The sequence below is a fragment of the Ylistrum balloti genome, unplaced genomic scaffold (genome assembly GCF_031769215.1).
Source record: "Ylistrum balloti isolate Yb309-2 unplaced genomic scaffold, AGI_CSIRO_Ybal_v1 Utg369624, whole genome shotgun sequence".
NCBI classification, from domain to species: domain Eukaryota; kingdom Metazoa; phylum Mollusca; class Bivalvia; order Pectinida; family Pectinidae; genus Ylistrum; species Ylistrum balloti.
The window spans coordinates 838627-892386 of NW_026781893.1; the positions used below are offsets into that span (position 1 = coordinate 838627).

A 53760-nucleotide genomic window follows, 5' to 3' on the forward strand; every position below is an offset into this window, starting at 1 on the left:
AACATACACATTAATTTCTTGGAAAGTTTTAACTGGTATGGAAATATCTCAATTTGAATAGCACATTTCCATTGACATTACCAGGTGTATCTAAAATTAATTTACACCATAAAGAACTTGACATTGCTTTATTTTACAAGAAAACGTAATTTCATAATTTCCTTTCATTCCAATGACATATTACTATCTGTTAGAGCTTAAATTTGTACAGAAAACAGTAAATAATTCTAGTTAAACTGTGAAAACATAAACATATACATGTAATTTGTGAAATTAAGGGCATAAGAGAGTACTTAAAACATTGGTGAAATTACTTAATATATAGGCAAGTGATATATTCTCTAGAACAGATACTTTCTGCAATTCTTGGAACCACATTGACAAACTATTCTGTACTGGTCGGTAATGGACTTGGGTAGCAACTTGGCACTTGGTTCTGAATCCCCATCAGTTCCGAGCACTTTATTCAAATGTTGAATAGTGGAAGGATTTTTCTCTGGTAAAACAGCTTCTAATACTGCATCACCTGCCACTTGTAGTGAAGTTGAAGGCAAATCAGACTTCACCAATGACTTAGAAGGGGAATGGGGTGACATTTTCATTTTTAGCGGAGAATTTCCTTCAGAACAAAACTTCCGTGGAGATTTTCGCAGGGTAACAATCTTCTTTGGGGAGTCCTCCTCCATGGTATCATCATCAGTATCACCTTGACCACTGATAGGTGTCTCTGGAGGAGTATCCATAGTAACAGCATCTGATACATCTACAGTATCAGTTTTATTTCTATCCACTTCATTGATCAGAGAGTTGTTCTGTGAGGGGTCTGCCAAAATAATTGGCCCTATCAACCCAGCAGCAATGCTCTTTTCCACATCGTCCAGTGTTGGTGCCTGGTTGGTAGTGTCTCCTGTATAAAAATATGAATTCAGAATGAAGATTTTCTACTGTCATGTCTCAGAATATTTGATCGAGAAAGTCAAGTATATTGAAAATAAAATCACACCCAATGCTCAAAAGAACCAAACTCTGACTATTTTGTGACATGTTTCCTCTAATTTGCACACCCCTCCCCCATTTGAATTATCTCCCTTTTCAAATATCTGTCAAGTCTAGCTCACATTAAGAAAAGGTTATTAAAGTAAATATACCCTGGGGAGTCCTCCTCCATATATATAACATTTATTTATGCACATTACAAACAGTAGCTAGCAGATATTTACATAATATACATAAATTCAAATAACAAAACCTTTGTTGAGATTTTCTGCATGCAAAGTATTTAATACCATTACCAGATATGCATGGAATTTCATCTGATGGAAGTTCCATCTACTCAAAGTAGTATATAAGAATGCTACAGAAACATTTCTTGAATCAAGCTTAAATGCCAGCTATTATTCCACTAACAGATAACATATATATCTTTTAACATTGCACGAGAGATTCCATAGGGATGTTGGCATCCACCATTGTTTGATCTTTATTTGTTCTTTAAAAGCTGGACTTTTCTCTTCTCTCCTCTGTATTTGCTCTTAATTACACAAATGAGAATTCCTCTGAACAATTGCAATAACAAACTTTCATTGTTGAAATCCAAGATGGCTGCCCGTTTTCTTTTTCTGATCAGTCCAAAAAACATACATGCATAACCAAGGGAAACCTACATATTAAATCAGAGAAATTCATCCTGTAAAATTAGTGATAACAAATTCTTATTGTAAAAATCCAAGATGGCTCCTTGTCAGTGATTTTGTTTTGCTGATCAGTTCCAAATTCAAATGAGCACAACGAGGGACCAAGAGGAGCCTATATATGAGATTTGAAAAAAGATCCATCCAGCACTTCTCACGAACTAGTGATAACAAATTTTTGTTGTTGAAATCCAAGATGGCCATCTGTAAGCCATTGATTTTGGTTTCCGATCAGTCCCAAAATCAAACAGGAACAACTAGGGATCAACAGGAAGATACACATGAAATTTGAGAAAGATCTAGACAGTACTTCTCAAGTAATAGCAATAACAAACTTTCATAATAAAAATACAAGATTGTTGTCTGTCCACAATTCCCTCCCCACTGAAGGAGATCCTACAAATGAAATTTGAGAAAGATACATCCAGGACCTTTTTAATATAGCAATCACAAAATTATTAATGGATAGACGATTGGCAAAGGGCGATTTGAATAGCTCGGCATGTAATGTCGGTGGGCTAAAAATATGTGCAATGGCAGTTTTCAAGCTTTACCATGAATTTTGATTCTGATATTTATTTTTGCTTTTAAGTAGGAGGAATGTTATCAAGTCTCTGTGTGTTAGGTTCAATAGTAGTGTGTGATCTGTTAAATATCTTGTAAATTAACAAATCTCGTACATACCTGTCATCATGTAGTCAAATGTTAGTTCTTCACCCTTGGAAATGTCTCGTCGGGAGAAGAGTGCAATACGAGGTAGTCTAGGATCCAAAGCGTTAATCCACACACCGAAAACCTCCAAGTTGGGATCGCACTTAATTAAGAAAAAGAAACATTAATGAAAGCTGAATCCAATTCAAAAACTGACAAACCAGACTTTCAGTATTTATCTAAACCTGGAACTTTGAAAGCATGAAAATAAATGCAATCGAACTAAAGGTAACAAATTAATTAAATTTTTTAAAATTCTTGAACAAAGAAATAGGTGCATGCATACCACTGCATGGCATGAAAAAAAAACAAAAAAAACTGCACAATTTTTTCTCAAGAACGAACACTACGTTACTTTAAGTCAGAACTGAAGTTGTAGAACAAAGATGACATGGGTAATTTCAACTGTTTCCTTAATTCCTTACATTCATTTCCCCGATGTTCCATTAAAAACCATGCATTAGAATTGGTAACAGAGGCAAAGTCAAATTTCCATTTACAAGTTTCATCTCTCTCTGAAGTACTGGAAAGTTTATATACCTCCAGTGTATGTGTCCCAATACCTAAACAACATGGCGAAGTCAAGGAGGGCATTACTTAGGGAAATCATTTTAAGAAAATAGACATATATATTTTTGACAGGTCAGCAAAGGTCCTGTTTTGTGCTCCACAGTATATATGCCTACATACATCAAGCAATTGTGACAATTAATATGAAATGTTTAGAACATTTGGCCTTCTGTAACGTCCTTACATGGTATATATGACCAGGTTTGAACAGCATGTTTTATAAACGGGGGGTGTTTACTACTGGAAATGGATGATCCTCTGTCTAGTTTGGCACAGATGACTTCCAGAAAATGAGTGGAGTCATTATTATCTTCTACATTCAAAGGATTAGGGGCAGCTTCATTGCAAGCTCTGACATACATATGACATTATTTCTGATAGTATACTCCCAGACCAATTTTTAGTAACTTAGACCTTAGAAACAGTTAAAACTCCTACGCATTATTATGACAGTGTATCCTCATAATGTCTTTTTTTTATCATATAAATGTGTGGTTCTAATGTGGAAGCAATGACCTACGCCTAAGGAACTTTTAAACTGCACATCTTCCACATCACAATGAATAACCATGTGAAATTTTCGAAAATTCAGACCTCTGAATTTGGTGATAATCTCTTTCAACTAAAGTGTTGACAGAAACAAATGGATGTCATGATTAGTTTCATCTATGGATGAATGCATTTCTTTATAGAGACTCAATTGAAATATATCAATAAATGTACATCAAAAATACTGTACATACACAGTGGTTGATGAAATGGGAAACATTTCCATAGTAACCAGCATCAACCGTGAAAGGACAATCTCCATCATTATAATCCAAATCAAACAGGTATGTCCTCCCTACTGCGTCATAGTACCGCCCACGGCGCTCAGCCTCTTCATTAGTAATCACCTGAAACGACATTTGGTACAAAATAACAGTATATTGAGGTGTACTTCAACTCATCTCCTGTTATCACTCAATACAGATTGATGTACTCAATTAGCCCAGAATTAAATCAAACCCCTTAAATTACCTTATCATCAAAAGGATATGTACTGCAGTTTTTAAAATCTATATTCATACAAATAACCATATCATTGATAGCCATGCCATGGTTAGAAAAATCCACTCGTCCACTCGTCTAAACGAGCCAAAGCTACTTGCTGGCGAGTGATTTGTTTCAGCTACTTGTCCGGCAGAAATTTGTAGTTCTGACTATTGAATATTCCATAATAAATGACGTTTATCAACTTAAACACTCTTAAAACTAATTCAAACCCACTGATAGTCGATCAAATACATCGATGTAGTATCCTTGTTTACACCATGCGTCAAGACTCTGGCTGATCCGGACTACGCGAAAATCTATTACGTCACCACAAATGTTGTAAACAAGGTTGTTTTGTGTACGTAGTTACTGTCAAAAAGTCGTTAACTAGTGATGGGAATCGGAACAGAAATTTACAATCGATTATCAGAAGGAGTTCTATGAACGATTAATCGATCAATCGGAAAAGTGTCTATCCTCACTACTTTTGGTACAGCTCATTATCATCTATCATCTTTACAACATGCTCTTACGCCGTATTTTCGTACTTATGTTTAAAAGTTAAAATCTAAAGTTTTCTTGATTTATGAATATACTTTCCTTTTCTAAAAACAAATGAAATTCAAATTTTAATTTACTAGTGTAGATTCGTGTCAGTTTTTTTTATTATAAATACTGAATGAAAACTACGAAATGTATGCCACATACTGGTTGCTTCTAGTACCGATACACTAGGCCCGATACACTACGTTGGTTTGGTATGTCCCCGTCCTGGACCCGGGAGGTTGTTAACCTTTTTTTTCTATTAATCGAGCTTACAAAAACTTAGTCGACTGCTTGATTTTTGATTGTAGTCGAGCGATTTTCAACATTTTCGACTATCGGAACACCACTAGCCTTAACATTGAATTAAATAAGTGTTGAGTTCAAACATTTGATATAGAAATTGATAATAAAATTTGTGTTCCTTAAATTATGTTTTGTTGCCTTTTTTCTTCGGGTGAGTGAATATTGGATTCGGGCAAGTGAATTTCAAGTTTCACTTGCCCGACAGACCAGCAGCTGAAAATATTTTTTTCTAGTCCTGCATGCATGTACAAGATAGTTGGCAACTGAACTGTAGTGATATATATTTAAACAACAAGAGCATACAACTCTGCACTAATATAGAAACCATTATTGGTTAACATGCAAAATTAGAAAGGCTGAACAATGAACTTACATTCTGATCCTCAAAATTCTATTTTCAATTTGTTTCAATACAGAAGTGGAAAAAAATCATGTTTATCATTGTATGAATATGGTGATCACTTACCTCCCCTACATATTCTACAACAAAAGACCCTTTCTTGATTTTCTGCATGGTTTTAACTCCCCAACCCCTGCCATTACTAGTGCGGAATACACATAGTTTGCATTTACGACCTTGTTGTACTACTCGGTTGGGGCATTCTGGACCACATTTGCACCGTTTATTACATTCATAAATTGGCGTTCCTCTAGAAATACGTAGCCTTTTATATTTATAGTATGCAAACTCTGAACCGAAGGCACTTGGACAGCATTTCTTTTTGCATTCTAGACAATCTTCACATTCACAGCCAATTATTGGGTCATCAGGAATGTCAATCCCTTTCCCAGGTTTGTAGTCATTTATATATTCAAAGTTCTCGGGTGGCCCTTCCAAGTCTACTTCATTTTCCACAACAATCGGAGCAGGGTCATTGTTAATATCATTTAACTTTGCCTCCCATTCTTTCAGTGCTTTGCGCACCTCATCTTTCTTCTGTTTGTAAAACTTCGTCCTTGGATTCAGTTGCTTGAAGCCAGGAGTATGAAGCTTTGGTAATTTCTGGCCATTACTAGTGATCAAACCCTTGAACAAAGGAAGCTTCCCACCTTTTTTGGGACTGGACAATGAGATTAATTGAAGTGGAGATAGTGTTTTTCTTATTGGCTCAAGCTTCCTGAAGATTTCATCCACACGACTGCGTTTGGAATCATAACCAACATTGTCCAAGTCAATAAGCTTGCGCTTGGCCATGATGCGCCGGCCTTCGGAGTGGAATTCTTCCAGGAGGTCTGCACACTCCAGATTGTCTTTGGGCTCCCATGAGTTATGAGCATTGCTCCAGTTCTTCCATTTTATTAGGTAATAATCTGTACCCTGTGAACATATGGCATGTGATGATGTACAGTAACTTACAATACATATCATCAAATAATTGCCAGCAAGATTTCTTGTACAAAGCTATGTCCACCAGACAACAGAAATAACATCACACAGGTGCTTTTGGCTTTTACTTTTAAGTGCACACATTAATGAGTTGTCTGTTTATGACTGTGGAGGATATGACCTTAATCCACAGTCAAATTATTCTTCCTTTTGAAATAGATGTATAAAAAAAACTATGGTAGCGAGTACATGTTATAGATCTAGAAGACAATATTGGTGACTGTTTGACGATCCACAAAAACAATTTGTTTGATACCTCATATCTAAACTGCATAGAGAACATAATGCACTATTTTTGTGTATATATTTAATAATGACACCTTGTAATATCTTAAGGATGCCATAAAACTATTTTCTGCAAAAATGAAACATATTTTTTTTTGCTCCGCCTGGTAAAAACAAAAACACACAGCCTGAATTTCTCATGAATATCTACATCTGCTACATACTTCTGATATTAATTTAGAAACACAATTTAGCTATTTGAAAATGCATATCTACTTTGTTAGCATTTCATACATTCTAATGTCCTATTTTAAAATGCATTACCTCATCAACAGTATGATCTAAAATATGCTCCACTTCCCAGTCTTCATCCTCCTCCCATGTTATTTCACCTCGTTCAACCACTGAAAAAAAAGTAGAAAGCGAAAATTATCCTTTTCCAAGGTTAAACAATATTTTTCATCTTCATTTTTCTTCAATTTAAATCTAATCTTTCATTTCAGGCGACAAATTACTTCCTTATATTTCAGACTAATGAAATAGGTCTATAATAAAGTGATTCCCATGCATAATATCATCAACTTTGTTGTTGATGTCAATACATTCAGGGTGTTACCATTGTTCACCTCAAATGACAATTGAACATGAAACAAGCCAAACCAATCACATCCCACATGACTGATCACATGACAAGGTCATGCGCATTGCCATGGATAGCAAGGATCTGGTTTGGTTTATTTTACTTTACATTCTATTAATAGCCAGAGTTATTTGAAGATGTGCTAGGTTTTGGTGGGAGAGGAAAGCTAGAGCTTCTGGAGAAAACCACCCACCCTAGACCAGTGCCTGGCAATTTCCCTTGAACCCATGACCTAGAGCTGGAGAGCTAGCAATTCATATGGTCAGACCCCTAACCACTCTGCCATCATGACCCAAATTGCAAGGTACATCTGTGGTAATTTATTACAACATTAGAGCAAACAAATACTACTTACTTCCTTTCTAATTCATTTTTTCGAATACCTTAGAGAATGTGTCAAAATGATTATAGAAAGTTGTTTTCACAATAAAACAATGTTTATGATGGACAAACCATAAAAGTAATATTGTTACAGAGGCGCGCTGTCTAAAAAACAGTTTGTAGGTCTCAGAGGGTGATATTGCAATCTGCCTGACCTTATAGACAGGAACATGTACATCACAAAGAATCCTCTTGTTTGCTGCTCTGTATATCCACAAATGAATGACACAAACATGATGATTTTCTTTAAGCATGTTTTTTTTTATGCTGTCATTTTCAATAAGCGCAAAAAAACATCCATTTGTAACAAGCTTCACAGGAAGACATTCTTTTCATCAAATACAGCTATTATACTTATAAAATAGCCAGAATCAAATTTTAAAAATACCACAAGGAATGCAACATCATCTCAGCAGATGAGGAAAGGTGCTGTCACTGCTTGTTTTTCGTTAAATAAGCATTGCATATTGGTAAAACTCATGTGGTGTCACGTAATTCACTGGTCTTCACAGAAGAAGGTAAATACACGATGTGCCTGATATGTCTGCTTGATAGGAAAAACTGGTTGAAATAAGACATCAAACATTTGTGCGAATCTATCACAGTTAATATATAAATTTCGTAATGACCTATAGATAAATGTAGGATAGGGTTTATTTTATTTTCTAAATATATAAGAGTACAACTAAGCATATTTCCTTATTGCCATTAATATACAGAGTTAACACTTGTAGATCTATCAGACACAGACTGAATAGTGTTATACACTCTTAATTTAAAGAGTTTTGTTTGAAACTGCCACACGCGACCAGCCTTAGTGTACAGACACTCATTATATATGTTAACATTAAATGGATGTCTTTTATTATACATTATATATGTTAACATTAAATGGATGTCTTTTATTTTGTCTTAGCTATGAATCATCTAAAATCTAATCCTGTCAAAATGAAAATTTTAATATCACAACTTTTGTTATATTCTCATTTCAGGGCTCTCACACCCCATTTTGGAACTGGGGCCCGTAGAATTGGGAGAAATAGCAGCATTTTCCTTAGAATTGGGAAAACCTGGGGTCTAAATTGGGAAAAAAGATACTATTATGCATTGGGAATGGGGCCGAAATATCGGCCCCAAATCTGGCAGATTGAGAGCCCTGCATTTTTCTACCATTTTGTGAACAAAAGATATATACCGAGGTCAATTTTAAAATATTGTGTTTGTTACACAGGTGACCTAGCCTGTATAGATTCAGACTTGTCATGTACAATGTATATACCTGTGTGTATCTTAGCTTTGAATAAAATTTTGAGCCAGAGCTAGCCCTGAAGGTGTGAAACTATATACAATACAATTAATTAATGTAGGGTCCAGTGTTTTTTGGAAAACTGTCAAATTGAAAATGACTTTTATATTCACCTATCAATTTTAATATTCCTGTGATCACTAGTTTGTCACAACATGAGTTTTCCTTTTAATCTTCAATGTGTTAGAATAACTAACCATTTTTACCAAACTGCACAAAATGTGTAATCTTTCCACACAGTTATGCACACAGTACATGTACAATGTCTGCACTATATATGTGCAGGAAATTTTCATGAATTGTGCATATCACAACTGAATGTTTTCCTTAATCAATAAAAAAATCAACACTGAAAATGTGGTCTTATTAATTTGTCAAGGATCTTTCGCGTTCCATACTGACCAGTGAGCACCAAATTGTGCCCTATTTTTGCTGCTTGTTCTGCAAACTGGTCTGTCATCCTGTCAAAGTGTTAACAGAGTTGTCCGCATGCTGTACGGACCTGTAAATTGTGTGACATCACATAATGGCAAGAAAAATGTTTGGGGCATGAAAACTAATAAAAGAACTACATTGGCCAGTACAACAAACACACTGTCATAATATTTTTTCATGTTGCAATCGAAGAACAATTCCTCCTGTTCAATTCATTTTTAGAGAGATTCAATGATTATATAACAAAACACAGACAAGTCAGTAGTGGCACCCTACCTGCCCTGCTACCAATGTCGCAGTCCTGGTGGTTTTTTATACTTGATTCCTGCTATTTTAGTAGTATGATAAAAGAAATGTCTGTTTCCTTTGCATACCCATGGAAAACACAATATTTCAAAATATTTTTTATACTGTCTTTTTGCCATTTTATAATCAATGACAAATTTGCATATGACAACAAACTAACCTCTTATATGCCAATTGGAGTATGGATTTCTTACTAAAAACAAACAAAATCACTTTAAACTAAGCATTTTTGTGTACCAGTTAATTAAGTGATGAAACACAATCCAATTGCAAATTATAATTAGTTTGCATAAGGAAAGTCAATAAAATTGGTGCAGTACTTGCAGTCTATATGACCTATGTTATGTTAGAATAATCACAATGGTGGCGACTGTTACATTAAGTTTCAAAGAAGTCAGCACTTTCAGTAAACATCATGTAGATAAAGAAGAAACACCTTGTCATAATTTAATGCAACTTTTAAAAAATATGTCGCAAAAGTTACTGTTCAAGCGATTTCGGCTATTTTTTGTAACAAATCTATATCCCGATTGGCGTTATAATTGGCCAGATTGCGGTTTTCCCCAATCTGATCGTTGTTGTTTTAATTACATATAAACCATATGTTTAATTGCAATAGATTTTATTACTTCAGTAATAGTGTTGAAAAGTTATTTTCTATCAAGGAATTCCTGTTACGTTACGTTTTATTTGGATTCACATACCGTTTCACGTTTGTATTTTTAAACTAGCTAATAAAACAAATACATGTTAATTGCTAGATCTAGTTCTAATGATTAATGTCAATTTGACGATTTAAGACGGTATTGTGTCGACTGTTGCAGGTACCAGTTGTCAAGTTTCTTGTCGAGTAAGCCTCTAATATTTTTAGAGTAACATGGTCTACTGACCATTGACTATTAACGCAAAAAACCACTTTCTCAGCTGCTTATTTATAATCATGCGCTGCGATGATCATCAAGGTCTATACACGAAAAATCTGAGTACATAACAGTGACCGAAGACTTACATTTAGACACCAACTTTTGAGCCACATAAGGGCCGAGTTTTCTCAATGTCTGGTACAGCAGATACTGATTGGTCTCCGGCGAAAAACGCAGTTTCTCTTGTTGGCACGCTTTCTGTAAATCAATTATTCCTGATAGACAGGCAACCTGTGCATCCTTAATTTCAAGTTCCATATTAATGTTCTCATGTCAGTCAATAAACTGCATTGAAAAGACGACTCATCAATCAGTGTTGTTGTTGTTGGATGCAAATTCCTCCTCTTAGAAAGGGCGCGCATTTGAATGTTCCGCGGCCATATTTCCGCTTACGACAACAAGTGCTCGTTTCTGATTGGTTCATAAAGCAAACTTCCGGTTGGTGCATTCGATGAGCTCACAAGTTAAGTCGGCTTTCATTATCAAGAACGACAACTCCGGGTACAAAATAGGCTGTACGTAGTTGGAACACTGTATATCTGTTTGTAGATGTTATTTGAAATAAAACGCATTGTTTGGGAAACATGAAAATGTCCAAACTTGAATAGCCATGACTTCGCGTTACTTCATTCACATCCACATTTCTGTAAGACTTGTTCCTCTTTCGTTTAGTCGGACATGTCTCAAATATATAGTTTTGATATATTCGAAAACACTTGAAATCTCCGTAAATTACTATCGTTGAAATTTATTTAACCTCAATACTTTGTTTTGAGGTCAACTCTGGTATTTGTATCGTTAAGAAACTAAAATTTTAAGAAAACTATCTACTTGACAAAACATGCCACCATACAGTTGAATAATAACCCCTTATCCCCTTCCCACTCCTCTTTTGAACTGTCTGCATATGGTAAAGGTATATGTGAAAAGAATGATACACATAAGTTGATGATTGTAAGTGTATGAAGTGTTTGTTTCGATTTCCATTACAGAAATAATATTAACGATAACTGAGGGTGTTGTCATGGCCGACTGTCGGTCATTTAAATCTCACCTCGATGGTTCTGATCGGCCAAAGTCAGACTGTTTCACAAGTATTAGTATAGAGCGCCACAACGCTTTTACTACAAGGAAATTATCAAATACAAACAAAACATTATAACCAGTTTTGATAACTGTAAATGAAAGCGCTTGGCCCTTGGATTGACCAAGGTGATGGGTGTCGTCGATGAAGCAAAAGACGGCAGCCTTTGTGTTTGACAGATCGCCGTGTAAATCTTTCCCGCATTACAACCCCGTTTTATTGACTTTGATTTTGACAATTTTGTGGACATGTCGATATTTTGCAGTTATTTTATGATGATGAAAATTGATATCAGAAATCATGTCAAAAACATAGCTCAGTATATCGCTAATAATTCATTTGCGTTAAGTACTCAATGATCTGACATTTGTCATCCAGTACTGCTTGATGAGAAAATTGATCAAACACTTTGATAAAAGATGCGTTTCCAAATTAAGAAATTTACCCCTTTTGGGTCCCAGATATATGAAAAATATGGCTTGGAATATTGATAATACTTCATCAGTGCTGTTTTAAAAAAACTTCAAAAAAATTAAGGTTGGTAGTGTTGACGTTGATGTCAATGCTAGGTTGACTACATGAGCCCCCTTATTCTTCAAAAAGGTTAGCTAAGAAGTTAATAGAAAACAAAAGAAAACAACAAATTTGGAACATAATCAATGTATTTCAAAATCCCAAATCATATTGTGTCAATGGACTTATACTTTTAACACTGTTATATCACAGGTACTGGTATATGTCATACATAATGTGTGCCTACTGCATCATACAAGATCAAAAAAGCTTCAAAACAAGAAAAAATGAGGGAAAAAAACCAGACAGATAGTTACACGATAGGAAACAAAGGAAATAAAATAGACAAATATGCTTATTCATAGTACCTGATAATAATGGTTGGAATGTAATGGTCAGTTGTTCATAATAATTAAATCATGACCACATACAACTGTCACGCTAGGTGTAAATGATCTAGACATATAACACACAATTTAGATATACATTGCAAATCATTAAGATACAGTGTTGCAATCTAATCCAACACGAAACAAACATTTCTATTGGGCATTTTTAAATGTTATCACAAGACATGAATACATCAATGTTATTTTCTAATGTTGAATTGGATTGGTTAATGCGCGATGCAAGAAATTATGAAAGAAAAGAGTCAATTATATATGTCAAACTATTGCAATCCTGTGCTCAAATTAAAAGAATTATATTTAAACTTTTTTCAAGTCGATGATCTGTAACACGAAAAATGGAGTGTTATGGCTCAATAACATTAAATAATCAAAATTAGTCCTTAGTCATATCAATGATACCAGGTAACTAAATAAGATTAATTGTATGTGATAAATTGTTAATTACATGTGCAAATAATGATTAATTCAAGGGTGCCATTGGCAATATACTGTTAATGATAGATATATCTACAATGCAAAAATGAAGACATTCATGATGACATTATCAAAAATAGAAAGTAAACAGACATGTGTAAACAAAAACATACACAATTAGGTCAATTACAAAACAAAACAAAAAAATCATACACTCCTTCAAACAGAGGGTACATGCAGACAAGGTGAAGATTATCGCATTCACTTTTACTATACACCTAACACATGAAAAGTAGAAAAGACACACAAGTGAATGGCACTTTTAATGCATTTTCCCCAATCCAAATCTAGGATTGGAGATTATTTGTTTGGCTTCAGCATTCTAGCTAACAAAATGTTACGAAGTGTCAGTCCAAGACATCTTCAATATGAACACATACATACCTATAAACAGTTCTTGTTACTCAACATGTGAATTCATTCTGTATGTGTCCCCTCCATAAATTTAGAACAGAACATCAATACTGGTACATGTACACAACACACAGATTGTGTGAAATAAAGATGCCTCATGTTCAGATTCAATGCAAAAACCTCATAATGTTGACAATGATTTTGGAACGCTACAACATAAAACTCATTCATGTCTTTTTTATACTTGACCTCATTGATTTGGAAATGAAGGAAATCTTTAACATTCTCATAAAATACTAAAGGCATGATAATACAGATGATTCTATCAGGGAAATAAAGCAAACAGAATATGAACATACACTGTACCAATAAACAGCAAAATATACAGAAATGAAATCCTTTAACAAATTCTTTAAGAGGAGTTAAAAAATATTTCTATTCAATGTTTGTATCATAGTATGACATTACAAGTATTGCACAAGAATACTAAAATAGTAAATGAAAAAAAAAACCAAGACAAAGACAAGTGTTTTATCTGGTTAACCTTCGGGACTAGACTATTTCAATTTGAGACCTTTATTTTCCTCCTCAGCACTCTTACAAACACTTTCAATTTGTACAGAAAATATACAGCAAAATCTGCCTAAACCAAGCATCTTTGGGACCAAATAATTTGACTGCTTTTTAGTGAGTTCCGGATTGTAGAGAGTCCAATGATGTTGTTGGAATTGGGACTTCCTTATTTGACCGGAATAGGCAGATATCTGGATTGCACTATCCGGCTTAGACAGAGTCCAACATATATACTTCTGAGTTTTTACAGCAAGCTCTGATCCCATAGTGTCGCTTCTAGTAAAAGGTAACTATGACTTCATTTGAAGTAACCACTACATATCATTTCAATGATAGATATATTATGTTTACATTTTGGTGCAGGAAATTCATTAATAGGCTACAATATGTTTACAAAAATACAACAATTGATTGTTTCTCTCGAAACAATTATAGATATGTATATTTTATGACTGGCTCTTTTGCACATATACATATGTTGAAGATGAGAATGCATGTCACCTTACTAGCTTCTTTCCCATCACACATGTACACCTACAGGAATGACCTAAATGTGATTCCTCATCAGTTGATAGCTAAAGTATCATGGGCCTGACCACATACATGAACAAATCATTTTCAGATATCACATGCCATCATCTGACCTTCTGCTATTCATTCATATAACATTTTGATATGATTTCTTCAGCCAATGGATTATTAATGGGTGCCTAATGGAGTCATGTTTTCTACCATTACTGTCTTTTGATCAGATACCAGGAAATTTCATCACTGAACTGTTACAGTTTCACATGTATGTAAATAATTTTTTCATGTTTTGGTTAGTTATGATTGTTATTCAGGCCAATTATTAGAAGATTTTGGTTTGATATAAATGCTGATACAGTCCATCATATTGATATGTCAATATGATGGACAGCATGGATATTGAATAATTTCTTTTGTGTAGCCCTCTAATTACAGATATCCATATATAAGCGTGACACAGTGATAACACATTCGCCTTTCATCTAGCCATCCAGGGTTTGATTCCAGGAACAAAGTATTTGAGCATATTTTTTTTACATGGCTTTAATCTTGATGATAGCTCTGTGCTGTTAAAATACTGAACAGTACAATAATGACAAACAAAATACCAGCAGTGTCCACTGCTACTGCTTGGTTTGTTTACAAAACATTTACTGACCATCATGAAACAATGTAATTTAGATGGCAAATTACAAAGCTTGCAGGATTGTTAAATCTGAATTTGGCAAATGTGATTTTAGATTTTAAAATATGTACATTTTTATAAACTTATCCTAATGAAAAATGAATATCTCCTGTGAATCGATAAGAGTGGGGGCAAGAAAAAGAGAAAAAGAAAATTAAAATATAAAGAAAGCGAGCAACCCCACCTTTTGTTCCCTCTAAGCCATGGTACGGTCAGGGGTGACCTTAGTGGGATGATGCTATGGTGTGAATATGAATTAAATCTATCAAAGGGTTCATGAGATATGTCATACAAAATATTATTACCACATACACAAGATGCACAAAGTAAATACTATACTATACATCCCCCCTTCATCCCTTACATATGTTAAAGTTGGGTGGGGGGTATAATAAAGATTGACTATGTAAAACAGATGATGCTCTGGTACTTTAGCATGATGCTGACAACAGAGCAGTATTTCTTTGATTAAAAAAAACCCAAAAACAAACAACAAAAGAACCATTGACTTTCCTCTTACCTTACAACTGAAGGGACTGAATATTCACCGCAATGTTAACAAAATTTTGACTAAATGAAATTCAAGTCATACAACCTACAATAACAAAGATAAAGAAGGAAAAAAATTGGGACTTGGAGATTATTTTGACTCAAACAGAATTTAGACTCAAGAATTTCAAGACAAGTTTTAACTGTAAGGTGAGAAAACATATTAGATACCATATGATAGATGTACATATAATAAGATTCATTCAAAATGAAAACATACGTCAGTCTTATATCTGAATGAAAAACATTTTATCAAAATAAAATATACATAAAAAATACAGGAAAGTGAAACTGTTAAATTAAAAAACCACAAAGAAAGATCAACTTTAGAGATATTATCATAAAACCTATGAAATTAAACTATAGACCAGTTAACCTTTGACATAAGGTTTGGACAAGAATGAAAGGAAAAGCAAAGGGAATTAACTCCTTGAAAATTTTGGATCAACATGGCACTCGAGAAGCTACAACCTGTAGTTATAATGATTAAGCCCCAAAATAAACCAATATGAAAAACTATAACTGATCCCAGTTGCAATAAAATTGTGAAGTGGGACATTAAAGCTGTACTAAGTAATGCATGTGCTAATTGCATGCACACTTTGTGAAACATTTTGGTCTTCTTAGTATTTTTTATTTTTGTTACTTTCAAATGTAGGTCAAAGTTTACAGTCAAGGTCACTTGGTCAATACTTTTGGTACCACCAGAACGGTATTGCCACAAGGAACACACATGCCAAATATAAAGACCTACCTCTTACAATGCAATTTTTATGGGCAAGGTTAAAGTTGACAACAGACAACATAAAAACAATATGTCCCCCAAACTTGTGATTTGGGGACATTAAAAAAATGTCAAATAAATTATTAAGCCTATTAAGTTACAACGAGATCAGTTAAAAATATATAGATTGCCATTCAAAATGATGATGGACAGGCAAACAACATCATAACATAGTACTGCCTATCAAAATTTAACTGATGTCATATTGTTAGAATGGTTTGAATTACTCATAGTTCTTCCTTAACATAACTTATATAGAATTCTAATAGTAACAAACTCTAATCGACCAATATGAAAAGAACATCACCTACCCGGGGTATTTGTATCATGTTTAACTATCATATACAGTTACACTAGAAGACGCAATGTTCTCTCAGATTAAGTTACCCTTTTAACAGTGCATAGATATTTGTTGTGAAAAATACATAAAAACAATCTCATCGTAACATATTAATGATACTGTAGATCTTTTTCCTTGGTCATGATCGCTTGGCAATGGATTTCCTCACATAATCAATCACCCGATATGGATCTGTATTAGCATTTTGAGACTGTAAAGAAAGCAAAATGTGATCTTATGTTAAAAATGCATAACTGCAACACATACAATTTATGAGGACAAGTACATTTATCTGTACACAGTATGAATAGAAACACAAGAATTATGCATTACTGTGTGTAGTGCTTGTACTGCTTTGTGCAACATGTTCTGCATATATTTTGCCGCTTGGGCAGCTTACTGCTTGGTGGTTATACAGAATAATGGATAAAGCTTACAGTAAAGAGTTCCAGGGAGCTTGTCTCTGAGCGTACACTTGCTACAGCCCCGCGGGTCACTATCCTGGTGTAAGCAGGTAGACGGCCTGGATTGACCTTGTCCTACAATTTCAACACTTATCATCAGTACAGATAAAGTCCCATGAATGTCAACATAACAAAGACAAGAAAACATATCTTCTGAAGTTTACTTCAGACAAATTCTATTTTAAATTTTATAATGACAATGGATTTGATAATAAATTCTCTTAATATTGACATAATTTTAAATTCCAATAACTGATAATTTTTGATAATCTGTCTGATTACAATACAATGCATGTTGATATATGTACCTGGTACAAATATAACAAAGTTTTAGACATACAGAGTTATAGAAGGAAGTGCATTTTAGTCCCAGTGCAAAGAAAACAAGGACATAGTCTTCAAGATCCTCTGCCAATATTCAATATAAAAATATATACATTTAAAGCGAGCAACATGGAAAACTGGAAAAGACATCAGTCAATCAGGTCACAGCAGCCTCATTAAACATGTGCAGAATTTGCTGATAATCTAACTTGAACAAGGGGTTAAGGTAACAAATCTACCAAGCAAGTCTCATCATAATTCATTCGTTCCTTCGAGAGATAACATTCTGAGAGCATTCACTTAGAGTGCCAAAAGATATCAGCCAATCAGGTCACAGCAGTCTCATAAAATATACCAAACAAATGTTATGCCTCTAGGCCTTTTAGTTCATGGGAAGAAGTCATTTAAAGGTTTAAACAAATTTTAAGGTAACAAGTGCATCATCCAAGTTTCTTCAATAACAGTGCTTCAAAAGATATCAGTCAGAAAGCAGCATCCAAGATTTGTTAAAGAAATCAGCCAATATGGTCTCATTAGGTATATCTGGAAGTCGCTGTTAATCTAACTTGGCCATGGGATTAAAGTAACAAGTGTATCAACCAAGTTTCATTAAAATCTGACTAGTCCTTGTGGATATCTTGCTGACAGCAGCATCTGGATGGATGGAAGGACAGACAGAACCCTTCCCCATCAAAGGCATTAGGCAGGGAATAATAAGTTATTCTTATTACTAGAGTTATATAAATGTGGAGGACTATACAAACCAGACTTGGCAATGCATATCCTGAACTATAGCACAGCTTCTCCATATCATCAAGAAATGCTGAAATACAAAATACAAAATCGTTGCACTTAAAATCATTGATGTCTATGGATCTTTGAACTCACTATCAAAATAAAGTGTGTTGCTGGTATTATGTACGTTACTTGCTTCAATCCTGGAATCTCCTCTTTAACAAGCCCAAGCTTGCTAAAGGACATTGTTACTGTGATTTGATTCTGAGGTTAGTACGAGGTCATGGAATAATATGTATCCTAAATCTTTTCAAATTGGAACTACACAAAATATTTTCATAAAGGTCACCTGTAAAATACAAACAATACATGTCTATAAAGGTCACCTGTAATATACACACAATACATGTCTATAAAGGTCACCTGTAAAATACAAACAATACATGTCTATAAAGGTCACCTGTAAAATACAAACAATACATGTCTATAAAGGTCACCTGTAATATACAAACACATGTCTATAAAGGTCACCTGTAATATACAAACAATACATGGTCACATATTTAAACTGTACATGTGTATGAACGTCACATGTTTTGTGTTTCAATATAGAGTATAGAACTATAAATGAACTTTATAAAAAGGTCACCTTCCTTAAAAAGCCACAACTCTTTGCTACCTTGAGAGGTTTCACAAGATATAATTCTGGAGTATTTATATAACAACAATACAAACCTCTATAAACAAAGTAAATAAGCTTGAAATAGTCGTCACCTGGCTCCTCACTGATAATCACTACCTCGTTGTCCCTTTTAGGAAGCTGCAAAACAACAGAAATCTGAACAAAATCTGACCACCCTTACTTATATATTTAGGACCATAAACAAGTTTTCATTATAGGAGATTTTTATGAGAGCAATCTTCATTTTTTATATTTTTGCAAACTTTGAGATGAGTTTCATAAGATTTCATACTAAATAGAAACAGATTTAAGACAATTTTTATCACATGACTCAGAAAATTTACAATTTGACAGGTTTTAAATCTAAAATGTGGAGGACAACATCAAATAGAGGCAACCATTTTGTTTAACAGCTTCTAGTCATGGAATAATCCTATTCTAAATATTACTTTGCAATCCATTTGTGATAGGGCCAGCCAAGGAAAAATGCTCTAGGTTAGAGTATTGTGGGGTGGAACAATATTTGCCCATCCCATGTTCAAAAAAAATATTCAGGATTTGGTGTATTTAAAAGAATACAAATATGAAAATGGTAATACTAAGTGAAAACACAGCTATATGTTTGAACGATAAATGAAAGCATAAGAAACTTTAAAGAGATGAGAAGAAAACTGAAAGAAATCTCTTGACAAGATAAAAATAATGAAAAGTACTGAATCAAATGTTATCCACAAGAACTCAATCTCATGTTGTGGTTTTAAATTTTACCAAGATTTAAAGATATTGGTTGAAAACTCTTATTTTGAACCATTTTCTTCCGGTTGGTAATGTCAGTAGAATAGAATTTCATTTAACACAACTAGCAGAAGATTAGTGTGTAATATTTCCATGACTACATGGTCACCTTCACCAGACAAATGACCACTGCGAGTCTGTGGCCCCCTTCGTCCCTGTTTAGTACTGGTCTGCTGCTAGGTATCCAGATGGTAGATTCAGAAGATAGATCCAGATGACAGGGACCAGGGGGGACCAAAGACACTTGCACATCTAGGATCAAGTGTTAATGAAAGTGTAGCAGAATTAACTTACAGTACACTGTTAAATGTTTAAAATTTCAAAAAATTGTTAATCAAACTAATGTGTAAGAAAATACCATTTCATGTCATGGTAATTCAGCCTATTAAGACTGAAGAAATCTGTTGACAACTGAGAGTGATCAGTGGGCAAGATTAACATAAAGTAATCAATATTCACTCTTTTTGTTGGTTCCTGTTTGATGGTCATGCATTCTCTTTACTGATGTAAACCTATATACTAAACAGTGTACATTAGATTGATCAATGTAATGACATGAATTCATGTATTTATGTTTGTTGAACTTTATTACACCCTGATAAACTATTATCAGTCTATCAAACTTACAGTAAGTGGATAGAAATGTTAATCGCACATAAAGAGATTAATATAAGCTCTGTTTTTTTCCCATCCCATGTATATCCCACCTATATATGTAATATTGTTAAATATTGAATATAAATATAATTTAAGCTAAATCCTACATAAAATGTTTACTACACATCTCACAATCAAAAATGATTTTTTTGGTACAATTTCAGTTTGTAGAGCAAAATTTAAGAAAACTCACTAAATCTTATCATAATCATTTTTTTGTACAATTTCAGTTTGTAGAGCAAAAATTAACAAAATTCACTAGATTTGTTAATAATCAAACAAGGTTTACATTTAAAGAAATCATCCACTTTAAATGAATAGAAAGAGTGCTACCTGTATATCGTGTAATACACAGATCACTTTTTCAGACATATCTTATTACTTTTCACCTGTTCATTGCTAGTGACCTTTACAGAATCAGGCCCCAATTTCATACACCTTCCTTTCATTGACTAATATCAATCCTTTGACTAAACTTTCCATTTTAACATCCTATATTCTGTCAGCAAAAAACGTACGAGGTAAGAAAAAAACTTACAAGACTTGCAAAAGCAACAGCCTTTCCAAAGGTAACTCCTAATCCCAGTGCAGAGTGGACAGATATAAGATCAGTGAAGTAGTTCCTGCCTGGAAAGTCCTCGCTATAGCGCTGAGCACCAATACGCCAGTTCTCCATTGCTCCTGTGCAAATTGATATCAAATGTTCATCATCAATTAGCATTTCTAATTTCATGTTAAATGAAAATGTATTTTATCTTGGTGGTTCGTATATCTCATAAGAGAAGATATTAATTGACATAAATTGCAAAAATTTATTTTATTTGACCCTGAAATGGGTCAAAGTTGAACACATATAATAATCTTTACCACGTAAAAGTACAGGACAAAAAACAATTACTCTTTCTGAATAAAGTTACTTGAAATGAATTCAGCAACAGATCTTTATTTTCAATATCAGTAAATATGTTCATCTTTCATCCATACAAAACAAAGCTTGTTTTATTTAAGTAGATAATGTAACTGTGAATAAAACAAGAGTGTCGTTGACACAATACATGCCGCCACAAAATATAAAGATGAAGATTGGTCCTTTTAATTATCACTTTTAACATGCAAAGCTCCACTAAGAGCAAGCTGCAGACACAAAGTTGAAAATGGCATAAATCTTACAAAAATCAATGAACCAAAAAATTGCCCCTTCATGCACATCTACCCATTGTAGTAGTGACATTGAGCAATTTTCATGAAAATCTGAAGGGGTTTTGTGGGATCTGATGGTTGGCAAGTTAAAGGAGTGGTAGGGATATTGTCGGAGCTGATGGTAGGTAGGGACTAAGAGGGATAGGGGGTTTGTTGGAGCAGATGGTCAGCAGAGTAAAAGAGAGATTGGGGATTTTTGGGAGATGAGGGTAGGCTTGGTAAATGAGGGAAAGGGGTTTTGTGGGAGCTGATGGTTGGCAAGGTAAAGGAGTGGTAGGGCATTTGTGGGAGCTGATGGTTCGCATGGTAATGGGGTGGTAGGGGATTTTTGGGAGCTGAGGGTAGACTGGGTAAAAGAGGGGGAAAAGGGTTTTTGTGGGAGCTGATGGTTGGCATGGTAATGGAGTGGTAGGGGATTGTGGGAGCTGAAGGTAGGCAGGGTACAAAAGGGAAAGGGGTTTTGTGGGAGTTGATGTTTGCAAGGTGAAAGAAGTGGTAGGGGATCTGTGAAAGCTGATGGTCAGCAGGGTACAAGAGGGATCGGGGCTTTAAGGGAACTAATGGTTAGCATACCTTGGTATCGGTCTCGGTCCAGAAACGCATGAATGTGAGGATGTATCTGACTAGCTCCTCCATGTGGCAGTAGATCCATTATCAACATAGGGTACACAAAGGCTTTGTTCTGTTCGTGAGCCTTGTCTATCCTAAAATATGTATTAAAATTTAATTGAAATAAGTGACAAGTACAAACCAGAACAATAACATACTTCGCATTACCTGTCAACGTTCATTAAATTCACCATCACTAACTGCACCTCAACATGGTAACACAAAGCGTGACATTATCCCCCACGCCCGCTGATTAAAAGAAAGACACACAGTCTTATATATATATCAATATTACAAAAAGTTCAATTTCTATTTGTTATTCTTAATTGTTCCATACAATGTACTGTAAATCACAAACCACTTTATACAGGTTTTCGCGAGATCAAGGTACTCTTCTTTAGTCCAGTTCAAGGGATGATGTTTTTTAGGCAGAATCAGTGTATGCCACGCCCCAAGCTTGAACGTGTTGGCTGCAGAGAAAGACAGCTTTGACTCTATACGTCCGAACACATCCTCTGCAGTATTTCTGTAAATCCATGAATGCAGATCATTAAAATTCAGGTACAAACACATCCTCTGCAGTATTTCTGTAAATCCATGAATGCAGATCATCAAAATTCAATTACAAACACATCCTCCATCAAATTTTGACACATGTACTTATCAAATATATCAAGCTACTTTTAATAAAGAAATGACAACTAGTAAATGTTCTCTATCTTCCTTCCATAAGGGGAAAATACACATGAAATAAAAGTTCATCTTAAGTACAGAGGTTAATTTTATGTAACCGCTGCTTCCTGAATTTCTTAACGTGAAATCAAAGCCTTACTCTTTGTACTTGCAGAAATCACAGGTAGGCTTAGTCTTCTTGTAAAGTTCTTCAACGCTACAAAAGTAAAATATATTGGTAACGTCCATGATAGACCCAAAAACAACTAAATGATATAGAAATTAAGGGAATTAAAATACAATTTCTTGTGATCAGGAATGCAGAATTTATAGAAGCGAGTTCTCAGTCACTGGTTATGAAGCAACAACTATCAACCTAAGGTGTGCCTTTCTAGTTGTGACGGAACAGTCTGTCCTATCATCTGATTGTTGAGTAGTTTTATAGACTTCTGTAGTCCAAATGTGTCTGTGCCATTGTCCACCACCAAGCAGCATCTAACATCAACATGAGTAGGTTGCCTCTCTTTAGGGACATAACATTGATACTATCATCCATTTATGGGGTATTTTTTTAATCAGTCTTAGTTCTAATGTGTCTATATTGTTGTCACTTGCCATTTAGCATTTATAGTCAATGAGAGAATGTGACCTCCCTCTGAGGATGACACTGTCTATCCTAGTGCTGACTGTTGAAGCAAAATATTGCCTAATTTCTCCTTTATGGGGCTCACCCCCAAGTCCCTAGGGATTAATCAACATTCTAAATTTACAAAATGATTTCCTACTGTAAATGAATGTTTCAGTTCTAATTTGGTTGAAACCCATTCAAGCATTAAGAAAAAGTAGTATTCTGAAGCAAAATATTGTCTAATTTTCCCTTTTGGGGCCTCCCCCCCCAACCACCTTAAATCTCTAGGGGTTGAATAAACTTTCTGAATTTATGAAATGATTTCTCACCCTAAATGAATGTTTCAGATCAAATGTGGATGAAATTCATTCAAGCATTAAGAAAAAGTAGTATTTTGAAGCAAAATATTGTCAATCACATTTCTGATGTTTCAGACCAAATTTGGTTGAAATCTGCCAAAGCGTTAAGCAAGTGTAGTGTTTCAAATGAAAAGTTAACAACTGCGGATGACAACAGATAATGCATGACAGGAATAGGTCATCTTTACCCTTTGGACCAGATGACCTAAAAAGGATATTCCCCTCACATTCGCTGAGAGGCAGTTAATCAGTTGAACAAGAATATCAGTGGAACTGATGAATGCTCCCAGAAAAGACTTTATTGGACAAAAAATTTTACTCACTACTGTCTCTCTGTTAAACAATCTATGACTATTTCTACTCACTACTGTCTCTCTGTTAAACAATCTATGACTATTTCTACTTACCACTGTCTCTCTGTTAAACAATCTATGACTATTTCTACTTACCACTGTCTCTCTGTTAAACAATCTATGACTATTTCTACTCACCACTGTCTCTCTGTTAAACAATCTATGACTATTTCTACTCACTACTGTCTCTCTGTTAAACAATCTATGACTATTTCTACTTACCACTGTCTCTCTGTTAAACAATCTATGACTATTTCTACTCACCACTGTCTCTCTGTTAAACAATCTATGACTATTTCTACTTACCACTGTCTCTCTGTTAAACAATCTATGACTATTTCTACTCACTACTGTCTCTCTGTTAAACAATCTATGACTATTATTTCTACTTACCACTGTCTCTCTAAACTCTACTACTGTCTCTCTGTTAAACAATCTATGACTATTTCTACTCACTACTGTCTCTCTGTTAAACAATCTATGACTATTTCTACTCACTACTGTCTCTCTGTTAAACAATCTATGACTATTTCTACTCACCACTGTCTCTCTGTTAAACAATCTATGACTATTTCTACTTACCACTGTCTCTCTGTTAAAACAATCTATGACTATTTCTACTTACCACTGTCTCTCTGTTAAAACAATCTATGACTATTTTTACTCACCACTGTCTCTCCGTTAAAACAATCCATGAATATTTTTATTCACTATTGTCTCTCTGTTAAAACAATCTATGACTATTTTTAATCACTATTGTCTCTCCGTTAAAACAACCTATGACTATTTTTACTCACTACTCTCTCTCTGGCTGATCAGGTTTAGCTATTGGCCTTTTCTCTCGCAGTGGGTTAAACACATTTTCTTCTTTTGTGTATTCATTGTAAACATAAAGGACAGTCTGAAATAAACAAGCAACAGAAACACATTTTTTAAACTAAAAAACTGTAGAATCATGGTAAAACTTATCACAATTTAAAACAGCAGAAACTTTGGGCATTTATCATTTATATATAATGTGTCATCTCATGATTTATCTGTAATTTATTGTGTGTCATCTGATCATTTATCTGTTATTTATTATGTGTCATCTCATGATTTATCTGTTATTTATTATGTGTCATCTCATGATTTATCTGTTATTTATTGTGTGTCGTCTGATCATTTATCTGTTATTTATTATGTGTCATCTGATCATTTATCTGTTATTTATTATGTGTCATCTGATCATTTATCTGTTATTTATTATGTGTCATCTCATGATTTATCTGTTATTTATTGTAGGTCATCTGATCATTTATCTGTTATTTATTATGTGTCATCTGATCATTTATCTGTTATTTATTATGTGTCATCTGATCATTTATCTGTTATTTATTATGTGTCATCTGATCATTTATCTGTTATTTATTATGTGTCATCTCATGATTTATCTGTTATTTATTATGTGTCATCTGATCATTTATCTGTTATTTATTATGTGTCATCTGATCATTTATCAGTTATTTATTATGTGTCATCTCATGATTTATCTGTTATTTATTGTAGGTCATCTGATCATTTATCTGTTATTTATTATGTGTCATCTGATCATTTATCAGTTATTTATTATGTGTCATCTGATCATTGATCATTTATCTGTTATTTATTATGTGTCATCTGATCATTTATCTGTTATTTATTATGTGTCATCTGATCATTTATCTGTTATTTATTATGTGTCATCTGATCATTTATCTGTTATTTATTATGTGTCATCTCATGATTTATCTGTTATTTATTGTGTGTTGTCTGATCATTTATCTGTTATTTATTATGTGTCATCTCATGATTTATCTGTTATTTATTGTAGGTCATCTGATCATTTATCTGTTATTTATTATGTGTCATCTGATCATTTATCTGTTATTTATTATGTGTCATCTCATGATTTATCTGTTTTGTATATTATGTATCCTCTGATCTTAAATTAATAATTTCTCAGACCAAGATGACATGGAACAGATTATTGAGAAAAGCAATAACAATTTAATCACAGTAACATGATAACAAGAAATGACATTTTCACATCACAAGCAATACGTAATCCACTTCATCACCAATAGCACATTCAACAGACAGTTTTTCTTCACTGAAGTTACATGCATTCTTTTGAAAATAAGTTTTTTAAATCATATCAGTCTAATATATAGTTGTTTTCAGTTTTTTCTAGGAATCTTAAACATTTGGATTTTCATATTTCATTCATTCAGAATCCTTCCCAATTCTATTTACCTGATGTTTGGCATTTTGAAAGAGAGCATCATTATTTCCAAGCCATTTACGGACTTTAGACTCGTATGTTTTAGGTATGACCACTCGGGCAGGGAAATCTGTTATGGTGAAGATGGATGTAAAGGCTTTGTACAAATCTCTGAAAAGATTAAAATCACATAACTGTACATTAGTTTTCTGGTTTTACACCTCTGTCTAGAAAACGTATAATAAACAGAATAACAATATAGAAGACAGATTAATTTTACCTGATGTACATGATGATTGCATTTTTTTCCTTTTGACCCATTTGACATTGTCACATTAAAAAAAAGTAAAAGTTGTGGACCAAATTTTATAATCTTCCATCTAAGCAAGCCCAATATCTAACTTCACACTAGATTTCACACCTACAAAATGAATAACAGTAATATATTTTGACAAACGTTATTGCTGTTTGAAGCATTCAACAGAGTTGAATACCTCGTAACCTTGGGAATGGGTCATCAATAGGTATTTAATCACAAATCTTCCTTAACTTCAGAAATTTTTCTATTTCTAATTTGCCAATATGCATTACATAATTTAAGGAAATTTCCTTTAAGTTTTTCTTAAACTTACGTAATGTTTTTCTGTGGTAGTTAAGATTTCCTTAAGTGAAAGAAGATTCATGAAACTGAGGTCAGGTCTCTGATCAGATCAGATATAACACAATTTATATCAATGTAACAAAGGTCATTTTTTGAATGCCTCCACTAGGATCTGGTTTACTATTCTAACACTTAACTGATTGAGGTAACCAGGAAGTTTTTCTCGCCAAGTGGTCTATCGTTGCTAGTATCATATCGGTGGGTTACATACTCTTCCTCCACTCAAAAACTTGTTCTCAAGTTTTCAGGGGTTGCAGTGACGCTTATGGGACATTATTATTCCTAAGTCCCTACATGGGCACCAATTTATCAGCAGTCATTGTTTATATTTCAGTGTCTTTACTAGGATCTGGAATCTGGGCATGTGGTTTATTAGTCTTATGCTCAACCAACTGAACTAAAGAGAACTTTTCTCTAGCTGAGAAATACATGATATGAATTACCAATAGTGTTACACCAGAGTTACCTGTGGACTAAGTCAGTTATTTCAGAATCATTTTTTAGAATTTTTTTTTGTGTATTTAATTTCAGTGATTTTAAAAGTAGGTCAGGTCATTATAATCTTATTTGATTCACTGTCCTTCACTCTACCAAGTCAACTATTGTTTATGAACAGCCACCAAAACCACATAATCAACAATGTATTGAGAGCTGTTTTAAAGTGACATCACAGTAAAACAATATTTTTATTTTAAATACTTAACAAAATCCTGTTACATATTTAACAAAATCCTGTGCTGAAAAACAGGATTTTACTGACTGTGTCACTCTTTTGCATGTCTTCATGTATTTATGTTTACAAAATAAACTGTCTCATTTTCAAAACTATCACTTAACATTATCAGCACTAAAGTTGAGAGGAGTTTCCCAAACCAAAGAAGTAGTCATGCTGGACATCAGAAATCAACTTTTGTTATTAGCATAGAAATGTAACTGGAAGTATATAGAACATGTACAATCAATAAAAAAAACAATGTTTTTATCATGATGTCACTTCAGGATGTCAGGAGAGCCTTCAGTATAACATCTCTGAGTTAAATGTTTACAAGCTGGACATATGAATTAGGATATCAAACTTCAAGGACTTAGCTATAAAAATATCCAACTTAAATAAATTGTCACTTCAAGTGAAGCAACATTCATCAACCTGGGACAGGATTATAAAACAGACCTGCAATGAGAATCAGTAGCCATTGACCAATCTTTTTTAATCTGCTGGATTTCAGCCAGACTCATAGTCAATGATGATGATGTTTGAAGACAATCTTTCTTGAAGTTAGTCTGGAATGAAATTAAACAAGAACAAAATTGATGGTGATTGGACATAAGAAACCCTGAAACATCAACTCATACAAGATATTCTCTTACATAACATCTATAGAAATTTTAATCACTATCCCGTGGATATGAAGTCACAATAACGATGATACTTTCTTGGTAAATGATTTTTTATAGATAACTTACTAAACACAAAATCATTGAAGCTGTTCTTATAACTGACATTTTTCAAAACAAATTTAAGGCATAGTGACCTTGATTTCCAATAAAAGGTACAAAAAAGACAGAGATATTTTTTGCTTATAAAGTTTTACAAGAAATACAAAAATTAATAACCCTTCTGCACTTTGATATTTTCAGCAATAAGTCACATTGTCATGAAATATCCATTTTGCTGGCTTTGCTATGTCAGTAACAGCAAAAATCCAACATAGTACTTTTGAAAAGGGTTTTCCCGTAACTTTTCATACAAATTGAGAGACAGTAAACACAAGAGGATCTTACATATACATCCAAAGCATTGTCTGGTAATTGTAGTCTTGGCCAATGAGAGTAGACTGTATTAAGCTGCTTCATTGTCTTACTGCTAGGAGCTTTTGGGTGGACAGTAGATAGAGAGTGACTAGAACTACTGTACAGGATAAAGATCACTAAGACGACAGAGACTGCCATGGCCACAATATGAGACCTCTTCCATTGTACTGTAGACATCATTTGATATGTGAAGTGACAATCAGCAGTCTGAAGTGTAAATCTGGAAAGGAAAATATTCATACATCAATACCTTAATTTTGTCTATTCTTTTACTACCAAGGTCATTTTGGGTGGACAGTAGATATAGAGAGTGACTATATACTACTGTACAGGATAAAGATCACTAAGACGACAGAGACTGCCATGGCCACAATATGAGACCTCTTCCATTGTACTGTAGACATCATTTGATATGTGAAGTGACAATCAGCAGTCTGAAGTGTAAATCTGGAAAGGAAAATATTCATACATCAATACCTTAATTTTGTCTATTCCTTTTCTGAGTTTATCATCCCATACCAAGGTCATTTTGAGGTAGAATCTTCTGGAACTAGCAGGTGGATATAGCTACATAACTGAATACTATATATGCAGTTCACTGTATGGTATCCATAGCAATTGGCCAATGGTGTAGGACGAAAAACTTCGGCTTCATATGGGCAGCTAGGTCATCATCAAGGCACACTTTGCATAGTGTTTAATCAGCTGTACAAACATTTTTATGGGGTCCTAACCTCTTGAAAATTGGTGATTTTGGAAGCTAAGAAATTAACATCTCTTCAAATAATGAAAATTATTGAAATGAAAGATGTTTATAAGCAAAAGATGTGCGGATATCAATAGAAGAGTAAAGAATTTCAGAGCTTTACTGGGCCAACATGGACATGTGATAAACCCACTATATAATCCAGGGTGCATTCAGTCAAAATATGCAAAGACAAAGAAGTATGACGCGTGTACATTTTATACAAATCACATGGATTGTAGTGAAGCATCTTCAGGCTGTATCTTTAAAATACTCAATGAAGTTAGCGACATCAGAAGACCATAATACACTTATTTACCAAATTAGGACACTAATGTATTATGATCATATTAACAATATATCTCTTGGCGTCACTAATTCAATGAAGTATTCTTAGATATATAGTTTGAAGATGATGATCGCAAGTGTGATATGCAATAGACATGTGCCAGCGACAATCGAGGAAAAGTTAACTCTTGATATCGCAAACTTTATGATATATTTTAAAGGCTATTATATGAAAACGCTTTATGGCGGTTGTTGTCACTCATAAACCAGATGCTGACATGTACATCACCATCCACCGAATTATCAAGGAAAGCGACGAAAAGTCAATCATGTTTAAGGCATATTCGGAAAAAAATTAACTCTTTAATGTGAAAACAAACAAGAAGGACAAAGGGCAAAATGATTTACACAGTTAGAGTGTCATTTTATGTGAAAAGAGAGTACCAATACAACCTGGTACAGAAATGGCCCGACCCTTAAATATTTATACAGTCGGTAACCAAGCGTGATAACCTAAAAATCCAAACAAAATGCAAACTACCTATCAATCTGGAAGCATTGAATACTAAGACCATGTAGAAACTTAGCTTCAAATGCCTATTTTTCGTTCTGTATGCATTGGTAATTAATTTGCTTTATCAAGCGAGATTTAGCCTCGCGATCAAAGTCTATTTACCTTTCAGGAGTTTCTCGTGGACGCAGCCATCTTTTCAAGGAGTGCTTACAGTCTAAATCATACCCGGGCATGCCAAATCCGGAAAAGAACTGAAAACTAGAAATAGAACAGGGCTGGTGACAACTCTCACCCATTCCCCATCTCCTATATTCTACCAATGTTTCGCGGGTAGAGCCTATGTTCTAAAATTTCTGTAAAGACACAGCATTTCCATCACTATACTATATACACTAAGAAATGCAAAGGTGTTTTAATATCTTCTTCAGATGCCAAGGGACCTGAGAAATTGTTCCATACGAGTACTTAAATAGTTTGGATACCAGTGTGCGTTATCCCTCGTCCGTCAACATTTTCTCTTAAACATCGCCATTTATCATGAACGACTGAGCGGATTTTAACCTTGGGTTAAGCATCCATATGGGAAATGAAAACAGTTTTGAATGAATAGTAGGACTTGACCTCATGGGGACTGAGGGCGGATCCAAAAGAGAAATACTGAAGATCGGTTGCAAATTATTTAAATCCACCATGCGTTGAACTTGGACTTATGGAATTGGCAGGATTTTATCCTCCTAAGCATCTTTGGATGAGGGGGACACATTATATATAGTTAAAAAAATTGTATTGTATTATTATCTGTATAAGATATGGTTTCTCATTCCACTGGAGACAGAAGCTTAGGACCTATTGCTTTAAACGTCTTCTGTTGGAATGAAAACGTATAAACAAAATCTGTTCAGAAAGCAAATTTGGTTGTCGGTCCTGGGGCCTGGGGGTAAGGCTCAAAAGGGGAAATTTAGTAAAAAAAAAAAAGAAATAAAAATATATAATATATATATATATATATATATATAATTCTTCCTCTGCCGCGGAAATGACTCGGGATTATGTCAAAATTTGGTCTGAAGTATACTTGTGTGAATAGAACTCGAATCTGATTGAGCTGTTGGTCTGGCCAACTACTATCCTAATCCCGCGAGGGGGTGGGGTCAAGAGGAGTGGGATCCAATACGGCAAAAAAAGGGGGAATCAATTTAAGATCCTTCTTCTGATGCGAAGAAGATATTTTAACAAAATTTGTTCAAAAGCATCCGGGGCTAAGTAGAACTCCATCTCAGGAACAAGTCTACAATGGTGTCTAATTTCCGATTGATATGAAAGGATCTGAATTTTTGGGATATGGGAATAACTGAATGTGAACTCGCGAAATCCGCTCGTACAGTTTTGGCACTTTATTCCAAATCTAAATTCACAGGAGATATGTCTCTTGCTGTTTTCAAGAACTTGTATGAGTTTGTTGTGGAACCAACTCTGGTTGACGGAGCGAGGATTTAACAAATATAGTTTCATTCATTATGTCCAAAACAAAGAGTGTCGCTACTTCTCGGTACTGGAAAAACGCATCCAATGTCGTCACACTATATGAAAATGTGAAGTCGTGCGTGGAGTTGCATGGTAAATTGTCTCCAATGTACGACTTGCAAGTCGGTTTATTACAAGGTGAATCTTTATCACCGATTATGTTTTCCTTGTTTGTTAATGGCATGGAATCAGAACTTCTTGTATCCAATTGTCAAAGCTATCATATACAACTCCTTAATTTGTTTTTAATCATGTATGCAGATAATACTGTGCTGTTTTCTGAAGACATTGTTGAGCTCCAAAATATTCTGGATTTTTTGAAGAGTTAATCGGATCATTGGAACTTGACCTTGAATGTCGAGAAGACCAAGTTAGTAGTTTTCAGGAAAAGTAAACTCTTGGATGGCACCTGGCCTCCTACGCCAGTATGGAGTAGTTTCGCTCACCTTTGCTCCAAATATGTAATTATGAAATTTTTATATATACGTGTTAATTAAACTAGGTTAAAAATAAACGGCTTCCCTCTTCTAAAAAAGGGTATGCCAAGATTTTACAGCCAATTCCATTGTTTGGTATTCTTTTCTTGACATTTAGAGCAAACAAAGCTCGAGGTATGGGTCATTTCTTTTATACTTTAGCCGGACGAAAAGTAAACGATTATTACCAAATGAACGGTGGTATTTTGATAGAAAAAATATAGAGATTATAGATCAATTTTGTTATTTAGGAGTGGTATACAATTATAACGGTAAATTTGCAATAACACATACTAACATAGCTGCACAAGGTAGAAAGGCGTATTATCTCCTCAATCGTATGATTAACAAGTTTGAATGTAAAAACTAAGTTATCATTATTTGATACGTACGTATCATGTATTTTGAATTATGGTTGCGAGGTCTGGGGCTTTGGTATAGCACCACAGATTGAAAAGGTACATTTGTCGTTTTTAAAATCTCTTTTTGGTGTGAAGAAAAATGTTAATGATTCTATTTCGAACTAGGTCGCTTTCCTTATTAGGTTCAGTGAAAGGTTACTATTGTTAAGTATTGGCTTCAACATTTGAAGACAGATAATTGTGTAATAAGAGCTTGTTATTATGAATTAGTTGATCTTCATACCAAGAAGCCTAATTGTAAGGCAAATTGGATTTTTCATTTGAAACAAGATTTATTTAGATTTGGTTTTGTGAAGTATGGTTGGCACAAGGTGTTTCAAATGAAAAGTATTTCTTATTGATATATAAGCAACGTATATAGGAGATGTTTATTCAAGACTTAAGAGGTAGATTCGAAAGCTCCTCAAAGTGTACATTGTATAAACATGTAGTTGATCGGTTTGTTACAGAATCGTACCTTAACAAACCACTAACTATGGAAATAAAAATGATACTAAGTATAGACTGAGCTCACATAAGTTGAATGTTGAAACGGGTAGATACCATGGTGTTAATATTTCTCAAAGAATATACACTCTGCGCGACAGTGATGGAATAGAAGATGAAATTCATTTTATTTTACTATGTCCATCTTATTCAGAATTACGTGTCTTAAATATCAAGCCTTACTTTTATTGCCAACCATCTGTATTCAAAATTATTAAACTGTTCTCTAGTAATAATGTATAAACTCAGGAATTTTGGCAGGTTTCTGATTCGTGCTACGGCAAAAATAATAAAAAATACTTGAATTATTTTTTACTTATGCTATTCGAGATATTGTTGAGCAGTTGAATGTTTCTTAATTAATCTATACATTTTCACTTGTCAAAAGTAACACTTCCGAGTACTGGTGCTTCAGAACACCGCTCAGTTTAAAATGTGCTTGATATTTATGCATACTTATGAATTTTATGTCTTAATCTTGTTGGTTATAGCTAATATTCTCCGCCACCTTGTGTAAATGTAAATGCTTTTATAATAATAATAATAAAGTTTTATTTATTGTCGGTATTAAAAACAATACAAAGATTAGCTCTTTTGAGCTATTTCATCCGACACATGCATACAGTTACACATTAAATACACAATGACATAATAGATAAGATATAAGTTCAGAACTACTCGGATAAAAAAGTTTAATATTTAGCAGGTGATATATTAGAATATAGTATTGTTAAAATGTGTCTGATTATATAGGTGTTCTATGTGTGTCTGTAATCATGTGTGCATGTGTTGCATTTACATTTTGGCCCATACCAGCTGTTAATTAGTGTCTTAAATTGTGTAAGTGTGGTTGTTGTTCTGAAATGGTCTGGTAGGGTGTTCCAAATTTTAGGTGCTTCTGATCTAAATGAGTGTTTGCCGTATTTTGTGGTCCTAACCTGTGGTATTTCCGCTGTATTATGGTATCTAAATGTATATGATTTTTTTGTTATGTTTATGAGGTCATGCAGATACATGTATGTTGGTGTTTGATTGTTGCTAATTTTGAAAACTTCTATTGCAAAATTTCGAAGGCGCCTAATTTTGAGAGAGGGTAATTTTGAACGGGCTAATAAATTTTCGTATGTATTTTCGTGGTCGTCATAGATGAATTTCAGAGCCCTTTCTTGAATTTTTTCCATTTTTCGTGTATTAGTTTCACCACAGAAGTGCCATGTAAGTGGGCAGAAATTAAAGTTCGAAAGAATGAAAGAATGATATATAGTGAGTCTGCCCAGTCTGTTTAAGTGTTTTCCTATGCGTTTGAGTGTATTGAGTTGTTTGGATGCTTTTTTGCAGATGTTGGATACATGTGTGTGGAAGTTTAGTTTAAAGTCAAGTGTAACTCCTAGCAGTTTAACCTCTGGTTCGCATTTAATGGTATTGTTGCCTACTTGGAAAGTGATGTTTTCGTTTTGTGTTTTATTACCTACTGCCATGGCTTGAAATTTATTTAGGCCAGCTCTCATGTGATTGTTTGCGAACCAGTGTATGAGTGAGTTGCAGTCTGTTTGTAGTGATGTTTTGACTGTTTCTAATGAGGTGTGTGCTTTGCTAATAGTGTTGTCGTCGGCATAGTTGTATAATTTGCAGTGTCTTATAGAGTGGAAAATGTCGTTGATGAAAGTGTTGAAAAGAATTGGCCCTAATATTGATCCTTGTGGTACTCCTTTGTATAGTTCCTGAAAGGTGCTTTCAATATTTCCTAATTTAACCTTTTGTTTTCTGTTTTTGAGATAGTTCAAAATAAGTTCTGAGGCCGAATTTGAAAGTCCATAGTTTTTTAGTTTGAGAGTTAGTAAGTCATGAGGCAAGCAGTCAAAAGCCTTTGAGAGATCCATAAGTATGCATCCCACATACTTATTCTGGTCTAGTGCCATTTTCCAATCCTCAACGACTCTCAATAATGCCGTCTGACATCCATATCCGGCTCTGAAGGCAGAGAGGTAAGGGTGAAAGACACCATCAAGGAAGTCGCTGAGTTGGACGTGTATGGATCTCTCAAAGACCTTGGACAGTGCCGGAAGTATACTCACTGGTCTGTAGTTTCCTTTGTCGAGGGTACTGTCTTTCTTGTGAATTGGTCTAACTTGTGCTGTTTTTAATACGTTTGGGAATGTTGATGTAGTGAGAGAGAGGTTTACAAGTGTAGTGATAGGTTTGATAATGCTGGGTTGTGCTAGTCTTAAGAGTTTGGGTGAGATATTGTCATGTCCTGTTGCTTTTTTAGGATTAATTTTGTTGAACTGTTTGTTTATGAATTCTATATCTACATGTTTAAATGTAAATTGTGTATCTTGTTTATTGTTCCTGGCTATGGTCTGTAGACTAGGATGTTGATCGTCAATAGGGGGGGCTGTTAGATTCAATATCTTTTGCTACATTAACGAAAAAATTATTAAAGGTGTCTGCTACTTCTGCTTGTTTGTTAATTATTTTTCCTTCTTCCAATATAATGTCTACTTGATTTTGGCAGCCTTTGTTTGTAATAAATGGTTTGATAGTTTTCCAAAAGTTCTGGTTGTTTTGTCCCCCTGTACATCTGTCGAGGCAGTATTGCTTTATTGACTGTTTTCTGAGTTTAGTGACTTTGCTTCTCTGTGTTCTGTATTTTTCCCAGTTGGTCTTGGTGCGGTTGGTGATGTAGTTATTGTGAAGCATTTTCTTGTAATATATCTCTTGTCTTAGTTTCTTGTCCATAAATAGTGCTTGGTGTAATCTAGCTCGTCTTTTTTTCATTGGGGCGTGTTTGTTTATTATGTCTGTCAGTGTTTTGCTGAAGTTGTTGTAGGCTGTGTTAACGTCTGTATGTTTAACTGTTTCTTCTAGTGATGCGTTCTGTAGGTCAATGTGGAAGTTTTCAATGTTAAAATTTCTGAAGCTTTTATATGTTACCAATGGTTGTTTTCTAATAAATATCTTGCTTTTCATTTGACATGATATTAAATTATGAACGTCACTGATTCCAGTATTAAAATTACATATTTTCCCTATTAAATTTGGTTTGTTGGTTAAAATCACATCAGTCAGTGTAGGACAGTGTTTTTAGGAAAGCAAGTTGGTTTTTTTATTAGGTTTGTCAGGTCGAAAATGTCACAGATATTTCGCAGAGGCTGTCCTTTAGGTGTTAAAAGGTCATAGTTGATATCACCTAAAACCATAAAATGTTCATACTTTGTTGTACATTTATCAAAAGTTTTACAAAAATAATTTGAAAAGTTTCTTTCAGACATACTAGGAGGTCGGTACACACCCTGTATTAGCCACTTTACATTATTTATGTTGAGTTCGATCGTTATTGATTCAATATATTGGAAATCCAAAGCTCTGACCCGGTGACCTGGGAGGTCTGAACGTAAATATGCTGCCATGCCACCTCCCTTTGAGTTTCTATCGGCTCTCCATAAATAATAGTTGTTAACACTAAATTGTGAGTCCGGAAAACTGTCGTCTATTTTTGTCTCCGACAGGAATAATAGGTCAACAGTATGATTTTCGAGTAGTTCTTTTATTTCTTCAAATTTATATCTAAAGCTGTTGATGTTCAGGTAAGCAAAAATAAATTTAGACGGGTGTTGTTTACGCGTTTCGTATAGTTCTTTAAATACGGAAATGGAGGGGAGATCACTCTCATCGTCTTACGGTGGTATATCGTTATCAAAGTTTGATGAAAGAGTTGAGCAGTCGTTGAATGGAAACACAAATTCATCTACAGTTGTACATGTTGTGCATTGCCAGTCAAAACATTGGAGGGATGAGTAGTGATTGTAGAGTTGCGGCGATATTTCCGCACACTTAATATGATACCATTTGGAACATACATGTATGTCACATAACACCGCTCGGTGGTTTTTAGCGACAGGCCGTTCACATGATCCACATGGATGTCTTATAGGACCTGGATTTGTACATTGGCCACATCATAGGATGTTTATCACAAAAAGGTACGTGGTAGTAGATGTTTTGCATTTGTACCAGTTGGTCACTTTATGTCCGCCATTTTTAGTGGTCAGTTGATTGGTCATACCTGGGTTTAGTGTGTTTATGGCGTACATTTGAAATTTTGATTTCAAGATGGAGATTTCATTTGAGCAGGGATCTAGTAGCTCACCAGGAGTCACAGGTACCTCTGAGATTTGTAGTACTATCCGCATAAGCATGAATATAGTAGTGGTCAGTAGGAGTCCGTGTACTCCCGCCATCTTTATTTGTATGTATATTGTCAATCTTATATGCTGTTGCATACGGAATGAAAGAAAATTAAAAATGTCTGTTGATAAAACTGCTTAACCAACGTTCATCGTCTGTTTACTTTGTTCATAACTCAAACGTAAAACTGTACCTTGACAAAGTTAGACACGTGTTCTCTCAGGAAGATCAAAAGGAATGGTATCGTCGACTATGACAAAGGCCAATGGAAATAAGTTGAGAACTTATCGTACATATAAGAATTAGCTGAGCTCTGAACCATAGGTCAATAATATTATATATATTATCTCAGACAAGTATTGGCAAAGTTCCGTGGTGATAATCTTAACTTAAAATGGAAACAGGTCGGTATTTTCGGTATTTTACAAGATCGTATTTATTCTTTGCGCTCATCTAATAGTGCTGAATATGAAATGCATTTTTTACTTCTCTTCTCAGACATAAGACTTTACCTGTATAGATCAGTTATTACCCTTAACCCGTCTTATTTTGGATCTGAAGGATACTTGTAAATTTCATTTTATAATGACAAGTCTTTGTATACAAAATGCTTTAGCTGATACACAGCATCACATGTACTGTAGGTGTATATGTGTTAACTTCATATGAACTTAATCATATATATCGCTGAAGATTTTATTATTTACCACAGGCATCAACTGTTTTTTAATTTGCTAATGTATAATATAGTATTGAAGTTTTTTTAATTAAATTTAGGTACAATATTACAATATTGTAGTGTCTCATAAGCAAACCTTGGCTGGATATAGGTATCTGGTGTCTTAAACCTAGGTTGTTTTTTACTTTGTGTAATATAGATAAGATAAATTGTATTGTATTGTGTGTATTGTGTTGTGTATTATATTGGCAGCCTATACCTGTGGTACAAGTGTGTTCCGAAATTCCTTCCAGGTCTACCATGCCACTTTCGGCGGGCGATATTAATCTGACATCTACAAATTGATATCGAAATCGCCATTTTCAATCATATTCGTTATTTATCAGTAATTGGTGGTAGATAAATCAATATTTGTGAACTTATTCAGACGGATTACCCATCTTTGCGGATACTTTTACCACTCTGAAAAATACGTATTATATAGTAACCCTTCGCCAACAAGATCTTTCTCTCAAGCTATCAAAACTTCTAAATTATCTGTAAAGACATTATGCCAATTGCGCGAGGGTTTACAGTTATGCTATTTATGAATAAGTGTTTGATATGTTAGAATTAACAAATGTCATAATGACTTGGAAACTGATACAGTGAATTACTGTTTGTTTATGAAAGGAGACTAAAATCGGTATTTTCTCAACGAGGTTAATGATAACTCTAATTATCAACCTCTGTTATATCCCAAATGCCCTGTGGCAACTCTTTAGAGCTTGAAAACGCACAACGTATGGCGTGAACCTGCCTATGGGAGGGGATGTTTGCCTGCTTAAGACAGTTTGTGTCTGGTCCAGACACCAGACACACACCGGCGTACAGGTGTTCATCAAGGTATGACAAGGATGGGCTGTTGAAACGTACTGCAACTGCAGCGTGCCTTCCAATTAACATGTTTAACAGATAACAAAGTAACCGCCCGATTGAGTTGTTACTCGTTGTCAATCAGATTTCGCATGAGGTGTTTTGTCTGTATACAGAAATAAATTACGATTCGGAAATTTAAGTTTGTGCTCAAGCATACAATGTAATAGTATGATTAACTGTACTAATTACATATCTCATCTTAAACCACCAGAATATCAATGAGTTGAATTAATTGTGGCCATTTTACTTTTACTCGCTAGAAGATAATATAGAAACATTTCAGGCCGAGATGTTTACAGTCCTGAAAGTTGGATGTCGAAATTAACTAAGAAAATTGTATTTGGATACAAATTTAGAAGCTACCAATATAATCTGATACAACGCAAGGTGATGTTATCATTTCTCGCGCACAAAAGGCTGCGACTGAAACTTCTAGATCCACAGGGGTTATAATCACTTTCGCTCTCGGCAACCTGGAACATGTCATGGCAAAATTGGTATCAAAAGCGAAGTAATTTGATTACAGAGAAACGATACCAAACTTCAAATGGGATACTTACTGTTATGTGATTCATTTGATGTACATCAAAGGATCAAATTAGTCTTCTACTTTTATTCACAAGGTATGGCACAAGGAACCGTCTGTTTTGCCATGGCATGTTGCATGGTAGCAGCGGAAGAAAGTGATCATAACCCCTGGAGTATCGAGGATGATTCCAGGGGTATACAGAGTAAAGGTGATCATAACCCCTGGAGTACCGAGGATGGTTCCAGGAGTGCAGAGAGCGAAAGTGATCGTAACCCCCTGGATTATCGAGGATGGTTCCAGGGGTACAGAGAGCGAAAGTGATCGTAACCCCTGGAGTATCGAGGATGGTTCCAAGGGTACAGTGGACGAGTGATCGTAGCCCCTGGGGTATCGAGGAAGGTTCCAGGGTTGCTGAGAGCGAAAGTGATCGTAACCCCTGGAATATCGAGGGTGGTTCCAGGGATATAATGGACGAAAGTGATCATAACCCCTGGAGTGTCGAGGATGATTCCAGGGGTGCAGAGAGCGAAAGTGATCGTAACCCCTGGAGTATCGAGGATGATTCAAGGGGTGCAGAGAGCGAAAGTGATCCTAAACCCTGGAGTATCGAGGATGGTTTCAGGGGTGCAGAGAGCGAAAGTGATCGTAACCTCTGGAGTATCGAGGCTGGTCCAGGGGTGTAGAGAGCGAAAGTGATCGTAACCCCTGGAGTATCGAGGAAGGTTCCAGGGGTGCTGAGAGCGAAAGTGATCGTAACCCCTGGAATATCGAGGATGGTTCCAGGGATATAATGGACGAAAGTGATTATAACCCCTGGAGTGTCGAGGATGAACCTACAAACGTAATTTTGGGTTAGACGTTTACTTACTTTCTTACACCGATCTGTTCAGTTTTCAGGATTTTACCCGCGAAGAGTTCATATTTCTCGCCATTGGTACCACTCCAACATCTCAGTGTATTATTTACACAAATGTGCAAGTCGACACACAAGACGACAACAGCGACGCTGACTGGTTTGACATCACAAGATATATTTTTCACATTCATCTCATGAGGACGGTAACGATGCTGATTGACTTTTGACGTCACAGGGCACTTCCCACCGACAATTACTTTGTGAATATAGACCAGTATAAAATATATCATTATTTCTAACGTTAATCAATAATTGAAATACTGACGCCCGTGCAACCAACCAACAACCAACATGTACCTACATGTTGTGTCTCGATCTAATAAGATTTTATTTCCTACGCAACGTTAACTAGATATTTTATTACAAAGTTTGAGAAATAATATTATAAAAAAGATGACATTATATTTAATAAATGACACTAGTTGAGACCTATAGTGTAATAACCCGACACATAGTAAACGCTTAAATTCGTGAATCTTTATGTAAGTGGAGATTGATGCAATATATATTTTAAGGATCAATTTATGTATGTGTTTCCTTGTCTGTTTACACTCGTGATTAATAAAGATACCAAATAAGGATGGAACTGTTTAATTACGAACTCAGATGTATCATTTTCAATTGTCTGTTTCGACAGTAACACAACAGCATTGTTTCCATTGTATCGAGTCCTTTTGGGACTATTTCAATTGGTCTTCTTCCTCGAAAAATGTTATTTCTTTCGATGGTTTTTTATGTTGTTATGTTTTATGTTTTAAGAGTGATTCTCTAACTCTGCCCTTGTCAATGTTTTGTTATCTAAATATCTACTCGAGGAACTAATTTCATCTATTGCATGGTTTAGGATGTATATATGGTTCATTTATGTTTCCGATTTTATTTACCTACAGGTATGCCTGTGTAAAATATAGATATATACCTGTCAGTATGGGCAGTAGTCAGCATTGCTATTTATATTAGATTTTGAGAGCTATCTCTTGGTTGAGTTAGCAACAAGCAAACTGATTACCGATCAGAGCTTCTATCTTTGGACAAATGCAGTTTACACAATTGGACTTCGATCTATACATTATATTTGTATATTGGAATACTCATCATCTATCATCATATTAGGATTGGAAACAAATTTTTACAAACTGATAAGAACTTTTTTTTGTTTTGTGTCTCATCACACGATCTAACCATATCATATTCAATAATACGCATATTTTTATGATAGAAGTTTGATTTCATGTATAAAACAAATGTCAGGAGTTCAGCTGGTCCTAAGAAAGCGATAAAGGAAACACAACAACATCTCTAGTGGATGGAAACTGAAATAATTCGACACGTTATTCTAAACAATTTTATTAACGAATTTCAACAGACAATGCATTGGATACTGCAAGAATATACCTATCTTAACTGACATACAAATCAAGCATATTAATACGTAAGTATACAGAGAGATGATAAGTACGCACCAGGTTCTTGGAATACACCAGAACCACTATAAGGCAAATATTCCACAGTTGGACTTCTAAAGGTGTGTCAGCACCATTTCTCAATAATGTGTGTCCAATGTACACGTACAACACACGCGTAATAATACCGTTATAAACTTGCCCCACACATGATATAAACAATAACACAAAAACGCAATCAATTAATATGTTTCCTTGTTACAAATACATGTATATAGCCCAAAATATTGTAATATACAGCGTTGTTATAATCATTTGTTTTTTTTGTTTTTTTTTTGTAATACTTTTAAAGATAATTTTATGTGTCGTTTTCAAAAGCTGTATTTCTCTTTACATCCTACATAAAATAATTCAAAATTCTTATTTGAACCAAAAACATCCAAAAATACTCGTCGGAATTCAGGTTTTAATGAAAATAACTTCTCCTGATGACTGTTACTTTGTGAAATGGTAGTGATAACGAAACTATTTACTTGCACATAGCCTTATCAATAAAGGAATCAAGAATGCAGACAAACTATTCGATTCATTGAAATAAAAGTAAGGTCAAGATATAAACTAGTGAACCACGATACAGACAACATGTTGTTTCAATACATCAACAAATACTGATAGTAGTAATATTCTGGTTTTTTGTTTGTGTGTGTGTATGGATGTTTCTGGTGCAAAAGCATCGTACAATTCTTTTTCTTACACCTTATTATATGAAATACTATTCATGTCACGCACGAATATATATAATCAAACTGTACGCGAGTTTCCATTCATATGGCAACAATTACTTTATCTAGAATATGACGAGCTAAATTTAAAGGTCAACAATATTTTTGTAGATATCTACATTTTGACATGGATATCACTTAGGTAGTACCATGAATCGATTGTCACCCTTCGATACGGTTGTGGCCGAGTGCGTTCGACAACAGGTGAGTTTGATAACCTGTCCGCGGTTCGGCTGACATCATGAATCTATGCTGTCACCATGGAAACATCTGGGACATATAATCAATCGCAAGGTCCACAGCTTCATAAGGTCATATTACCCAAGTGCCATAACAAAATGTAATGTGATAAAGACACACCATAAACATAGACATAACAATATAAAACAATAAAAAGAAAGTAGTATTGAGAAAAACATAAGTAAATTAGTAAATAAGTAAAAAGGTGGCATATCACAGTATCTCAGAAGGACTAATTGATAATTACTTATACCAAGCCGACGAAATAATTAAATTTTGATATTTTTTTCTCAATATTTTGGTGCTTGTAAAACCGACACACACGCATTTATCTAGAAGAATGTTTCCATTTCTTAGCCACCAGACAAGAAGTTTGATATCGAGATGTGATTGTAAGATGATCTGACAAGACTTCGATGTTATCCTATATCAATATTTCCTTGGTAGGATATACTCGGTGAATCTCTTCCCTCAATACCGATTTTAAGTAGGGTAAAATGTTTACTGATATCAAATTTTGCTTTTCCCCGCTAATAACACTTCAAAATTAATGGGGTTTTTTTTCAAATGATATGGGATGGTAAATAACATCCTACACAATGAAAAGAACAGTCCACATGAAATTTCATGTCAAGGAATAACAAGTGAAATAACCAGGAGCATTTTACGTAAGCGTAACATTTAGATTAAGAAATGTACATACAAGACATAAACAACATGGATAAAAAACATCAAAACAACATAATCAGTCCAATTACACACAATAGTATCAGCATACGACTTAAAACAGAAAGACATTATAGCAGCATAAACATGTACCAAAATTTGTACCCGAACTGGATCCTTAAAGTCAGCGATAAGGAACAGAAACTACACCGAAGAGTTTCCTGTAAGACGTGGTCATAATACAAAGGCAGCTCTCGATAATAATGATGATCGGTCTGGTTGTTTCCCATTGGAAGATTCCTCAAAATCACCATATATTTCAGCTTTAACTTCATACAGAAGCCGTCGTTTTATTCTGCCTTATTGACTAAAGGGTGAGAGTGGCGCAAGGTTCTTCAGAGATCGTATTCAAGAACACACTCAACGTTCGCAACAGAATTTTCACAAGATTAAGCGTAGTTCGAAATATATTCCAGTTTCGAAATGTGGCACCCTGTAATACAAGTGATTGTTTTATTTATCATATTTGTGTCTTTTATTCGTCTTCATTCGCGTAAGCGTCGGTTACTTTCGTCTTCATTCGCGTAAGCGTCGGTTACTTTCGTCTTCATTCGCGTAAGCGGCGGTTACTTTCGTGTTCATTCGCGTAAGCGTCGGTTACTTTCGTCTTCATTCGCGTAAGCGGCGGTTACTTTCGTGTTCATTCGCGTAAGCGTCGGTTACTTTCGTCTTCATTCGCGTAAGCGTCGGTTACTTTCGTCTTCATTCGCGTAAGCGGCGGTTACTTTAGTGTTCATTCGCGTAAGCGTCGGTTACTTTCGTGTTCATTCGCGTAAGCGTCGGTTACTTTCGTGTTCATTTGCGTAAGCGTTGGTTACTTTCGTCTTCATTCGCGTAAGCGTCGGTTACTTTCGTGTTCATTCGCGTAAGCGTCGGTTACTTTCGTTTTGTCAAATGTATATGTCTAGTAAGCTCGGAAAAGACGTACTATTGTTAGTTACATATTATATGTTCTGGACAATGACTGACCACTTGACCTGTGACATGCACTGTTTAATTCTTTCTCCCTTTTCCCGCCTTACCTTTCTTAAAGTAGTGTGCTGCATATTTGTAATAAGCTACATATTTGAGTTTAACTCATACTTATTGTTGTATCTGTACTACAGAGCAAATACGTATTGTCAGTAAAGTGAATGTGAATGTCACTGTGTGTTGCGTGTAAATGTGAGTTTGCTGTAACTGGAAAATCGAGAACTAGTTGTTTCCCGGAGAGGGAGTCTGTAACCCTGGTAAATACTAGCCGCAACATACCATTCGGCTAGAGAGAACTTCTCTTTAGCTCAATCGGTTGAGTGTCAGACTGGTAAGCTAGTGGTCCCGGTTTCGATTCCTAGCGGAAGCATTGAAATAAATAATGACCTGACGATACCATAAAAAAATGAGTAAGACTTACTCAAAACTGTTTCCCTGAATGACAGTCGGTTGAAAAGTTCAGTTTTCCAGTACAATGGAAATTATAAAGGTTTTCAGTAACAGGATTCACTTCCGTCATTCTCTGTAAAATGTAATATACAAGAAGTATTCAAGACCTGGCGCACTTATTATTGTCACATAGGAATCATATCTGACGGCATGAGGACGGCATTTGTCTATTGTTTCAGGATTCATAGTTATAGGTCCTGCTTTATCTAATTTTGTTCAACATAGATTTTCTAAAACAAGCAAAGTACAAAATAATTTCTACAGAACTAAATGGAAACATGAAGGACATACATATCAATATTTGTTTTTACTCCAGGCAGCCGGGCATGGTTTTCATTTCTTTTTAACCTGGGAAAATTATACCATAAAAGTTCTACACGTATAGCTCATCGTGACGTATTGAGTGGATATCCGTATACCAAATAATGTCCCTGTGCAAATGTTACAGGTTGTGATATTACGAATTCATCCACGGGAGGCATACATCTACCTTAGATATAAAATGCCGCTACTTTTTAGACATGTATCATCACAAAGACATAGTGAAACATCGTTTGAACATGAAATTGTTACGGATTTTGGGTACGGCGATACCAGTTGGCATTCTGCTTTTATTAACGTGCTAACAACGTTTATAGATATACATCTGTATACATTGTATTTAACTCTCTTTTCCTGGTTAATGCTGCTGTTGTATGGATGTCAGGAACAACAAGAAAACAGCAACATATCAACATCATCTTAATCCAAACTCAAATTCAATAAAACTAAGGCAAAATATGAAAAGAGAGATTTACACGAAGACTCCCGAAAAAAGTACTCGGGGAATAAGACAAGGTGATCCGTGTTCTGGTTCATCGAAAACACCCGCCATGTAATGTCACGTTCTCAAATGGTCTTATCAATCCATGGTATAAGTATGTATCAACTGAATCGGTTATACACAGGTAAATGTCACAGATTCTTAAGTTCTGCGACAGGCAGACACATTATTAGGGAGCCAAATCATATCCACCTCAACATCCTTATTTTTTAATTTCTCTGCCTTAAAAAGCAAAACATTTTACTATATATATCTTTGATTGTATCATACTATGCTTGAATATTAAATAGATGTTATAACTTATGTAATATAGAGTTTGAAGCACGCGCTCTTAGAGAAATTATGTATACTATTTTGAAAACCTTCATTAGACATTTTTGGGTTTATGAGAGTAACCAAACCATTGAAACGTTACATGTAATTTCAAACTGGCTGTGATGCAAGATAATCTACTCACTGTTCATTACCCAAATAAAATGTTCCGCGTATGGTTAGAATACATGTGACACTATGTCCAAGTGATCCTACCTTACGGATATATCGATACTACACGGTTCAATGACTTGTGGAATTTGGTGATCATGTAGAGTGATACACATCCAATATCATTATCTTTTTAAACAAAATAACATTCCCACTAAAAAGCAAACTCAGTCGTATTATACTCCAATTGTACCGTCCCTTATCAGTGTTTGTCGCAGCAATCATATAAATATTATTTTTTTTACGATTTACACAAACACACCGTAATTGAACTAAAACCTTACAGAAATTAATTTCAATTGAAAAAAAATTTGTAGATGAAAATAAGGGATATCTAACAACGGTGTCTCATACGTTTTGGTCAGTCAATGAAACAGCTGTACCTACCTATATGTTAACTAAACATATGTGAGGCTAATTGAATTCAAGATTATAAAATAATATTACGAAATCATTGTTTCGTTGCCTTCCACGAATCACGTCTAGATATGAGACAAAACCCTCGCCTTGTCATTTGTTGTCGTTTGTGGCGCATCCATAGCCATGTTCTAAATGTTGGCTGCCGCGAGTTCACAGAATTTCCAGACGCCTTGGTCGTGGTTGGCAAACAGAATGAAGACCTCCCCGCAGTGAGTTGAGTCAGTACATACGCAATCGTAATTGCACGTGTTCATTGTACCACTGCCAGGGAACGCTTGTTTGAACGTGCAAAACTCTACATCTGCATGGAACACGTCCGTCTCAGTGGTTTTAGGGTATGCAATCTGGAAAATATACATCAAAGATACAGTAGAAAACCAACATGAAATTTGATAACTTATCTATATCATTATCATTGGCTCTTTCATATTTCCTAAATTTCCAGTTGTCGACAAGACCATCATAATATTGATGAACAGTGAAGAGGATAATTCACTTAAAAAGAATGATAAATCATACTGCCAAACACTATAGTCAAACTTCACATGAAATATCAATTAAATATCGTATAAATATTACACTTAAGTGTACAATCAGAATTAAAAACGTACTTGGAGAACACGAGAGTTTTCATGACGATCACAGTACAAACCATCCCCAGTGACATTCAGTGAGAATTTGTCGATGTTAATACCCAATAGTGTGGTATTCATCCTGAAATACAGTACAGGGGGCGTGTCTCCTTGGACAGGCAGATCGAAACAGGAATTGGGATCCTTGTCTAAAACCCAAGGCATCTGCCTGAGGAAAACATCACCGGCGTCCCGAAAAACATCTAGATATCCGTCCACTGGAGTGAAAATACACACATATATAAGTCAATCAATTGTTTCAATAAAGTCAAATGATATTGTCTTTTGTTGTAGTTAGTTTACATTTCCAGTATCACAAACAGACATTTAGAAGACCTTCCCCTCCCATTATAGTTAGTAGGCCATCCGCTCCCATTATAGACAACAAACCTTCTCCTCACATTATAGACAAGACACCTTCCCCTCCCATTATAGTTAGTAGGCCATCCCCTCCCATTATAGTTAATAGACCTTTCCCTCCCATTATAGTTAGTAGACCTTCCCCTCCCATTATAGTTAGTAGACCTTCCCCTCCCATTATAGTCAGTAGACCTTCCCCTCCCATTATAGTTAGTAGACCTTCCCCTCCCATTATAGTTAGTAGACCTTCCCCTCCCATTATAGTCAGTAGACCTTCCCCTCCCATTATAGTTAATAGACCTTCCCCTCCCATTATAGTTAGTAGACCTTCCCCTCCCATTATAGTCAGTAGACCTTCCCCTCCCATTATAGTTAGTAGACCTTCCCCTCCCATTATAGTTAGTAGACCTTCCCCTCCCATTATAGTCAGTAGACCTTCCCCTCCCATTATAGTTAGTAGACCTTCCCCTCCCATTATAGTTAGTAGACCTTCCCTTCCCATTATAGTCAGTAGACCTTCCCCTCCCATTATAGTCAGTAGACCTTCCCCTCCCATTATAGTCAGTAGACCTTCCCCTCCCATTATAGTCAGTAGACCTTCCCCTCCCATTATAGTCAGTAGACCTTCCCCTCCCATTATAGTTAGTAGACCTTCCCCTCCCATTATAGTCAGTAGACCTTCCCCTCCCATTATAGTCAGTAGACCTTCCCCTCCCATTATAGTCAGTAGACCTTCCCCTCCCATTATAGTCAGTAGACCTTCCCCTCCCATTATAGTTAGTAGACCTTTCCCTCCCATTATAGTTAGTAGACCTTTCCCTCCCATTATAGTCAGTAGACCTTCCCCTCCCATTATAGTCAGTAGACCTTTCCCTCCCATTATAGTCAGTAGACCTTCCCCTCCCATTATAGTTAGTAGACCTTCCCCTCCCATTATAGTCAGTAGACCTTCCCCTCCCATTATAGTCAGTAGACCTTCCCCTCCCATTATAGTCAGTAGACCTTTCCCTCCCATTATAGTCAGTAGACCTTCCCCTCCCATTATAGTCAGTAGACCTTCTCCCATTATAGTCAGTAGACCTTCCCCTCCCATTATAGTTAGTAGACCTTCCCCTCCCATTATAGTCAGTAGACCTTCCCCTCCCATTATAGTCAGTAGACCTTCCCCTCCCATTATAGTCAGTAGACCTTCCCCTCCCATTATAGTCAGTAGACCTTCCCCTCCCATTATAGTCAGTAGACCTTCCCCTCCCATTATAGACAAGACACCTTCCCCTCCCATTATAGTTAGTAGACCTTCCCCTCCCATTATAGTCAGTAGACCTTCCCCTCCCATTATAGTCAGTAGACCTTCCCCTCCCATTATAGTCAGTAGACCTTCCCCTCCCATTATAGTCAGTAGACCTTCCCCTCCCATTATAGTTAGTAGACCTTTCCCTCCCATTCTAGTTAGTAGACCTTCCCCTCCCATTATAGTTAGTAGACCTTTCCCTCCCATTCTAGTTAGTAGACCTTCCCCTCCCATTATAGTGAGTAGGCCATCCGCTCCCATTATAGACAGTAGACCTTCCTCTCCCATTATAGTCAGTATAGACTTTCCCAAGAGATTGTAGACAGTATACCTTCATCTCCCATTATAGTCAGTATAGACTTTCCCAAGAGATTGTAGACAGTCCTTCATCTCCCATTATAGTCAGTATAGACTTTCCCCTCCCATTATAGACAGTAGGCCTTCATCTCCCATTATAGTTATAGACAAGAGATTGTAGACAGTATACCTTCCTCTCCCATTATAGTCAGTATAGACTTTCCCAAGAGATTGTAGACAGTAGACCTTCATCTCCCATTATAGTCAGTATAGACTTTCCCAAGAGATTGTAGACAGTATACCTTCATCTCCCATTATAGTCAGTATAGACTTTCCCAAGAGATTGTAGACAGTAGACCTTCATCTCCCATTATAGTCAGTATAGACTTTCCCCACAGATTGTCGACAGTAGACCTTCATCTCCCATTATAGTCAGTATAGACTTTCCCCACAGATTGTAGACAGTTGTCATTCCGTTCTCTTTTCGGTCGCTTTTCATTCCTCCTACTATTACAGTTATATTAAAGACTTCATTAATAAAGTATTCAATTTTAAAATTGCGTAAGATTCCAGAGCTAACACAGGGAGTAATCAGTTCTCTTCTGCTCTAGTGCATTATAACAGAAATAGAACGCTTTTACGAGTTTGTTCCCTTGGTGAAATGTTTTGTGTCTATACCAAATTTCAATACAACGAAATGATTTTGAGCGGTCTGCTGGGGGACTACGTTTTTGTGTATTGCCGTTCTACATTAATACGTATGTAGTGGTAAACACCTAAACTCATTTACTTCCAAGTTTTTACTGACCCGAAAGTAAAAACGATAGAAAATATGTACATGCTGTTATTTTAGATGCTGTGTATACCGTTGTACATAAGCTATGCAACTGCATAAAGACCTTAACTAATTGTTCTTTCAAATTTTGCACGATTTTTCATAATGAAGAAAGTAAGGGGCCTTTATTAACCAATGTAGGAGAAACGAAACTAATTCTCAAGTAATCTCTTGCCTTCAGCTATGTGACAAGCATAGCACAGGTAAACTGAGTTAACACGTAAAATATATCAGCAGCTAGGAACTTCATCAGTTTGAACATATGTATATGCTGATACCTTTTTCATGTTTAAAGCTACATTGATGTAAATCTTTTTATCTTTCGTAATGTTTGGGATTTTTCAGTCAGTATCATATGTAAACCGTTATAATGTTATTACGAATTGTTGCTGTGATAAACTAACTTCATGGCCCCTTTGATTTCATGTTATCTATTTTCTCTGAAATTGACATAATTAGGTTTACAGTCAAGATTCCTTTATAATCTAGCAATCTGTCAAGAAGATGACATAATTGTAGTAAGTAGATTTCCCTTCCTGCCATGATGTAGACAGTATGAATCTTTCTTCAGTAAAACTCTCCAACTTCAAAATACATTGTCATAATTGTAACAAATTGAAAACCTACGGCTTTTGTAAATAAATTCATGCTCCGTATAGCAGACTCCTTGACAAGAAGATCCCAGGCTTAGTCGGATAAATGTTGTCAAAAAGGGGTTGGCGAAGGTGTAAACATCATGAGATCCATTATTGGAACCGCTGGTCCACTGTAAAATAAGAGCTTGCTTTAATACATTAAGTTACACTTCAGTACCACTAGGATGGATACTAAAATCAGCCATGTACTGTAAAATCGTTAATTTTCATGGTAGGTTTATTTTCTTTGATTTTGTAAGTACTTGACCTACACGAATTCATATGTCTATGAACTGTTAATATAAGTGGATTAATTGAACGATATTTATCCATGTGTCCACGAAATAATTTTTGTCGAAAAATAAAGCCAGGAAAATTGAACCCACGAAATGTATCATTTTACAGTAACCAACTCGAATCCTGAAAACTGCTCTCAAAGGCCAATGACCAATGACTTTCTTTCTATGATATTATTATCATTATTGTTTAATACGTAAATACATATAAAGGAACCTGAATGTGAAGCTTCCTATCAGAGTGTTACCAATCTCACACAATAACCAACTACTGATACTACTATATAACAAGTTTCTGCCTATTGCAATCAGAATGGCCTTTTTCTACATAGTATGACCTTAATACACTAATTTACGGACCAACAAGGATGGTTGCTAGTAGCGTTGTACATGTGGTCGTTATACAAGAAGTCATATAGTAAAATGCCTGAAACAGTTACTAAACAACAATTATCAGAAAGAGATCGCTTTATACAAGTGGTTGATATTGTCCAGGTCTAACTAGACACTACGTAACCAGCTTTATTTTTATTTAACAACATGACACTACGCGGACAAAAATTACGAAGACCACATCTATAGTGTATATTTTGTCTAACCTCTAACATACCTGTATGTTATAGTGATATCTCTATTAAGCAAAAACAAAATTGTACTCACATCTATTGATTTGGTGAAATATTTTTCTCCATCGAAACTGTTAAAAACTTTTAAGTCAGTATTCCATGTATCATTCAGATTAGGAATCACGGCTACTCCCTCCACGATCGCAAGTGACGGGAAATATGACTGTCGAATGTCAAATATCAAAACGAAGTATTTTTTATTACATAAACATTTCTTCCCGCCAGAAAAAAAACACACACAGACTCCCTGTTATGTATATTAAGAAGAACATGGTATAATTATTGATAATGAAATGTTGTTGAGAATTATATTATAGTCTGCTTGGCTATCACTAACATAGGCCACAGGTAGTCATTGAAACATTTTCCTTATATTGAAAATTAGCAAGAAATTAGAAAGTTAGCAAAATCCGTTTGTCTTTCTTTCTTTTCTTCTTTCAATCAAAATATGATGATTTGTTTATTCTATGTCGTGTTCTCCGAACTATCAATTTGTGATGTAAATACTTACGGTGGTCTTTGTACATATTTCCAGCATAGCTACATACACCTGGATATCACTGTAGCTGACACCTAGGCCGAAATGTTGCGTATCGTCGTTGACCACAATGGAATCGTTCAGGTATGTTGCGGTCAACTTAAGGGTAAACTTGTCATCTGTTGGATCAGAGCTGAACCCGAGATTGCACAGAGGGTCAATCTTAGCTACGACCTTTTCGTAGTTGCCGTCCCCATCTCTGTAAGGTTATAGTCACTGAATCTTCATCTGGTCGGAATGCATTCATTTAATTGATACGAAAAATGCTAGAAATACATCTACATTTCTCATAGTTCCCAAAACATATTCATGTAGACATAACAAAGACTCCAATGTTTGCAGAAATTATTAGTGGAGCGAATTATATATAAGAAAATGATCGTATTTAAACAATTGATGCTAAAACACTCCTTTGTAACCAATCATTTACATATATTAATATTCATTAATCGGATTTATTGACCATCGCTTTCGCATTGACTTCGATATAAACTCTCAACGTTGCATTTCACCAGTTTTAAAAGAACATAACATAGAAATGTCCAAGTCATTTAGATTGTAACCACCCTACTCCCTTCAAGTAATATCGATCTTGAAAAAGTAACCTAGACGAAATAGGATAGTTATTATGGCTTTATAAGACATCAGTCGTTTATCATCAAAAAGAAGTACATTTCATAGAGTCTGCATGTTGAACATGTCTAATCTCGAGAGAAAAATCTTATCTCGCATGCCTATTAGAAATAAGACAGTGTTTGATACTTACGTCGTGAGAGTCGCTTGGGAAGCCATAAGTGCGTTGTTGACACAGGGCACATTCTTACCGATGTTGATTGCTTCGAATGAACATACTTTGAAGAAGAGGTTGCTGATGTTTGACGGAATGGGGAACTCGAACGTTACGAGACCGGGATTCGTACCGCTCTCGGTTGTCACTTCCAAATAGATATCCATCATGTTTCCCGTTACCAAACAGTTGCTAGAACATGTTTGATACATGTTGAAAGAGTAGGACACGGGACTCTGTAGAAACAGACGGAAGTTAGATATTCTTATTTGATGGAAGTGAAACAAAGAATACAAGAACTTAACATGGTCAATTCCTTGTTTGTTTTGTTTCCAGACAGAAATATGATATTTTTTACTTTCGAATTTGACAAATAACAAGTTATTCGTTATTTCGAAGACGGCGGGACCATTGGAACACTTAACAAACAAAATACTTAAAATTAAACGGGGTCTTTGAGTTATATGAGTTCGGGATATCGGCGTTCTACTGTATATGACATACCGTATATTACATGTAATGTTATAGACTTT

General features: G+C 35.1%; 2 protein-coding genes across 2 annotated transcripts; both read right to left on the bottom strand.

Moving 5' to 3' along the window:
* Window positions 1-283: 283 nt before the first annotated feature.
* LOC132550923 (histone-lysine N-methyltransferase SUV39H1-like) lies at window positions 284-10720 on the bottom strand. Its single transcript, XM_060215028.1, has 6 exons — window positions 10546-10720; window positions 6793-6872; window positions 5323-6174; window positions 3716-3868; window positions 2376-2505; window positions 284-907 (listed from the first exon to the last, which is right to left on the bottom strand). The coding sequence occupies exons 1-6, from the start codon at window positions 10715-10717 to the stop codon at window positions 342-344; spliced, it is 1953 nt and encodes a 650-aa protein (XP_060071011.1). The 5' UTR covers window positions 10718-10720; the 3' UTR covers window positions 284-341.
* Window positions 10721-12222: 1502 nt separating this feature from the next.
* Window positions 12223-29146, bottom strand: LOC132550347 (uncharacterized). The gene is made up of 12 exons (XM_060214397.1): window positions 28917-29146; window positions 28306-28415; window positions 26506-26644; window positions 25029-25132; window positions 23052-23108; window positions 22578-22745; window positions 22184-22314; window positions 20949-21091; window positions 19012-19096; window positions 18306-18364; window positions 17191-17292; window positions 12223-16964 (listed from the first exon to the last, which is right to left on the bottom strand). Exons 1-12 carry the CDS (start codon window positions 29124-29126, stop codon window positions 16893-16895), a joined length of 1380 nt encoding a protein of 459 aa, XP_060070380.1. The 5' UTR covers window positions 29127-29146; the 3' UTR covers window positions 12223-16892.
* Window positions 29147-53760: the final 24614 nt, after the last annotated feature.

Coding starts and splice junctions, on each gene's coding strand:
- LOC132550923 (XM_060215028.1), bottom strand. CDS start 10,717: ATGGAACTTGAAATTAAGGATGCACAGGTTGCCTGTCTATCAGGAATA. Junction 2,506..3,715: donor CCCATTTCATCAACCACTGT/GTATGTACAGTA, acceptor TTCTTAATTAAG/TGCGATCCCAACTTGGAGGT. Junction 908..2,375: donor ATTTGACTACATGATGACAG/GTATGTACGAGA, acceptor ATTTTTATACAG/GAGACACTACCAACCAGGCA.
- LOC132550347 (XM_060214397.1), bottom strand. CDS start 29,126: ATGATGTCTACAGTACAATGGAAGAGGTCTCATATTGTGGCCATGGCA. Junction 26,645..28,305: donor GCTACTGATTCTCATTGCAG/GTCTGTTTTATA, acceptor TAATCTTTTCAG/AGATTTGTACAAAGCCTTTA. Junction 22,746..23,051: donor GATTTCTGCAAGTACAAAGA/GTAAGGCTTTGA, acceptor ATGGATTTACAG/AAATACTGCAGAGGATGTGT.